At 36.3% G+C, this 62,927-nt stretch overlaps 2 long non-coding RNA genes and 3 pseudogenes across 4 annotated transcripts; 3 read left to right on the plus strand and 2 right to left on the minus strand.

Moving 5' to 3' along the window:
- Positions 1-1,379: 1,379 nt before the first annotated feature.
- LOC147499458 (uncharacterized) lies at positions 1,380-5,484 on the plus strand. The gene is made up of 4 exons (XR_015195879.1): positions 1,380-2,823; positions 3,960-4,024; positions 4,168-4,248; positions 4,899-5,484. It is a non-coding gene; the product is annotated as an uncharacterized LOC147499458 (long non-coding RNA).
- Positions 5,485-9,881: 4,397 nt separating this feature from the next.
- Positions 9,882-11,017, plus strand: LOC147499459 (uncharacterized). The gene is made up of 3 exons (XR_015194482.1): positions 9,882-10,397; positions 10,487-10,527; positions 10,628-11,017. It is a non-coding gene; the product is annotated as an uncharacterized LOC147499459 (long non-coding RNA).
- A 13,357-nt stretch (positions 11,018-24,374) lies between these two features.
- Positions 24,375-29,209, plus strand: LOC147499460 (urease accessory protein D-like; annotated as a pseudogene). Its single transcript, XR_015197007.1, has 5 exons — positions 24,375-24,401; positions 25,003-25,232; positions 26,195-26,277; positions 26,468-26,624; positions 28,899-29,209. The product of XR_015197007.1 is annotated as an urease accessory protein D-like (transcript).
- A 597-nt stretch (positions 29,210-29,806) lies between these two features.
- On the minus strand, positions 29,807-30,718 carry LOC147499461 (uncharacterized; annotated as a pseudogene).
- Positions 30,719-33,518: 2,800 nt separating this feature from the next.
- LOC147499462 (uncharacterized) lies at positions 33,519-45,862 on the minus strand (annotated as a pseudogene). The gene is made up of 13 exons (XR_015197008.1): positions 45,353-45,862; positions 44,993-45,073; positions 44,515-44,691; positions 44,115-44,225; positions 43,785-43,904; positions 43,483-43,556; positions 39,877-40,053; positions 39,711-39,797; positions 38,829-39,161; positions 36,811-36,905; positions 36,526-36,652; positions 35,241-35,507; positions 33,519-34,252 (listed from the first exon to the last, which is right to left on the minus strand). The product of XR_015197008.1 is annotated as an uncharacterized LOC147499462 (transcript).
- Positions 45,863-62,927: the final 17,065 nt, after the last annotated feature.

Below are 62,927 nucleotides of genomic sequence, written 5' to 3' on the forward strand. Positions count from 1 at the left end.
TTTTTGTCTCATAAAGGAGAATTCAGCTTTCAGAATTTGGTTCTTGACTTTTCGACAATCTTCTTCTAAGATCTCTCATCTCTTTGATTGAGTTCGACAATAGTCTTCTCTCGATGCCTCTTCAAGTCCCCGGCATGGCGGTGATTATGACCAAATAAGTAGACTTTCTCACTAGCATCATTTACCTAAACCAAATGGGCTCAAATAAAACGATTTAGGCAAAACCATTTAAAACCATTGCTACTTACTAAGCATGTTTGTACCCAAAAATAAATAAATAAACATTAATACTTTAGGACATTCAAGAGTTAGTACCTCATGAATTTCTTTGTTTGACTCTACAGCCCTCACCGGCCTCTTTGCGAAAATCAAAGAGCAAGTAGTCTCCCCAACATCTTCTTCACATGGGCTAGTGTGAACAAGCATTAACACTTTTGAACCATCACCTAACAAGTTAGAAGGAAACAAGTAAGAAAACGGGTAACATGAACAACTACATATAAACTCAAAGTTGCAATATCCTACCAAGTGAATCTTTGAGAATTTGAGTTAGCTTCTTTTTTACGCAAAACAATGAAATAAACATGTTAAGCTAGACTAGAAGCATCAAAGCAAGAACAGATCATCATCCTCGTGGTAGGAACTCACAACCCAAAGAAAGGAATATAAACAATTAATTTAAGTGATAAAACCCAGGTTGAGAACTTGCCTATCACGGTACATGACCACGATTTCTTTTTAGAGCGACAATAACGTCCCCAAGTCTTGACAGAGAAAGATTTATGGCTCTTCCTTCATCAAGTATATAAGGCTTAACAATTAAAAATTGATTCAACTAGCAACTTCATAATACAAATGGAGTTTCACATTTCCATAATTTTTTGGGGACAAATTATAAGGCTTAAGTACAAGTATATAATTGTAGTTAAAAAAGTGAGAATAACATACCAGTAGAGATGATTCTTCGTTTTTTCGGAGAAAAAAGTGAAAAACGGAAAGAATATTGTTCTCTGTTAGAGATTATTTTTTTACTTCAAGATCACTTTTCGAAAGAGAGAGTGTGGAGATAAACCACGTATAGAATCTTCCTAATTTGTAGCCGATTTTTTTTTTTTTTTTTGGATTTTATGTAACACCGTTAGTTGCGTAAATTTTTGGGGTTAAATGAGTAGACAGGTGTCACTATAATTTTGTAAGGTGTAAAAGGCCCCTTTTTACACCCGGGCGGAGAAGATCCGGCCTCTTTCAAGATTAAGCTAAAAGCAGACTAACAAATCAAAGACCATTAATACTAAAATGTCAGCCTCTTTTTTGTCTCTGAGACTGATACATCAGATTTTACATAATTTTACATAAAAAAAGGAATTCTACGCCATTTTTTTACTGATTTCAATTGTTCGTGACCCAAAATAAATAAAAACCTCTTCCATACTCTTTTTTCAATTCTACAAAACACTCTGAACTCTGGAAAAAAAAAATCATCTCTTCAAACCCTCTCTCTCATTCTTCTCTTCTTCCAAAATTAAATTGTTCAAAATCAAAGTTAACCTCTAACAATAACCATTGCACACCTAATCTTGAAGAAAAGCAAGGATGGTGTTATTCAGATGCTCTAAACTCATACAACATGTCAAGCATGTGTGTTACACGACAGGGTCCATTCTTTCTAAGTTGGTGTTAACTAATTTGTCATGCAATGATATTATTCAGGAAAAAGCTGTAGGTTGAGATGGTTTAATCAGTTGGATCCCAGAATCAACCGAAACCCTTTTACCGAGGAGGAAAAGGAGCGACTTTTAGCATCTCATCGTATCCATGGAAATAGATGGTCAATTATCGCTCGGCTTTTCCCTGGACGCACAGATAACGCAGTAAAGAATCATTGGCAATGAATCTGTAAGAGAGGAGACACGGTCGCTGATGTAGCAACATGGCATGTTCTTTGGAAGCAGTAGTTTTTTGTCCCCAAGGAGTTCACGGAAGCAGTAGCGGATCAGCAAAATAATATATGGAATGTGGGAAGTCCTGCGCGTGTTTTACACTAAAAGGTTCATCTGTGCCCGTTTAACTATAATACCTCATTTCTAACACACTCTTCTAAATAAGAAGGGTTTCTCTGATTTTCAAGTTTGATTATAACAATAATAATATAAAAAAATGGAATTATCGATTGACTATCGTGAACTAGCTACATCTGATTATATTTAGTAGAGATAGAATGCAAAGGTGAGCTAATACTTACTGGAATGGCTCCGGTACACGGGCATTCTTCAGAAACAAAAGAATTTAGTGCAGCAACTAGAATAACAATGAGTAAGATTGCTCTGTTTCTCTTCATTTGTTCACTCTTTGCTTTTTTCTTGGTTTATTCCGACCACATCAACTTTGTAAGTCTTCTTTCTTTGAATTCTTTCACTACTTTATTTTAAACATAATCTTAGTGCAACTTTTTGTAGTTCACTCATGGTTTATTGTCTGATTGGTTGTCACATTTCCTTAGACAACGATGATTTCTTATGATTTATATGTGGCATTGTGGCAAAATCTTCCCTAATAGAAACAATATTGAAGAAAAACAGTTATTTGTAGATTCTACATACATTGTACAAAGAAATTTAATCTCATTTACTTGATTGATTATGATTAAAAAAAAATCGAGTATGACTCTTTATATAGTCGTCTCTCATTACTACAATGTGGTGTCCAATAAATTGTTACTAATATGTTCTACTTTTTAAGAGTAAGTATGACTCTTATAGCAATAGCGAGGTGAGAAGTGATCTGGAAGATGTGAAGCCATGCTATCTTTTTCTCATTGAAAAGGTGAGTTGTAAAATTTATTGATTATTCTTATGTATTTTTTTTTATTTATTATTATTGCATGTGAACTATTTGTGTAAAGAACATTTTGTTAACCTTCAGACTCATTGTACTAACAAGCTATCCTTCGTTTCTTTGGACATGCATATACATGTTGATTAGGAGAATTTGATGGTACAAAATTATATAATTTTGACAATTTCAATTGGATTTAGGAATAGTTATAAAAGAAAAATGTAGAATTTAGGAATGAAGTCTGAACGAATAAAGAAAATAATTAGTGGTTTCGATGTATTTGCTTCCATTCCAACTATTGAAAAGTCTGATGGTTATGAAACAATTATGAATATATACAACTCATGTTTTGTGCATGCAGGGTGAGTATTGATGTTAAGATCAGCTACTAAAAAGCAATAGGTGATTGAGAGTGTGGTTAGAAAGCAAACATTAATGTATATATTGTTTTGGTTTTTCAATGATTTGTAAATATTTGTCATTTATGTCTTACTTCAGTCCCTTTACTAAAAATAAATGACTAGAGTATATTTACGCAAGTACATAGACAAGAGGATTAGTTCATGTGCAGCTGTTGTAGTATGTGAAAACAATGTCATGTTTTGGAAATATGAAATATCGGTATTGGGCTACCAGAGCTCGGCGATGTCGCCTATATTTAGGATATTTTCCGTCTGCCTGATATCTGAAACCCACTGGGATCTGCTATGATTGTCTTATGGTTATAATTATTTCTTTTTCAACCTTTTTTTGTTTCCTATATATCGTGTAGTTCCTTTTAGTGGTAAAACATGCATTTCTTTACTTCAGAAAAGATGTAATTCTCAGTGAGCAAGTTGCTTAGTTCCGAGGTTACAACCTTCCCACTAACAGAAGAATTTAGACTTTGGATTACACGACAAGGCTATCCCAAATACAGTTTTGAGACCTTAACCTTAGGTTCATCAAAGCTGCTGCTCCCTTAGAGAAGGTGTTTTACAAGATTTTGTGTAGCACTCTAACAAGAAAATTATCTGTAAAAGAAAATTGAAAGTAAGGATGGTATATGTCACAGATTGCTCTAAGGCATTTGCTATCTCGCTTCATATTACGTGTACGACATCATTTTTTGCCTTTGATTTTAGGTGGGCTGCTGCTTTGTATTTTTGGCCCTCGCATACTTATGTCGCAGTGACTACACTGCTGGAGGGTATGGATTCTTTTCAAATTAAACTAACTGCATGCAGTAGACAGATTTGGGATTTGATTCCTTTTTTAGTTAGGAAATGTTGGCGGGTTATCATGTACTGGTATTTATAATGTTATTCAGGTTTAGAATGTTCTCTCTTACAGATGCTTCTGGTCGGAGAACTACTTTTGTGGCTTTGAGGAACTCCTTATATCTGCTCCCATTGGGGTACGTGGCCTATGACTGTGAGTTCTCATCCCAGTATAAACTCTTGACCATCTAAAAAGCCTCTTTACTTTTTACATTCAAGTACTGCATGAAGGCAACTGCAAAAGCCATTTTAATAGCACGAATTCAGATAGTTTGCCCATTTTCTCTGTTTCTTTTTGGATGTATATATGTCCTCTGGATGTTTTACAATCATGCTATAGTAAACTGAAATACACTTGGTATAAAACAACTAATGGAGAACAGAAAAAGTTAGTAGGGGTCATAATTTGAATCCCGAGCCTTTTAGATGTCTTTAATGATTGAAGATGGAGTCCCTACTCCTCAATCATGGCACTTCTCTAATTGTTAAATGTGAAATAATTGTTATAATTGTTTACTTTGTCAAATGTGAATAAGTTGTAGATACCTCGGCTACTTTCTTTAGCTCCCTCCCTTTATAATACATTATTAGCATGAAGTTATAGATATCATATGCCTAAAAATAATTACTGAATAGATTAATCGTCTGTTACTGATAAGTTAGTCGAATAAGGATATCATTTAAGTAAAGCACTTACTAGATAGATTAATTTAATAGTTCGTCTTCTGATCGGTAAGTTAGTCGAATAAGTTTTTTGCCATTGATAAGTCATTTTGGTTAATTACATGATTAAATTTTCTCCAGGGGCGCCACCTCGGATGGTTTTTTCGAGTCTGGATTCCTTGCTCTTTCTATGACTGCTATGGCATTCTCATTTTATCGAGATCGCACAGCAAAAGGTGCCAGGAGAATGTTCCATGTTCCATGGAAGCCTTCTGTATCTTCCTGTATTTATGTCTGGGCTATTGGTACTGACAATGAGCAAGCCCAGACCGTGACTAACCTGAATAGACTTCTGTCCTCAAAAACTATAAGGCAGGAGACTGAGCACAACAAAGATGATAAACAAAGGAAGGAGTCTTAAGTATTCATCCATGCACGTCCGCCAGTTGCGTACGCATCCGTCGCTCCATTTCCTTTCTTGCCGGCACCTGTGTATGCTGATTCTGATATTGTGGACCTTGCATTTTCCAAAGCCCAAACTGAATAAAAGCAGAACCTGTCCTCTGTCTCAAGGTGTTGATGCCTTCAAGGGTTTTTTATTTTTACTTCGTTTATTTTGTTTTATGAGAATCGATCAGTATTTAGTTGTATCATCAGTTGATGTATATACACATTGTATAAACCTTTGAATAAAAATAAAAATAAACCCATTTCAGTTATTTTGTCATTTCTGGATCCCTTTGTTCCCGAGTGTTTTGTGACAATTATTAACTTTTCTGTGGACACAAAGTCTATGTCACAGGATAGCTTCATTCGTTGGGGCACCATCCTGATTGGATGTGACATGTGAGGAACCATTTTTTTGCAATTTGAGGGTTTTAGGCCAGTGGTGTTAGAGGCGGTACCTGATTGTGAAGCGGAGTGCTCAACATGGTTTCAAGATAGGCTTATAACGACTGATGTCCTTAACAGATTGACTTTTGATTGTCACTTGATTAACTGAGAATGAAATTGATCATTCTAGCCAGCTAGATTTTGAGGCTGATATGAACTTAACGTACCGGATTTTTTGTAAGAATAAATACACTATAGAAATACACTTTAAGTAAAAGCAGGCCAATCAGGTTGATTTTTGTAATGTATTTACATACGAAAGGACTACTTCTACCCTTTAATGTGGCTCTATCCTGTCGCCAGGATTTCATAATGAGATGGACACCATGGATGATCTCAGGCAATACCAACTTAGCGTGAACTGTTTTCCTTGATCAAATATTCAAATTTATTAAGTACTACACCCTATACAGTAACTCTTTCCAAGATAGATAGGTGGGGGGGCAATAGCAACATGTAACAAACACGGAGCCACAAGCCATGCAGTTGCGTTTACAAACAAACAAACAAGTAGGCAGTATATATGATATCTGAGAGCAGTATTTTTAGTTTTGTCCAAGATGGCCATGGCCCACAGCAGCATTAGAGACAGCCTGAATTGCAGAGTTCTTGCTATTAAGCAGCCCACGACGAAAGGTCGAGATAGTTTTCCCACTTTGGATTTTTCACTGATCGAGATAGCTAGATTAAGGTATGGTTACGTTTCAATTTCAAGTACCTATGATGGCTGTCAATGATGAGTCCTGTTTTCCTGTCACAATTTTTGGTCTCCCAGCTATCCATCCAATAGGAGAAGAGCAATTATTGACTCAAGATAATTAAATTTTCTTAATAATTCCTTAAAATAACGAATAACTTAGCATATAGGAAAGGAAAAAAAGTAACATCACGAAACTCCTTATGGTTTCGCCCTGGTTAAACAAATAGCTTCTTCAAATCAAATTCTTAAGCAATATGAATATGCATCGACCAAGGGTCAATAGTTTTTTCTTTTGAGTAGTTGGTGAATTTCGAGTGACACCATGCACAGTTTTATTTTTTTAGAATATATCCCTTAAATTTGGCAACACTATTTCTATAGGGTTTGTTTTCTGAAGTAGTTATAATGCGGGGATAATGATGTGATTTTTGGCTATAGTCTAACACACATTCTATCTTATCGATTATTTTAGAATTGACTTTGTATATTGATTAATATTATATATAGGGTGAACATTAAAACACAAAAAATGATTAAAAAAAAAAAAAAAACCCCATCGCCTCAAACTACTTAATCCTCAAAACCGAAAAAACCTTCACTGAAAATAAGTTTGGATGGGTACTCAAGCTTAACGAGGCATTTCTGAAACATGACATTCTCGATGTCTTTGGCCGTTAGTAGTGATGGTGTGTCGAATATCGATCGAAGGTTTATCTGTCCCCTAAACTCTGGTATGTTCGGGCTAATGTGATTGAAGCTCAGGATTTGGCACCCACTGATAAGGGAAGGTATCTAGAAGTTTATGTTAAAGCTATACTTGGAAATCAGGCATTGAGATGTGGAGATGACCTGAGAAGAAGTAGTGCATGCTTTTTTCCATTCTGGACATCTTCAATAAATAATAGATTCTATCTCCAATTTAAGAAAATGGGGTTTTTAGTCCTAGGAGGAAAATTGGCAGTACAAACACAAATTTGATTCTTAAAAAAAAAAACCCCCGACTTCAACTAGGAAGATATACCTACGGAACATTAAAACACAAAAAATGATTATTTCGAGTGACACCATGCACAGTTTTATTTTTTTAGAATATATCCCTTAAATTTGGCAACACTATTTCTATAGGGTTTGTTTTCTGAAGTAGTTATAATGCGGGGATAATGATGTGATTTCTGGCTATAGTCTAACACACATTCTATCTTATCGATTATTTTAGAATTGACTTTGTATATTGATTAATATTATATATAGGGTGAACATTAAAACACAAAAAATGATTAAAAAAAAACCCCATCGCCTCAAACTACGAATCCTCAAAAACCGAAAAACCTTCAGCTGAAAATAAGTTTGGATGGGTACTCAAAGCCGGCGAGGCATTTCTGAAACATGGCATTCGATGTCAAGCGCTATTAGTAGTGATGGTGTGTCGAATATCAGATCGAAGGTTTATCTGTCCCCTAAACTCTGGTATGTTCGGGCTAATGTGATTGAAGCTCAAGATTTGGTACCCACTGATAAGGGAAGGTATCTAGAAGTTTATGTTAAAGTTATACTTGGAAATCAGGCATTGAGAACGAGAATTTCTAAGAGCAGGACCATAAATTCCATGTGGAGATGACCTGAGAAGAAGTAGTGCATGCTTTTTTCCATTCTGGACATCTTCAATAAATAATAGATTCTATATCCAATTTAAGAAAATGGGTTTTTAGTCCTAGGAGGAAAATTGGCAGTACAAACACAAAATTTGATTCTTAAAAAAACCCCCCGACTTCAACTAGGAATACTAAAAACCCAAAAAACCTTCCACTACTATTAACCAAAAAAATAAAACACCCAAAGTTCTCATTGACACGAAGAAGGAAGCAATCTCATCAACGAACTATATTTACACATTTTCCAATCCATTGATTCATAAGTTTCTTTTAGTATTTTTGTTTTAGCACCTATTTTAATTTTAGTGTATTTTATTGATTTTTTATTTTTGTAGGGTTTTGAAATCTATTCAAATCAAAACTATAAAGAATGTAACTTTTTTTCTTCTTCTGAACAGAAAAAGGAAACCCCCAATCACAACGAAGAAGAAGGCACCAAAGACCAAAGGCCATTCTAGACTGCTCAATCAAGTAAGCAAGTTTTTCAAAAAAACCCTCTTCATACTTTCGTAGATTGTTTGAGGTTTTAAAAACCTATTCAATCAAAATTATAAAGTAGCAAAAGGGTTAACCTCATTATATGTCCTTCAAAGGAATTGCTTCTGGGTATATCACTTGAAACCTCTTCAATCGAAGGACCTCCTACTACCCAATTTTAGCGTCAATCACCTTTTCTTTTTCTTTTTATTTTTGTTAAATAATTAACCTCTCGCTTACCTTTCTCAGATGGTTTATGTTACGAACATTTGAACCCTATAAATGTGAAGATTGGTGAGCTCTGAGAGGCATTGAAATCTATTACAGCGGAGCAAACGTACCTTAAAGCGTGTGATGCTCGGCATCATCGTAGTAAGTTTCTCTTACTATTCATTTTGGCATCCACTAGCAATTACTGTTGAATCATTATTTTCTTACATTTTTTTAGAGTTCAAACTTTTCAACAAGTCAGGTGTGAATAAGTTAACTACAACCTACAATTTTGGTTGCTTAGTCCAACTTCGATGATGATATATGTTAATCCCCTTAGCTCATGTGTTTTTAACTATGAGTCTGTTTGATTCTTTAGTATCCATCTCGTGAAGCTACTTAATAAGGATCAAAGTAACTTATATTAGAGAATTCTAGGTGAAAACACTAATAAATGGGTGACTTATACTGTATGCCCGTGGGTGGGAATTATGAGTTATACAATCTTTAGGTGGTTAATTCCTCAATGTATGTGGGAAGGTGGAGAATATAAAAAACGACGCGTTTGACTGCCCTCTTTTACATGAAGAGTCTCAACTTCTACTTTCTCCAATCATATTACTACCGTTTCTTCTTTCTTCTAACATACATGAGATGTTTTGCTGGAAATTTCCGAATTCTTTCTTCATTGAGAGATAATAACATTGTAACTTAGTGTTGTATGGACAATATTTGTATTTACCTATGTTACATGGACACCATATTTTTAAAATAACCCGTGTCGGATAGGTATTCACATGTTCGTGTATGGACACATATTGTACGGGATATACCTTAATATTTTTATATTTTGCATGTCAGACACTTTACATGGCTGGCCAGTTGGGACTTGATCCACCTACGATGAAGCTTTGCTCGGGAGGAGCTTTTGCAGAAATGGAACAAGCATTAGAAAACTGAAGCAAGAGCCGGGAGTTTCAAGTGCTCTCTAGCTTCATCCACAATTCTTTTTGTCGCATCTTGTTGTTGTGAAGACTCACTTCCTCTCGGAAATAGAAATTCAGTCCAAACTTGAGGCATTCCTCGAGCAAAGAAGTGATTATGACCTTGACAAAGAATTTTATGCATAAATCTTTTGACCCCATGGTCATATATGTTCTTGCACCGAACCTGCCAAAAAGGTACCATAGTTACATTACTCATTACTGGTAGTATCCAAAACTGATATTACCAACAATTTTTCTGTACCTTTTCTTGATTGGGTTATGGTATTACCGTTGGAGGCCAAGGCACCCTCCTCACATGAACACTCACCTGTCTCATGCGGATAAAGTACATCCAGATGAATTGGATGAAGAGATCAATTTTTTACTAGCCGTCTTTATAACCAAATAGTAGGATTTCCACAATGTATTTGCCTAACTTTTAGTTTATTTGTTTTTAGTTAGTTACTCAATACTCTTTGAATGTTCCGTGGAGTATAATTGTCCATTTTAAATGTCTATACATCTTTGTCAATAGTTTTATTGTTATCCCTTTCTAAGTTTGTTATAATAAACAGGTTTTTTCAATATTAAATAAACAATCCCCGCCATGGGCTATCTAAACTCAACACGGAATCCAACAAAGTACATTTCAATGAAGACTAGCCATTTCTGTTACTGAAAATGGAGCAAATTATGTTAATTAGCTCTACAACTGAAACAGGTTTAATACTCAGCCAAGTAACAACTTATTCTACGATTGTTATAAATATTAACGTGTTTAACATTGGACTTGGTGTGTTGTTAACTTAGGGAATGTTGTCGTCTTGATACTTTTCTAGATTAGTCGGCAGGTATTGTCATCTTGACATTGTTAGCTTTCTCAATGTTCTAATCGCTAATTGTGAGCTATATATTAAACTTATATCTGGCTTTGTGTTATTCTTTCCATAGCCATGGAAACTGAAGAGACCATCCCAAAAGAGACAATGGTAGAGAAAGCAGATGAAGACAAAGAATTTGCAGCTGGGACCCAGAAGGAGAATAGGAGATAAGAAACCTGCTACAACTACTAAAATAGCTAAGCCTGCAGCAACTATAAGGAATATAGGTCAAACCCGTTTAAAGCCAAAGCTAATAACGGCCAACTGTCGAGCGGGAAATTATGTATTGAGTGAAAGTGAATCTGAGGACACTACGGATGATTCTTAGTATGACGTCATAGAGGTAGATGCTAAGGAAGATTAAAGATGACACATTTTATTGTCACACTATGGAAAGGGTTGTTTCCTGTCGTTGTACATATACATATATTATTTATTCAAGTGGACTTTAGGCTTTTGAGTCATTAGCTATTTATGTAGCAAGTCCGGCCATAGGCCAGGCCAAATGGCTAGTATGCCTTAAGGGCTAGATTAACTAATACAAATAAATTTGACTGTAATGACCATACTACCATTACTTGATACTATAATTACAGAGACTGCCTTCTGTAACTCCATTTGTTTAACTTGGGACATGACACAAACATAATTAGATAACAATTTCAATAAAACCATATCAAGACATATACCACAAAGGCATAAACAATCAATACACACTTGTTTCGCGATGAATTAAGGATAATTGTCTTGAAGAATAGAGAAGGTTTGATTAGTAGCGTTCAGGAGAGCTGTTCAAATCATTAACCCAAATACTACCTAGACTAAAATCAAGCTTCTGAATACTCTTCTCCAAGAACTAAATCCTCCACCTCAGAAAGTTCTTACTCTTTTCTTCGTCAGAGAAAGTCATTTGATACAATTCGAGGAGAGGTGGGGAGAGTGGGCGTGAGAGAGAGAGAGAGGGTTATGGGTGGATACTGGAAAATGAGAGCACAGAAGAAAATGGGGAAGAAGGTTTGTGTATTAAGTTTTGGAGAGGGAGAGTGGTATACGGACAAACACCAACAAAGTAGATTTTAGTGGTGCTTTTGAAACCGACCTCAAGAGTTCGCTCACGCTCACGTATTATTTTTTTCTTTCCACCATAGTTTACTAGTATACTGCGTGGTAGTGGGGAGTGAGCGGAGCTGTGGGGAGAGAGAGAGAGTTCGGTGATGCAGGGGAGAGGGACAGATGGGTGAAGGAGAAAGAGAAAAAATGAGAGAGAAGTTGAGGATTGCATGACAGAAAACCAACCAAGTTGGTTTTGTCCAAGATAGCCCCCCCCTTCGCTAAAATCGTTAAGCTCACTCACTGACATTTTATAAGGACCCCTACTACAAGCACTTTGAATATCTTGTTCGTAGATGGGATGCTAATATGCTATGTTCTAACTTTGCACTTTTATTTAGAGTTACTAGATAACTGCAAGGCAGTGGGGGCGTGAGCGGAGGTGGAGAAGAGAGAGGGAGAGATGAGTTTGTGGTGGGGAGAGAGAGAGTTGGGTTTGGTTGAGAAGGAAGGAGGGAGAGGGAGAGGGAGAGGAAGACTGAAGGAGGGAGATTGAGGCTATGTAAATCACTCTTAGATTGTGAGAACAGTTTGGAGGAGAGATTGGGAGAGGTTGGAGGTGAAGACAAGAGAAAATGAGAGAAGGGGGGTACGGTCAGAGTGTCAGACACAAAGTAAGGGTTATTTGGGGGTACGGACAGACACCTGGGAGAGTGACACGTATAAAGTGGTTTTTTGTGAGAGTGTTGAATAGTAAGCTCAAGAGTTTGCTCACACTCACGGATTATTTATTTATTCCTTACATTAGAGGATAACTCACCCTATTTTCTCTTCATTGATTGCTTTCTGATAAAGTTCTACTTTTACCGAGTAGAAAAATAAATCTATGTACGTCGTGCTATTAAGTATTAATTACAATGCTTTATAACCTTTTTTGAGGTACTACCCGTCTTACACGAAAACAACATTTTATAAAAAAATTTGAAATTTATATGGTCGATCAGTACTTCCTGTCAGTACCCGCCACTCTCAAACACTAGTGGCAGACCACGTGTCCAGACTACAAGTAGGTCGTGCATACGATTTAAGGTCAGGTCGTCCAAACGACCTAGGAAATGTAATCGCTACAAGTTAGTCAATAACATCATTAATAAGAGATCATTACTTCGTAACGGAAAGAGTAAAAGCAATCATCAAGATAGAGCAAAAGGGAGATCTACGCCTATAAAAGGAGGCGTCTTCTCCATTCTGAAGGGAGGCCAATTCTCCATCTTCTCGATCATCTATCTCTATCTCCCCTCCAATCAACCAATCAAAAGCTTGAACTACGTCCGACTTGATTCGAGTTCACTAAAGAACTCGATACGTAGGCAGCTCGATATAACAGAGTTCAATCGAAAAAATACTACGTCAAGTTAGGTCGCCCTCAGATCAGCTCATCCTCAGCCCAAGTCGTCCTCAAGTTAGGTCATCCTCAGATCAGCTCATCCTCAGATCAGCTCATCCTCTGATCAGGTCATCCTCATCTCAGGTCTTCCTCAGGTCAGGTCGTCCTCAGATCAAGTCATCCTCAAGTCAGGTCAGAGCAGGTCTACAACCTGGAAGAAGCAACCAATATTCCAACTATCAGTTCAACTCATACACAATCACTGTCAGTTCAGCTTGTACACAGGTTGTCATTAGTTCACTAGAGCTTGAACGAATATCAATATTCCAGGTCGTCCCAGACTGACCACACCCCAAAGCTCACGTTGATGATGTCAATCAATCTAAAAAGCTCGCTCGCCATGGAGTTAGACCACACACAAAAGGTTGCCAGCATATCCATCATCAATTGAAATAACAAATCAAGGGGAAGCAATACTTTGTCGAATTAAGGAATCAAAAATTCCAAACCGAGAAGCATCTAAGTGTTCCCGAATCAGATATAACAATTTAAAGCACACAGTTCCCTCCTCGACAGTTTGCATATACTTGCAAACCAGTGAGTCACTTGAATTGCAAAATGGAAGCTCACTCCCTTGCAGTTTATTGCAAGCCAATCAAGCTGGGGGGCTAGCCATAGCCATCTCCGAATTGGGACAAGTTATTGCCATCTAAACATGCTAATAAAGGTCCAACACTGGGGCTAAACAACATTAACACCCACAAAGGGCTGCTTCTACTACAAACTGGGGGCTAGCTACAACCATCTTTGACTTGGTCACTCAAAGCTCCAAAACTGGGCCTAGCAATAAGAGCCCAAAACTGTAGTTTTAACCCCTTAATAACATTACATATAGACCAATTATGTTTATAATAAATAAGAGTTAGTACTGTTTACGTACTTTTGTGTATTTCAGGTCTTAGAGTCATCTATGTGAAGAAATATGTCACTTTTGCAAGAGAAATGAGCAAAGGTTGGTTGCTAAGAATTTATAAGGTTAAAGCCCAAGTTTCAAGGAGAAAAACCTTTTTTAAAGCCCAGTTAAAACTGAAAAGTCAAATTCAACGCGGGTAGAAATAGAGCATAAAAGTCAACAGAACTTACGTAGGCCGTATCTTTGAACCCAGACCTCAGAATTGGGCCTATTATATGTCAAAACGACCAGCTCAAAAAGAGCTTTCTAATGGTCTAGGACTTAATCTAATAAGAGGAGTAAAAATAGACAAAAAGGTTGTTGCAGTAATTTTTAGCAAATAAACCCTTTTGGACTTAAGTAATTAGGTTTTGGGGTAGATTTAGTGGCCCAAAATATAGCTCCAAAGTCCATGCACGAAATTGTAAACCTAACTCTCTCCTATATAAAGAGGACTAAGGAAAAACTCTAGCTCACTCTCCTACCTCTTGTCTCTCAGCTTTTCTTTTTAGTTTAAACCTAGTTTTATGTTTTATTAGCCTAGCCACCATTAATTCAATTCAAGTTATTTTTAATCAAGTAGTTCTTTCATTATGTATTCTTCTTCTTATTATTTATTCCATGATAGTCTAATGATCCATAGCTAAACCTCCATTAGAGGGGTTTGATTGAAGCTTTGATGAAGACTTGATGTGTTAGTATAAAATAGTTGTATTTAAGAGTTTCAATTCTAGAGGGTAGTTCATTCACCATGAAAATGGGTTTTAACTTTCTCTCATGCTAATTATTAGTTGGTTAGAGATGCAATGAATAATTAGGGATAAAAATACCTAACCTTTATGTTGAACCTTGTGTGAAAACATAAAGATTAGGGTTGAAACAAATCTATACTAGCATGTTATGGAGTAATCAAGGTAGATTTCAAATCTCCCTAATTCCTTTTTCATATTCACATCTTAGTATTTAATTGTCATAGTTCAATTTAGAATACATTAAATCATAGTTTTCACCATATTAGTTATATTCAGAATAATTACTCTCGTATTGTTTAATTGTTAATCATTAAGTGAATTAGTTATTTTCTACGCAACTAGGAGTGGAACGAATTCTTACTCTAGTTTTATTGCATGATAATTAAGAGTAGAAATTTGATATAAAACGAAATAAATTCTAGTTTTACTTCTTCCTAGCATAATCAGTTAAAGTAGGAGTAAAAAGCTTTAAATTTCATCCTATCAAATGGCGCCGCTGCCATCTTAGTTGTCTTTAAAATTAAATTCTCTTAGTTTTTCAATTCTACAATAGCCCAATTCACCCACCCACCCTTTGGTTCGAATCTAACTGTGTGTTCTGTTTCTTGAAAAAACAGGATTTTTGCTCTTGGAAGTCTACTGGAAATTTTTGGAAATTGTACTTGGAGCCCCTTATTTACACTAAACCTGAGCGCGCACGCGCCCTTCCTTCCAGTAAGCTAATTTCGTGTTTCTTTCTAATTTTTAGGCCTAGTCCATTAAGAAACCGCGTTCAAGCCTATTTCTAAAAAAAATTTGACAGAGCGCACACGCGCCCTTGTTGCCTTATAATTGAGCGTGCCCGCGTCCCTCTGAAGAAAGCTCGATATACACAAGTTAGTTACAGAACCTCTTTTCGTTGGAAATAATTGTTGATTCAGTGTTCCAACCTTCCACAGGACACTGAGGTTCGTATTAAAGATGCTATTCATAAGCGTAGCAAGAAGGCACTCAAGTTCTCCTCCTTTCACTCCTCGTTTCTTCTGTCAGAGAAGTTTTAATTCTAGTATATCAGGTTGTTGTTTGACTGTTGTTGTGTGTTTTTTCATATTGGACTTAGCCTTGCATGAGATTAAGGTCTGGTAAGAGAAAACTATCTAACGTTATCTATCATAAACGTCAACGCACACGCCTATCTAAAATATCACACACTACACCTGCATCAATGGCTGACGAAGCAGAGACTCCTCTATCTGATTTTTACAAAGCCCTAAATGATGGCCCTAAGTCATGCATCGTTTTTGCAGACCTAGTGGGGTATTTTCGAATTCCCCCGAATATTTTTAATTTGTTACCCATTTTTCATGGTTTAGACCACGAAAAGCCTTATCAGTATATGCGTAGGATAGAACAAGTTCTCACTATATTTCATCATCCTAACGAAGGTTATGAACAAATTAAACTGAGGGTGTTTCCTTTCACCCTAACCGATAAGGCGGCGTCTTGGTTAACTCCCCAAATGCCTAATTCCGTGGACTCATGGGCCAAACTTGTTCAATTATTTATGGAACAGTTTTACGCACCATTGAAGACTGATGAGATGATTCAAAAGATTCATTTTTTCTGCCAGAACCTTCATGAATCCTTTTCAGAGGCCTGGAACCGGTACATTGATCTTCTTATAGAGTATCCACATCATAACCTTGCAAAAGACACGCTTGTTCGTGCCTTTTTCAAGACGCTTTCACATCATCATAAGGAGGTTCTTGATATAATGAATGGAGGTAGTTTCCTTAGTAAAGGAGCCTCCGAGGCTTATAGGTTTTTAGAAGATCAATCCAAGCGTAATAATAACTAGGGGGGGGGGGGGGTAACGACATCCCCCGCTCCACTACTTCTTCTTCATCCACAACAAAGGCTACCAGTATGTTTGAGGTTAAATCTGATCCCGAGCTTAGATCTCTAATCGAATCCCTCACAAAAAAGGTAGAAGCCATTTCTATTCAAAATAAGCCTACTCTTGTCATGAACATCAACTCTCTTCCATGTAATTTCTATTTTAGTTTTGAGCATACCGACTCCTATTGTCCTCTCGTCTATGAACAACCACCCACACAATCGGACAACGTTTGCTCCGTAAATAGCCTTCCTATTCCTAACGCATCTTGGAGACAAAACCCCAATTTCAGTTGGCAAAATAATCAACCAGTTACACCTCCAGGGTTTAATAATCAAAATGTTAGGCCAGCAAACAACTATAACCTAGCTCTAACAAGACAAGGACAAGGACCAGGTAATTATAATAATTATAATAATAATAATAATAGAAGTATCGTCCCGGTTAATAACAACTATCACAACTCACCCGTTAATAATCAACGCGAGATAGTTCCTGTCACACCACCTGTGGCCACTATACCTTCACAACTGGATCATTTCGATGCCTACATGCAAGCTTAACAACAGATTTTACAATCCATTCAACAATCCATACAACAGTTAACCCAGGATAAAGCCCAACCAAAAGATGTGTTTTCCAGTCAAGCTATACTTAATCCTAAAATGCCAAACACAGCCTTTGAAATAACCGGTAATACTAGTAACAGAAATTTAAATGTAGGTGAGTTGAATGGCATCACCACTTTTCATTCTGGCAGAGTGGTTGATAACGCCGTCATTATGCCCGTTGATATACCACCAGTGGTCATTGAAAATGAAAATTTATTAGATACCGATATAGAAATTGAAGATCCTACCCCTGTAGAGGTACTAGTTAAACCACAACCCAAGAAAAAAAAATAGCTAAGGTTAAAAATCCTATTGACCCATATGCTAAATATAGAGAGAAACCACCGTTTCCCCAGAGACTAGCCATGTTAAACAAATATACAAATTTTGATGAGATTAGGGAAGTTTTTAAAAATTTAACGATAAACCTACCTTTTCTTGAAACTATTAAAAAATTACCACAACATGCTAAGTTTCTAAAAGAGTTGTGCACTACTAGGCAGGAAAAAAACATTCTGAAAGATGCATTTTTAACTAAACAGTTTCTCACTCTATCTGAACATAATGGAATCGTTAAGTACAAGAACCCTGGTCGCCCTACTATACAATGCACCTTAGGGGATACTCACACGACAAATTTGCTTCTATTAGACACGGGCGAAGTGTTAACTTACTCCCTTTATTATCTATATAAACAAATAGGTCTACAAGAGATGCAACCAACTAAAATGACTTTGCAATTGGCTGACCGTTCTATTAAGTATCCTAAAGGTGTTGTTGAAAACGTGCTGGTTAAAGTTCAAGATTTTTACTACCCAGCCGACTTCGTTATCCTCGACACAGAAGTCACTAATGACTCTGTTCCTATCATCTTAGGGCGTCCCTTCTTGGCAACTACCAATACGCTCATAAATTGCCGTGATGGTTTGATGTCCATGTCCTTTGGACACCTTTATGTTGAAGTGAATGTTTTCAAAATGATATAACAGTTACCTGATACGACTATCGATGGAGAAGTTAGCATGATCGAGAGCTTAGCTCAAAGATTATTTCAACAACACGTTTCTAGAGAATCAGATGCATCAATTTCTTTCCTTCGGAAGTTCCAACTTCGACGATGATTCCTATGTAGAGGAAATCAACGCCCTTCGGAAGATTAATAACAATTGCACCATTGCAACATTTGATTATGTAGCTAATAACATTTTCCCAATCGTAAAAGGATAAGGAGCAAACAACTTTTCATTTTAAGATGAGAAGCAGCGTAAACACAAATAGTCTTTCCATCTTGTTCACTCATAAAGATGTAATGAGGATGTCATGGTTTCTTTAGTAAAATATCAAAAACAACATAGAGCGGAAGTCCCCCACCCAAAAAACAACGATAAAGAAAAATATCATATATAGTATCACAGTACAAAATGCCGTTTGGGGAAAAAAATATCAGTTCAAAATGCCAGGTTAACAAATTGGAGACTTTGGGCCTACTTTTTCGGTTTTTCCAGCCCCGTGGAGGAAACATTTGTTCTAATTAAAACTTGGTTGTGTTTCTCAGAAGTTTACACGTGAATACATACAAGTTTTAAATTAGTGTTTATATACGAACATGATATTTGTGATGAGGATATCACTCCATTATAGTGCAACTATATTGTCATGTATGCCCTATTTCATTTGTGTATATTAGCACAACACATACATGCTTCTCCAAAAGTATTATTGTAGTTTTATGTCCATCTTTCCATTTTGATGAGAAAAAAATAAATAAAAACTCAACTCTTCGGTACTCATGAAGTTGTCTCAATTTTTTTTTAAGAAATAGTGAGTGGGAATTAGTGGGCCATCAGAAACTAAGCATAGTACTTTAAGGAAATTCATTTTGTAGAATGGGTGATGGGTCTTATGAATTAATGTGGGGTTTTTTACATTGATGTAGCACACTATAAACGAGAAGTTGCTTAAAGCAGATACCACGAATTTAGCCAGTGTTAACTGATAGAATAGTTGTATGAACACAGCAACTAAAGTAGAACAGAAGGAACAGTAGCAATGAAGAAACAAGGACGGCAGAATGGCGGGAATAACCAAAGCGCTGGATTAGGTCAGTCCTTAAGGAAAGATTTCGCCCTTCCAATGGTGCGAAAGGCAACAGCATGGCGTCTTCCTCACAGGATTCAATGGTTAACAAAGAAATTGACTTTGCACTAGAACAGACTACCCTCTAGAACAGCAATATAACTCTCTCTGGCGGCTGACAGGAAGAAGAGAAGAAGAAAAGGACTGGTTTGAGTTTTCTGTTTCTCTGAGTTGAGTTTCTGATCAAGTCTATTTTCTCTATGGACTCACAGTCCTATTTATAGAGGTTAGGAGAAAGAGAGACCAACTCCTAATAGAACACTGAAACTTGCTGCTCAAGAAAAAGGCAAAACAAGTTTAGGCTATTGGTCAAACCACTACCCACAACAGTAAGCCCAAGCCCAGGCCCGAACCCTACCCGATGTGGTGGATAACCAATGTGGGACTATCTACTATGCACTAAAGTGGAGAGAACACCATTTGTTCATCTCCTCCACTTTGCACACACACACTAGTATTTAGAAATACACAAGAGATTCCAACAATCCCCCACTATTTCAAAATACTAATAGTCCCCCACTATTTTGGAATAGGATATTACAAAAGAAATGGGTTAACGAAATGCCAGAGAGAATCGAAAAAACAATGCATAAGATACTGGTGCTTTACGGGCTTGAACCAGTCATAGGGTAACATGTCTTATAATACGTGAAAGTGGTGGATTAAAAAATCTTTGAACCAACATTCCCTTGTAGTAAAATAGAGGACATGCACCCACATTGCTCTTTCATTATATACCTGTTCTGCGGTGTTGCGCTTTTTGGCCCTTGCGCTGCCTGTGTTCCATGAATGCTCTAGAGTACTTGCCTGAGAATACTCATAAGAACCGACCCAGTTCTACATTCACGTAGGTGGATATCCATCAAGTGTACATTGCAGTTAAAATACACTATCTCATTATAAAAAAATGGACTATGGATTCCAATAAGAGTAAAATAACTCATCCTTTCTCATTGCAATTCAAGTTATACAAAGTATACAAAAAATGATATCTAGTCATAGGGTGGGATGTCTCAAAGAAAGACAATAGCATACCAGAGCGACGAGGTGACTTGTTTTTCCCTTTGAACCTAATTCATGGGATCTCCAATCACATAGGTGGGGTTGCCGTCAGTGTCGCCCTCTATCTAAGGCAAAAGTCCCATCCCCCTCGACGTATAACCACTTGCCTCCAAAGAAGTGGTGCGGTTAGACATGTAGCCAAACTAAGTCCAACCTAACATAATCTCTAGCAGCTGCTTGATTAAGTTATATCTCAACTTACATGTATTCTTTTCCCATTGCACATAAGATAACATGTCTTAGCTATTGCAATGAGACAGTTGCAAAGCATATACACATCAGGAGGCTGTTTAGAGCCAATGAGAAGATTTGCCAAGAGGTTGCTAACCCACTCAGCATCATCACATGCCTTTTCTAAAGCGATAGCTTGGATGATATCCAAGACACTCAATTTCCACCAAAGGTAAACACATAAACATTACTGGATCCAGTTTAATTTATAACATATTACCCTTCTAACAATGATGAAAATCTACTAAATATCAGTCCATAATCAATGGCTCTACTATAGTACTTGGATAATCTGACAATATACATCAAAGTTCCTTATAAGGACACAATGGGTTATCAGCTCAGTATGTCATTAATGTAGGCAATGTCATGTCTCACATACATTATCCATCAAGTACAATTGGCTACCAATGATATTGACATATTTAGTATGAGAAAACACAAGGAGATTATTTTTCATAAGATGGATATTTGCCACAAAAGGTGTTAACACATGCTTAATATTTCTACTAAGTGCTATAACAATATAATGAGACCAACATGAGTTTTAATTCCTATATTCACCAGTCATTCAATTCTATAGTGCCCGAAATTCCCCTATACCATCCGGCCGGTCTGGTTTAAGGTACGCTGTGGCCTTCAACCATATTCAAACGTCAACATCTTGACAACCAATATAGCGATTCTACAGAATGAGTTTAACAACATAATAAACTATCATTTTCAATGATGGTTTATGATGTGTTTCTAATAGGAATTTCTCTGTCTCATGCACATTCTCAATGCTAGCACTCATGATATTAAATCATCTAAACAAAGAGAGATTAACACATATGTTTTGCTTTACTCTAAAGAAAGTACACATTTTTTTTTTTTAATCAACAACGGTACTTTGACATCCATATGACACTAATATGTTGTTGAATTGCTCATGCCATTTATAGGCGCTTGAATCAACTCATACAGAGATTTAACTAAATTGTATACCTTCAGCTCATCACCTGGTACTACTTGGTATTGTAGTTCCGCACAACTACTCAACTAGAGTCTTTAGAATTCTGTAGAATAAATTCTAGTTATATGAGCAAGGTTTCAAAATAGTATAAATCTTGTCTCTGATTGAAACCCCTTGGCTATTATTATTAGCATTGTATTTTGCAATACAACTATCACGTTTTAGTTTTCTCTTGAAGATCCAATTCAACCTATAGATCCCCCAATAAATCAAGAGTCCAGTTTAGAGGAGTTGTATCCTTCAAAAAGGACACTTCTCATAGACAGACAACTTCCTTATAAGTTAATACATCTTCCTCAAGAAACATATAAACATCATCACCGTGAATGGTGGAAATACTCATTGATAGTCTTCCAAATTTCTTGTGCAGAAATAATGGGATTATCTTATGTAGTTCATTATGAACATTCAACCACTCTATGCCAATTTCTCAGAAAGCACAACCTCAAATAAAATTAGCATATTAGCATATAAGACATTCAATAATAGTGTGGTATCTACAAAATTGTTATCACTCATGACAACTAAAAACAAACATCACTATTATGAGTTTCACCAATGAACATCTACTAGATAATTCTAGGTCCCAAAAAGACTTCTTTTTAGATTCATTCACAATAGCCTTGGCAAGACACCCCACATTTTTGAAGCATTTTTGATAGGCCCAAGACCTTTCCATACTTTGTAGTTAGGTGTCTTTCCAATTATCTTGTGAGATGAACTATGGTAAAACAAGTGTTATGCATATGGGTCACCCCCCACAGTTCAATAGTTACTCAACCTAATCAAACTTACATGCAAAACATATTATACCGCTACAAACACTAAAAAGAAACAACAACAATAAAATGCACTCTTATGACAAGAATATACTTTACTCAAGTCTATGATTCTCGGATCATATTAAACATAGTCATATTATGTTCATGTTATCTATATGAAAGGAAATCCACAAAAAGATTCTAATGAATCTTAAAAATAGAAGAATTAGATGAAAAGGGTTTTACCCGAGATAATATCATTATCATCCTTCTTTTCATCATTCAACATTCCAACTGTCATAGGGAGACAATCCACGCACTTGTACATCACCTTGGCTATTTATCCATAGTCATAGGAGGATAATGCCTAATAAGACAATCTACAAGCGTTACATCTCCTTGTCTAAAATAGTCACTGGAGGATATTGTCTAAGAAAACAAACCATTACCTTACATCTCCTTGACTAAATTAGGTTTAAGAGGATATTGATTGTTTCCCATATTGTTTCCTCTCGCAGACAACCATGCTCATTACTTAATAATATATGACATGGTTAAACTTCATGTCAATGTTAAATAATGCATTCATGCCAAACATGGTAAATATCATATCATAGGTTCAGGAAAAGTAAACTTTAACCGTACCCCTCACAACAAAAAGTATACGTTATTTAAACAAATCTAGCCACTGAATATGCAAAACAACTGAGGACTCCACCTCCTCTTTTTACATGAGCTCAAGTAAGATAGAATACCCTATCAACAAGACCTCAAGTACTACCCAATGACATCTAATGTCTCAACCCATTAATGTCTTCAACTAGAAAAATTTACCAATAAACTATTATCAAGTTTAAAGTAAATCCACGATGATTAATATCCAAAACTAGCATGCTACACAACTTTAACATATGCTATATTGGATATAAGCTACAAGTTACTTCATCTAACATGTATTTTCACAACAGTACAATTATAACCATCGTCTAACAACACGTTCACTCAATAAAGATAAGCAATTATGCATTGAATACATTATAATTACTATCCAAGATTTGAGTGTGGTTGATATTAACTATCTTAAGGTCTCTCTTAGACCATCTACATACATCTACATATGTACAAAGAAAATTAATATCAAACTACTTCTAGTCAAACCAATTAATTCCTCAGTGATAAACACGTATAATTTGTTGACTAGGTTATTAAAGAAGTTTAAGCTTAGGGATTTCCCTCCTAAGAAAACTAGCATGCAACTCAAGGCAAGAATATCACCATACAATTAAACCAAAAGAATTGCAAAGAGTGAAAGAATACGATACCTAACCGATTGAAAAACCGGATTACCATATTTTCCTTCTTCTAGAAAAACAGTTCAAAACAACTATAATTCTAAACCAGCTCAGGACGAATTGGGTATCAAGCCTTATACCACTGGAAAGCTCTTTGAATCAGCTATCCAACACAAAAAGCGGATTGTAAAACCGAGCTCTGAGCTGAAAGTTATAGCAGTTTCCGTAACGAGTGACGCAGCTGTCAAAAAAGACGAACTTTGACGTTTTTCTTGATAGAAATCTCATATTTGACTCCCACAAACGTAGGAGAAAGGTCTACAACCATATAGGGTTTGATAAACCACAAAAGATCAATAAATATTCAATCTTTAATTGGTTTCCCTACCAAAAACGAAATTATTAGAAAATTTCTAAAGTCATAACCTAATAACACAAACAATAACTCAAAGTAAAAAGACTTATCTTTTTGATTGTCGATTAAAGCACTCTCCTTTGTTCTACTACAAAACTCTTTCCTTAAGATTGATAGAATAGTTGTATGAACACAAAGAACTAAAGTAGAACGAAAGGAACAAGAGCAATAAAGAAACAAGGACCAGAAGAATCAGGAATAACCAAGGCGCGGATTAAGGTCAGTCTTTAAGGAAAGATTTAAGCCCCTTCCAATGGTGCGCGAAAGGCAACAACAGATGGCGTTTTCCTCACAGGATTCAATGGTTAACAAAGAGCCTGACTTTGCACTAGAAACGACTACCCTCTAGAACAAAGAATATAACTCTCTCCGACGGCCGACAGAAGAAGAGAAGAAGAAAAGGATCTGTTTGAGTTTTACGTTTCTCCTACGAAGTTGAGTTTCCCGATCAAGTCTATTTTCTCTATGGACTCACAGTCCTATTTATAGAGGTTAGGAGAAAGAGAGACCAACTCCTAATAGAACACTGAAACTTGTTTGCTTTCAAGAAAAAGGCAAAACAAGTTTAGGCTATTGGTCAAACCACTACCCACAACAGTAAGCCCAAGTCCAGGCCCGAACCCTACCCGATGTGGTGGATAACCAATGTGAGATTATCTACTATGCACTAAAGTGGAGAGAACACCATTTGTTCATCTCCTCCACTTTGCACACACACACTAGTATTTAGAAATACACAAGAGATTCCAACATTAACTCTCCACTAGCAGTAACTAAATCGAACGAGAATACAATTTGTGTTGTATAATTGGTTCATAGCAAAAGGTTATACTGAATTTTTTTTAGTAGTATTACATTTACATGATAGTGGGTAATAATAGTGGCGACTTTCTGCAATGCAATAGGCCAGAATTGGAAGCAATGCTCTTTTAGTCGTTGTTCCAGACCCAGTGACGTGTTTCTCAACTCCAGGTACTCTCAAAAACAAGTGTTCAGATTGGCTTCCAATTCAAGCGTGGTCATTGTGGATTGGATTACTAGTGGGCATCATGAAATTGGAGAAAGTTGGGATTTCAAACTTTATAAGAGCACCAACCACATCTTCCTAGAGGACCAGCCTTTATTTCTTGATTCGGTAACACTTCTATTTCCCTTACTTCTGTGGACCGTTAGCAACAAAACATTGAATATGCTTATAACTGGTGTTATGTACTTACGTATAGTGTTTCTTGAGTAAAGCAAAACTGCTAGATTTTCTGCACCTTCTTTTTATCCTATTCTATCATATTGTGGTTCAGATGCAGTCAAAGTCTGTGTATGGTAGAAAACAAAAAATGTCTGATTGAGACCATAGGGCGTATGTACTATAGAGATCCACTGGATGTGTCAGCCAATATGTTATGTGTATGGATATTTATGTGTGCTGATTAAAGTTTCTTTCCTACCATGATCAACATTTAGACATCTTTATCTCTGTTTGGTTTATTTAGAGCCTTCGAGGTCCTGTAACCATGACGACATGCATGATTTAGTAGACCATTAACCGAGGCATTAAAAATCTAAAAGATCAGAAGCCTATTGTAAGCTTTGCAGTTCATCACCTTGCTTTGCATTTCAAAAAATTTAAGTACTTGCAGATGCAATCCATAAGTTTGGTTTTACAGAAACAAGTTAATAGAGTATAGGCATTTTGGAAATTCTATATTGTGTATCATGACTATCCAGCTGAGGACATGCTTCTTCAATTTGCTCCTCAAAACTGAAAATGGTTAAGCTATTAGGTAAAGAATTAAAGAGTGACCTTGTACATGCACAGCCCATGGACCCAAGACTCAGCCCTTATGGGCTAATCGTCCAATTCAACCGATGGAGACTTAACTTTGTTCTTAGCTTTCTTTCTTTCTCGAACTTAAAACGTCTAACTGTACAGATACTCTGGTGTTTGCTCAGCTAATGAATAAGGTAGATATGCTTTTGATAGTATTCCACTATTTGTGAAAATCTACCATGATTTGGTTGCTGTAAAAATTCAAGACTCTGTTCTTATTTTTCAGAACTAGTGGAGTTAACGAAGAAATTGCATCATTTGATAAGCAGGTGCTACTAGAGGATGGGAGCATCACCAGTATTTCCGAGCGTATGCAGGATTATCAAGTCATTGCAATGGTCATACTGCTAGGGTAGGCTTTCCTCATTACATCTTCTATACAAAATATAACAATCATATCTAAGTGTTTTATATATTTACCATAGGGAATAGCTAATCTCTCCATTTTTTTGTTTGTTTGCTTCTTTTTTGAAATGAAAATGCTCGCGTCTTTTACTAAGTTTCAGATGAAGTATCAACTTTTCATGTTTGTTTCTATTTAGGCCAAAGCTGAAGGAAGTTCAAATCCAAGTTAAAGAACATGTGAAGAGAATGATGTATGAGCAGTTGTACACTCCTACATTGGGATGCAAAAAAAGAAAGAGTTTTGGACAGACCAAACCCGACATGATTGCATCTTGTAGTGCATTTGGTCCTAAGGTACTTTCTGCTAGATCTCTCTTCTTTGATGGATTCAATAAACATGTACTATATTAGTTACTTGTCAAGTTATCAGTAGATGGGAGATGGGAGTCCATTATGAGCTGTTGATAGGATTTTTCTATGTTTTTTTTCTTTTTAGTATTTTGTAGCTTGTACTATAGGATATCCTATGTTACATGGACACGCCATATTTCTAAAATAATCCGTGTCGGATACGTATCGGCGTGTCCGTGTTATATCTCATCTTTTTCTTTTCAATATATATATACACTATACTTTATGTGTGATGATTTTTCCTAATCTAGAAACACAAATATTTTATTGATGATCAAAGAACAATGAGAAGTATTGGATCAAGAAAAAGAGATGTAGAAGATGATGAGTTGAACCACATTCTTTAATGGCTGCCTACGTATCCTGTAAATAGGAATCAAACTCAAAGCGTAGTTCAACTATTCTATTTATAAGAATAGATGAGGTTTCCCAATTAGTGTTTAACTAGGAGACCGTCTCTTGTTAAGTATCATCTTGATGAATAGATGAGGTTTCCCAATTAGTGTTTAACTAGGAGACCGTCTCTTGTTAAGTCTCATCTTGACTCTTCTAGAAGCCCCATGTTTCCCAAGTCAAATAGGTCTCCTTTATTGACTTAAACAACAGAAAAACATGTTTAGGTTCGGAGTAGTAGTTAGAGCTCCGAGCCTAGTAGTTAAGCTCCGGATTTGGAGTTTATAGTTAGGAGTTGGTTATACGAACCTACTACTCCAACTAGTTCCAAAGCCTACGAACCTGTTCCGAACCTAATAGTTGAGTTTCGGATTTGGAGTTCATAATTAGAAGTTGGTTATACGAACCTACTACTCCAACTAGTTCCAAAGCCTACGAACCTGCTCCGAACCTAGTAGTTGAGTTCCAGATTTAGAGTTCATAGTTAGGAGTTGGTTATACGAACCCACTACTCCAACTAGTTTCAAAGCCCACGAACCTCTTCTTTTTGTCTCACTTCCGAACCTAGGAAGTAAGATGATTTGGATTTTAGGTATGTTCTGGTATTTTCTACCCACACCAAGACTATATCCAAGCCTTAAGAAGATACTGCCACGTGTTACATATCTATTTGCTAAAATATGCACACACAGATGGCGCCAATTGTGTGATGATTTTTTCTAATCTAGAAACACAAATATTTTATTGATGATCAAAGAACAACTAGAAGTATTGAATCAATAAGAAGAAGAGATTTAGAAGATGATGAGTTGAACCACGTTCTTTAATGGCTGCCTACGTATCCTGTGTATAGGAATCAAACTCAAAGCGTAGTTCAACTATTCTATTTATAAGAATAGATGAGGTTTCCCAATTAGTGTTTAACTAGGAGACCGTCTCTTGTTAAGTCTCATCTTGACTCTTCTAGAAGCCCCATGTTTCCCAAGTCAAATAGGTCTCCTTTATTGACTTAAACAACAGAAAAACCATGTTTAGGTTCGGAGTAGTAGTTAGAGCTCCGAGCCTAGTAGTTGAGCTCCGGATTTGGAGTTCATAGTTAGGAGTTGGTTATACGAACCTACTACTCCAACTAGTTCCAAAGCCTACGAACCTATTCCGAACCTAATAGTTGAGTTTCGGATTTGGAGTTCATAATTAGGAGTTGGTTATACGAACCTACTACTCCAACTAGTTCCAAAGCCCACGAACCTGCTCCGAACCTAGTAGTTGAGTTCCAGATTTAGAGTTCATAGTTAGGAGTTGGTTATACGAATCCACTACTCCAACTAGTTTCAAAGCCCACGAACCTCTTCTTTTTGTCTCACTTCCGAACCTAGGAAGTAAGAGTATTTGGACTTTAGATATGTTCTGGTACTTTCTACCCACACCAAGACTATATCCAAGCCTTAAGAAGATACTGCCACGTGTTACATATCTATTTGCTAAAATATGCACACACTTTACCAATATAAAATATATATATACCTCTGGCGCATCATGTAGAACAGCAAGCTGATAACTTGAAGTGGCTGCCTAATGTAGGTCGCATTCGAAGGGATGCCCATTCTTCCTTATTGTTTTGATCGATTCAGATCTTATCAAAGTGTGTGGCTGTATTCCGCCTCACTGCCTGTAGGAGCACCTGTGTACCTATTATTTACTTCCTTTGATAGTCAAGATGTAGCTCCAAATTTAGCTTTTGCATTTGACACTGAAACATTAGTATCTTCTTTCATGTGATTTTTACAATTCTAAATTCAGTTTGCACACTGTTATGGTTCTCAGGGAATAGGTGTTGTTGTTCGAATATCAGCAATTACAACTGAGTCAGTGTATAGGTTTCTGCACCTTCAGTTGACCAGCATGGAGCCCCTGCTTGGGGTATCACCATATCACTGACCTAATTCCAGAATAAGGTTTTATGTATACAAGTGAATGGCAGAATGGTGTAACCCACAGATTGTAAGTGATCTCATCATAATGGATTTTAACATATCCCATAATTTTTTTTCCTAATTTATTTTTTCCCCCCTATGTACAACAACAAATAGAAAAAGTTTTAGTGTTTACATTGATATTGATCACTTTTAGGATAACTTGTCCCTGTCAGAGGTGTTATTAGAGTGTGCCAGGGCAATATTGTTTTTACATGTTTCTGTTTTAGGTGTTATTAGAGTGTAAAGACAATATTGCCCTGTCACACTCTAATAACACCTCTAAGTCTCTAACAGTCCCTGCCATCTCTTATGCTCTGTATGTTATTTGAGAACTACAGACAACATCTTTCTCATAGACCTGCTATCAGATGTTTGATGTGTTCCCATGACAATAGAATGAAGAGATATTCATAGACCCTCTTTTTTAAAGCATACAAGTTTTAGTAGTTTCTATAATGGGTAGAGAACTACCAGTTGGTTGTAAATTCTTAAAAGCACAATTTGCATCCGTTGAGACAAATGGACAAATCGAGTAAGTTCTAAACTCGAAAGTGGTTCCACTAATTGAAATAATTTTGGACCATTGCTTGCAAAACTTATGTTTAAGCCTAAAAAAAAATACGAATAGAATGTATAAATGGAAAAACTAGAGTCTTCTCCTCTGGAATGTGATTGTATGGAAACGACTTGATATTATTTCTGTCAGTAGTAGATAAAATTGCACCAGGGTTAGTATTCAGATTTTATTTGTTTAATTCACAGTTTGTGATTAGTTGTGAGTAACTTACTTGGGTCCACTGTAACCAGCATGCCTGTACTTCCAAAATCACACGTCCCTCCTGCCACCTTCGTCCTCTGCCAATAGCTATTGAAAGCATAGGAAGTGTGGGCATACAATGTATCAGGTTGATAGCATGAACCACTTGGCTGAATCGACTCACAATTTGCTCCAGACCCACAAGCATAATTCATGGCTTCTTGGATGATTGGATCAGGCACAGAAGGCTTAACAACACACCAAAGGGCATAATGAGGTCCTTTATATGGAGGGGGTGGCACAGAAGGAGGAGGATAAATGACTGGTGGTTGAAACACTGGACTTGGTGTGTAACCAAGATGGACTTGGAATGTATATTGGGGGGCTGGGTACATATCCTGGGGTACCAGTTTCTGGTGGACTTGGTGTGAAACTAGACGGGATCGGGATATAAATTGGTGGGCTGGGCTCATATCCAGGTGTGCTTGGTACAGTCTCTGGTGGACCTGGAACATAGTAATCCGGAGGGGGACATACTCAAGGGTACCTGGAGTCTCTGGAGAGAAGGAAGGTGGGCTAGGTCCATACTCTGGTGGATTTGGTGATGGTGAGCACTCCGGTGGGCTGGGTACATCAAAAGTTGGGCTTGGAGGTGGGTTTTGGGCAGGGACGATGGGTGCAGAATAGGAGGTTGTTGGTGGGGGTGGTGGGGTTGTGTAGATCATAGGAGTTGGTATCTGTGTAGGTGGCTGTGGTATAGAGGGTGGGTTCTCGCAATATGGAGTATTTTGGGGCAAAGGAAGTGGGGCTAGTGAATCGAAAGGAGGTAGAGTGAAAGGTGAACTTACATATGGTTGTGTGTTGGTAAAATCTGTGGTTGGATCCATTTCCAAGTGTCTTCCCTTTTTAAGGTAATATGTGCTTTTAGTGATTGAGCTTCTTGAGCTAGATATATACTTGGGATGGGCAAGGGACTTAAGTGGCTTTGATACTCTTGCCTCTGCTCAGAATATATTTAGCATGTTTAAAACTGTTAGCAAGGACAAGTTTAAATTTATTGACTTGGCTAAAAATTATATATGGAAGTAGGTGAAGTTCTCAATTCATGGAGTAATGCTTCCTGACATCTGAACACATATTGCTAATCTAATAACTAAATACTTTTGTGCTTTGGTTTTAGTATGTTAAGAGAACTTGAAGTTTTTGGTCATCTCTTCTTCTCTAGAGAATATGTCATTGTGTCTGAGTGTTTTTTCAGGTACTTGAACTTCACCAACACTCTCTGACAACGAATGGCTCTACCATTGAGAGTGTGGTCTTATCAACTGGTATAAATAGGTGCCATGTGGAGAGATGTTTTGGTGTTGAGAGTGCTCGAATGTGAGGGAAGCGGTGTAGTACATACTCTAGATACTGATTGATAATCTTGGAATAATGAGTTTTGACATTTGTTCCTGACAACAAAATAGGATGGTTATGGGATGTAGAGGTCATTGCTTAGATTAGTTAGATACTTCTACATAATAAAGATGCTCTAAACTCTGAAAACTACATATGTAGTAGTCCAGTCATCTCAAAGTAAATTTAGAACTTGCTGGATGATTCGAGAAGCTTACCACATTGAGTGAAGGTTGTCGCTGTAATGGAAAGAGAAAAAAAAAAGCAAATAATAGCTTCATGCAGTTTCTTCTATGCTCCATGGAACGAACACCAGCTTTCACAGAAGCCATAATGACTACCTCTGCCCCCACTTAAACAACAGTTTGAACAAGAGTCCTCTTGTTATATCTGAAGCCTGCTTCGATATATAGAGCCAGAAGCTCAAAAAGAAAAAAAAAATGAGGATAAAGAAGACGGCAATAAAGTAGTTCCATTAAGCTCACACTGGGCACTTGAAAGGGTTTATTGACAATGTTAGGGGCCATTTGTTTTTGCCTCTTATATGATTATGAGGTCTTATAATCTCTTATAAGATGTGGCAAGTGATTTTGGACATTTTTTTGGTTTGTTTCTTGCCTCTTATAAGAGGTATTCTACTAGAAATGTCTTATAGGAGGCTCAAATTCTATAAGTACCAAAATTGGATCTATTTCAATTCTTCAAGTCTTATAACTTGAAAGATGACTCAAACACCTTTGTCCTGTACCCCTAGCCTCGTTTCTCTCTTCTTCTCTTTTCATTATCTTCTTTTCCAAATAACTCTATTGCCCTAGCCACCACCACCACCACTGCCGCCACTACCAGCACCATCATCACCACCACCATTATCACTTCCACCACCACTACCGTACCACCGTACTATTAAGACTATCACCTCCACCACTATCACCGTGCTATTAAGACCACCACCACTTCCACTACCACCATCACTATTACCGTGCTATTAAGACCAATATCATCACCTCCACTACCACCACCACCACCACTACCACCGTACTATTAAAACTATCACTGTACACCACCACCACCGTGCTATTAAGACCAATATCATAACCTCCACCATACCACCGTACTATTAAGACTATCACCTCTACCACTATCACCGTGCTATTAAGACCACCACCACTACCACCATCACTATTACCGTGCTATTAAGACCAATATCATCACCTCCACTACCACCACCACCACCACTACCACCGTACTATTAAGACTATCACTGTACACCAGCACCACCGTGCTATTAAGACCAATATCATAACCTCCACTACTACCACCACCACCGTGCTATTAAGACATCCACCACTTCCACTACCACCACCACCACCGTGCTATTAAGACCACTACTACCACCACCGCCAATTAAGATAGTTTTCTAAAATTGATATTCTAATTATCAAAATTGATTTGAAACCGAAAATCAAACTATACGCTTGTTTCAAATTAATCAATTCAAGTTAAATGTGATATACAACAGAGTTATATTTGTCAAATAACCATCTATAGAATGTCATGTCTTTGTTTTTTCTATTTTTACAAGTACTTATAAGAGAAACTTAAAATGAAAAACAAACCAATTTATAATACCATCTTATAACACATGTCTTATAAGACCCTCTTATAACTTAACCCAAAAAAACAAATAGCCCCCCTTAGTGTGTTAAAGTGTGTACTAGGGGAGCTTTTTGAGGACTGCATTTTATTTTCATTTATGTTGGTTTGGTATTTGGTATATATTCTTGCTTGGGCTGAAGAACAACAAAAAGGGGTCTTTTTTGTTTACTTGCTTTCTACTCAAAGAAGGCCTTCTAACTTTCTAAGTGACTCTTTCCCCATGAAAAATTATTATCATCTTGGGTGTATTCTCGAGTGAATGATATAAAGTTGTTGTTCACATCTTTTATCCATAAGAAACTTTCTGCTCAATAGTGATGATGTTCTGAAATTCAGTTCCATGATGCTTCACCGAAAAAAATAAGAAACTTTAGGTGCTCGTAGTTAATTATCTCTTCAATGAAAAAGAGATCATTCGTGCCAACTGGTCATCTTCGGAGCTAAGAAAATGATCGAGTTCATCAAATTTAAGTTACATCCTCCTAAACAAATGAAAACTACCACTTGCAATCCATCATATGCACGGGGGAAATATGTGAGCTACTGCTTCATGACGTTCTTATGTAGCTCTTCGTTTTAATTTAGCCATTTAGATCTGTTTGAATGCATCATCCAGTGAGCATTTGAGCACCATTTTGCTTTTTAAAAAATTTCACATTTTGAAAGATGCAAGTGGGGAAAATATTATTCCAGCAAATAAGAAATTTCAAGTTCAAACAGTAGGCTTAAAGCCTTTTTACATATACACAAGCCATAACTAGCCAGACTCAAACCTGATAATTGAGATTACTTCTCTGATTGGATATGAATAGAGCAGAGAGAACCAACACAACTGGACTCACTAATCTCAGCTTACATACCCCTGTATCTCTGATACACAATACTCTCGGTAGAAGTCAAAAAATTTGTACGGGGGAACAAGTCTGGGTTTGTAACCCACCTGCGGGGGTGATGTCCACATTTCCACCCAAAATCACTGTATCACCAAAAAACCTGAAAAAGGAATTTCCTGTGCCAAAATCCAATCTCAGGACCTTTTAGAAGAAAAGATGCCCTTAATGTCTGTGGAAATGCTTTCTCCCACCACTAAAATAAGTCTCTCCTTTATCCCTATAACTCTTTTCAAGAATCCTCAGCACAGCAGAAATTACCCCAACGGCAGCCATGGCATAAAATGCTCTATAAGGAGCCAATGCTAAGCCAGATAAATACCAATAGAACCCAGCACGCATGTAGACAATGCTCAGTCCAACTTGCTGGCCTTGAATGTGTAGAAAGGGGAATGATATAAAATTATATTTGGGTTTTGAACCACAAAGACCATGGAGAATGACACCTACGCAAAGAGCTGAGTCCAAGAACCATGGAAAACTCTGACCCACTCCGATTCTCTACAAAAACAAAATCCAGGTATTATACAGGCTTGCAACATATAAAGATGTTCAGATCAAGTCAAAATCACTTCATTTGGAAAATTTATCCCTACTCTCTCAAACAAATTTGATTAAATAATCAAGTGTCTGAAATCCTCTGATTGGACATTTGTATCACCGGAAAAACAAGTCTGAACTTTTACTAGACTCCGTATTTAAAAAAAAAAAAAAAAAAAAAAAAAAAAAAAAAAAAAAAGAAAAAGAGAGAGCTAAAAAGCATACGACAGGTAGCATTGTTCTCAGTTTCCCTCCACAACCTAACATAATATATGTACATCAATTGGCATGCTAAACACACATGACCTTTTCCCTTTGGACATGGTGGAGGAATGATCAAGGCAAGGTCCATACAGACCACCTTCACTGTACGTCCGAAGTGTTCAAAATGCTTAAGCTTAGTTGTGTGGGGTCAGTAAATTAACTTCATATATACGGAGATATTTTCTATGTAAGAGTGTATACATAGTTCAGGTTCACCGAAACTTGAACATTTTAATGTTGGTCAATTTACGTTGAAGACTGTTGTATCCTAGGCGAGAAATGTTAGAATCATCAGCACCAGGGGAAGAATTTGCCTTTAGGTTGTTAGAAAATGTCATTCACATTGGTGGGTGACGGTTTGCAGTGACGGCAAGATAACATAATTACAGTGTAATAACTAGGTACCTTGTCCACCGTGATGAAGTGAACACACGATTTCCATTTACAAAGGTTACATGCTTGACATCTCTTGGAAAGGTGCAATGTCCTTTAAAAAAGAGTTCTGTCATAAAGATACTAATGGTGCTCTAATTCCATTTCCCAAATTTACTTTGGATGTAGTAGTCCTTCTACCAAACTAAAATGGTCTTTTGACTTTGTCCAAACTTAAAGGTAACCTCTTTTCCATTCAATTTTCCAAGAGTAACACAACAATTTAAGATGGCTAGGTATAATGAAAACCTACCTGAAACCAAGCCACAAAAAGATGGAACAAACATGAGAACCGCAAGAAGGTGCAACATAAGCAGACCATGCCTGTGATTGAAGGTTTCGATTTGGGTGTCACCGTAGCTTCTTTGTCGAAGTTTGGGCTATTGGGAGACTTCTCCTCTAGAGGAAGAAGTGGATCAAAACCACTGTTAGGTTTGAAATTGACTTCCCAAGATCAACCTTAGTTTTGGAATCAAACTCCCTTTTTCGTGCATGACTGCAAAACGAAGCCGCCAAGAAACTGTTACAGAATAACCAGAAGCAATTCTTAGGCTCAACATCCAACAGGATTACTTTTAACAAAATTTTTATAACTTGGTACATTTAACAAATTCAGAGTTATGCAATGGAAGTTAATGGCATCAGTTAGACATCTAAGAAAAGGTAGACGGATATAGTGATCCTAAGAACATACAAACTTTGATCAGAATAAGTTTACTAGAGTTCTAGTTGTGTCTTCAGTATATATATATATATCGGCCTGGCTATGTCGACATACAGAAATGACATACGCAATCCTACCTACCTAAGAGCTGATTTTCTGGGGATGTTATCATCTCTGAAAAAAATCAGCTCCTTTGAACATGTCTAACCCTACCAAAAATTGAGTTCAAGTTCGAATTTATCTGACGGTCTAAAATTTTAACACTCTTTTGACAAGACTAGACATATCCGATTGAGCTGATTTTTTGTGGAGATACTATCCATAGTAGGGAGGTAATATCTACCAAAAATCAGCCCTTAGAGCAATGTGCAAGTCCACTTTTGGATTGCGTATGCCAATTCCGTATGTCATTTCTGTATGTCAACGTAGCCAGCCCGATATATATTATATATATACACACACACCCAAGAATAACAGTGAAAATAAAATTGCATTGTGAAAAGTCCTTGATAGAACATATAGTAAGAGGAACTGTCAGGTGACAAATACTCCCAAGATTAGGAATGGTCCAACCAGTTGGCACTTAAAAGATATTCATTGTTTCCAAAAATAAATGTTTTCAACCTGAGTTTTTATTTGACTGAATGGTTAAATTATTCAGTCAATTATATGAGAGGAACGTAACATCAAATATAAGTGGCTCATTGATGTGATAGTAAGTGGATGATGCATCCAGGAGTCACATTTAGCTAAAAGGAAACATATATAACTAGTGCTTGGACAACCATCACATTGATCAATCGGATGAAGCAACATGTTAAAAGAAATTTGAAATTTGAAAATTATTACGCATAAAATAAAATAAGAAAACAACCTGCAGAGAGCAGTGTGAGAATGTAACGCATGAGACAGGAGCAGAATTAGCATACCCAGCGCCAGATGAACAAAGCAGACCAAGATAACTGAAACCAATGCTATAGTAACAGTCAGATTGCCTCTAAATTATCCTCAGTACCTGTTTCACATACGGATCACAGCTTCAAGAACGAATGATTGGCATCAGTTGACTGAACAACCCAAACTTCTCTTGTTTGCTGTTAGATGGTGAACCCCAAATTTTCAACTTAATATGTACAATATGTGCAACTTTATGTATGTTGGATGAGAATTACCTTGAGTGAAAAGAAATTGGAGAAAAGATTGAGAAACTGACTGAAAAAAGTAGGTCGGACATTTTCTTCCCAAACTTGCCACCTGCAAAATACCAGACATTTTTCAGTTGATAAAAAGAATGAGATATTCGAAATTTTCTATCTGTAATATTGATTTTAGATAATTAAGGACTTCAGTCGAAGATCCAACATCCCAATAGAACTTGGTTGATTTCCATTTTTGCCATTTACTAAGCTGTGGTTATCAAGAAAACTATCTTATAAGTAAAGAGCTTGTAGTAAGCTGTAATCTTCAAAGTGTTTGCCGAAGGTTTTGCTAGATTGGCTTGTGCAAGCAAAGTCTATGGTTTCGGTAAATACCCTGGTTCAAATTCACTCGTTTAATTAAATCCTTGAGCAGATTTCTTTGTTGAAGATTACCCCATTGATAGTTCATATTAACATCTAGATTAGATCATCAGAAAACCTATAATGTTTAGAGAATCATTATATTACGATGAGTGTAGGAAGTTTTGCTGCTGCTGCCTAGCTGTTTTGGTGTTGCATCTCCCCAAGGTATTCATGATTTTGCTCAGATACATTACCCCTGACGCTATGATTGGTGTTAATTATTGATTCTTGTACCCAACTCAGTATGTGTTCTTGTTGATCAAGCTCTTCCATTGTTCGTTGCACCCAATTCTCAAGCTACCTCTAGATGAGGAGCATTTGTTCTTGGAGCTGTCGTGGCGTATGTGCCTAGAGCCTTTTGGAGCTACCAACACCTTCAAGCCCAGAGCCTTTCATTTTGTTTGTTGATTAGGCGTAAGGGGAGGGGAGATGATGTCTGTATTTTGTTGTTTTACTCATTGTAGTTTCAATTTGTATATTTCAGCTTGAGGGGGAGTGTTGGAAAAGTAGTATACTAGAATGTGTTGTCAGTAGCACTAGTAGTATGTCCAAGGGCGGCGCTATACGTAACGTCAAAACAGGGCCTCAACCACAAAAGCAAAAAACACAAAAAAAAAATTGTCAAAGTAACCACACAAGCCAAAAAAAAAAATTGTTAATGTAATACAAAAGAAATCATAAACCGAGACATATACTTTTTGTTAAAGTGTTGCTGCAAAATAAGAAAGACTATTGTTTGTCAAAAAAAGTATGAAAGAAGTAAGATAAAGAATGGAAAATTCAAAAGCAGTAGCTATCCTCAAGCTTGAACACCCTCTCTTTTCTTTGATAAATCTGATAGCATTTTCTCATCTCTCTGGTCCTTATTTAAATCAATGCCCTCAAACATAATCTTGGATGTTCGATATTGATTGCCAAAGGCAGTACCAAAGCCAAGTCCTACACCACAACCTCCACCTACGCCAAGACCCAAGAAACTCAAGGACACACCTCCAAAACTCCATCCGATTCCAAAACCGCAACCAATGCCAAAACCGTTGTATGAAATTGTTGGAAAGAGTTCCAAAACCGCAACCAATGCCAAAACCGTTGTATGAAATTGTTGGAAAGAAAAAAAATAGAGAAGGAGACGGATTTTTTATTTTTTATTTTTTTTAGTTGCCATGTTGTAGCCGTTGTCTACATTAATTGATTGGAGAATTAAAGTTTTATTTTGGAAACATAACTTAATTAGTTAGAAGGTAAATATTTAATTCCAATTTTAATGGAGAGAATATAAGAATTAAGAGAATAATCTATGTGAAATTTTCAGATTAATTAGATTTGTTAGATTAGTTTTGGATTTTTTCTTCAATGTGCGTGTCAACACTTAATAGGTGAGTTTGGGGCCCTCAAGATTCGGGCCCTGTGGCGGTCACACACCACGCACATGCTCAAGCCCGCCCTGAGTATGTCTACTCTCCTTATATTATGAGAGTCAGCCCGGCGGCCCCTATGTAAGAAATAACTTTGCTTATTCAATGTATTTAAGAAGTTCTACTATAATTATTTGGCTTTTGACAACAGAAACTTCTTCAGTCACTCAGCTTATATAACTAAAGTGAGAAACACTAACCGTATTTTGATAAAAGCGTGCACATTTGCAGTGAAGTAGATGATCAATTGGGGAGGTCAAGATCAGAATGATCAAAGACCCATTTGCAAATGCATAGCAAATTATGGAGAATAATAAGAAGCTGCTTAGTGGAGGAAACGATTCTGATATTATTAGCAGGGAGGATACCAATGAAACCACAATGGGCAATATAGCTAGGAGCAAGAAAGCCAGTGGCATTCTCAGATTTAACTCCACAGCAGCCAAAAGAGATGGCAGAGGCAGATCAAGTTCCCATGTGCGTGCTTGTCGCATCAGAGCGAAAAAGATAATGGCTATGGAGAAACCAACTATCTGCACATATCAACAAATGAAACAAAGCAACTTAACAAAAACTGAGAGTACTAACTTCCAGTACGAGTACATGAACTGTAAGTATGCACATGATCGAAATAACTAGCATTCTATCACCATGAAAAGTAGTAGTAATTACTAGTACACGAATATCTGAGCACATGCACTCTTTTTATGTATACATTTACATTTGGACGTATAAGAATTTATTATCTCCACGAAAATATGTAACAATGCCTTATGTGAGATTATGGCCAATGTGTATCGTCAAGCACCCCATGTGTGCAACTTTGATGGAGTTGGTGGGAATCTTAATTTGTGGGTTGCGAGCTAGAAAGGGGGATTGCTTCTCGTGCACTATGCCTCAATGTGGCCAATTTTTCAAACATGATAAGGAAATTTTTCAAATCATTTGATACCACATTAGATTCACATATGAAAAATGGTGTATAATATTCACAAGTTTGGTGCAGCAGAAATGTACAAGTAGGGGATTAACTAGTGTCAATACATGTATCAAGTAATACCGAATCAAGATTTTAAAATTACCTCTGAACAGTATAAAAGCAAAAATCTGCCAGCAGCAGTAGTGACAGAAACGCCAGCACCAATCGTAAATGAGCAATGTGGATCTAACTGCATAAGGATGAAAAACAATAATAAAATAAAAGTGACTCCAACAGATCTGGTGGAAAAAAAGGACTTCACTTCTTACCAGTAACAAAACTGTAGTCATGTCAGACTCTTGAGTTGAATCCCAAAAAGCTGGTGATGAATCCACTGAAATAGTCTCAGAATAGAGATTAGGAATTACATGCAGACCTGAAGTAGAATACCAAGCAATAGCTACTGGAGGAAAACAACGCAATCTGCACAGCCCTGCAATATTAAGAAAGACCGGTCACCAATAGAAGATAGTTACTTGAAAACAAAACAAAAAAGTTCAAAGGAATCTACCAGAAACATGACACAACTTTGCAATACTATGAAAGACCAACAACTCAATTTATCACATAACCTTGAAGATTGTCGACTATTTACCTTGAAGATTGTCACCTAATTTGCCTGCTCAAAATAATGTAGAATACACTTTAAATGCTTAATTTGCAATCTCGAATTACTGATTTCCATTTATGTCAAAAACCTACTTTTTTGGCAGCCAGCAGAAAAAACCCAATCACACATCTTTCCAAATGTGTGTGTATTCATGGGCTTGCAGTTTCACACTCACATTATGTATTTGGAGGTAAAACCACAAAGTGCCAGGATGTTTTAGTGAATAGGTTAGGAGTACTCCTTGTGATTGCTTTGTAAAGTTCCCCACTTTCTCCCTAAAAAGAATGTTTAATGTTTACTAGTGTATAAATCAAGATCCAGGGATCGAGTCATAGCATGGTTGGCTGTCAACACAAGTGTCATGGGATCAAGAAGAAAAACCAAAAAAGTGTATAAATCAAGAAGCTGCTTGCCAAATGGGTCCCCAAATAAAGCTAAACTTTGACCAAGAGACCAAAGTTACATGCCATTTAGTTGAAGGGAATTGATTAAGGCTCTGAAACACAAACCCTAGAGTGACCTACCTAGCTGCACTGCAGGTAGTGTAACTCAAAAATTCTTCACCTTTCATCCTAATGGAGGACTTGCAGCAGTGGCAAGAAAGGGAGCGGTGCTAGATTGATTGACGGAGAAGGTGATAAAAAACGCAGAATCAGTAACGAAAATTTTGAAATTTCAGAGTCTCTCTTTTTAATATTTAATAACAAATCAGCCAAGAAATTCAACGTGGTAGAAGCCTTGAAAACTGTCTCCGATACCACTTTGATGCAATAGCAACTGCTGATCAAACTCAATTTTCAGCTACAGCAGTTCACATAAATGACGCTGCCACCTGGCAGTGCATATTTAAAACTTGCATAAATAATCACATGTCAGCCTTTGCTTTAAAATTGCATAACTACACGTGAAATGATCGAAATGCCCTAAAAAATGGTCAAACAACTTAAGTTGTCTCATCTCATAATGCGTATTTCAATTTTCCACAGACTTACATTACTATTGGAACGAGACTAAAGGTTTTTAAACCCATTTCCGTGTAAAACTAATTAAGAAACTAATCTATACCAACTAACCCTAATTAAAACCATGCTGCATCAATATCAAAATTAAACACGTTTTCAAAAATACCTTTCTAGTTTTTACCCATGATTTGAACTGTTCCTACATTTACTTTGATGGGTCATTAAGGTACTTGAGTAATCAAGAAAACAGTCCCCAAATTTTGAGATTATTTAGATTTCTCTCCACTTAAAGTGAGTCTAGACATGTACTCATCATTGAGATTGTCCAATATTAGTAGTTTAGTACTTCGATGAACTCATCATTGAGATTGTCCAATATTAGTAGTTTAGTACTTCAATGATACCACCATAGCACTATCCAAGTATATCATTACTTGTAGTTGATCTTCACCATTATCTGAAATTACTACCTTGAAATTGCCTAAACTTGCCAGTGGAGGTATTCTATCTCCCAGACATCTCATGTGCTTCCATATGCCATACCTTCATCTTGGTACGATCACAAATCATCATAGTATCTTCTTTAGCAGTGCCTTTCTTCAAGAGACTCAGACCACCATTTTAGTGTCTTTGATCTCTTCCAACATTCCATGCGTTGTCCTTAGAATCTCTTTCTTCATGATGTCAACAAGTGCATGCAGTTTCATCCCGAGGGCACAAATTGTCAGCACAAAGTTAACTTAGTTTCAACCACTAGATACTTGATGGAGTCCCCATTTCTTATTATTCTCGCTATCAACTATTCAACCTCCTCTTGTCCAACTGCAAGAGTAAATGCTGTGTCACTGAGCATGCCTTGATAGCCTAAAACTGTCACTCCGAAGTATCACCCTCGACTCCACAGACTTGTTCCTTTTCCTTTTACTGCACTTGTTGTGCTTCCTACTAACACCTTTTGAATCAATATGGTTACTTGTGCACTATCCATTTACACTGACACAGTTCACTGTTAAGAATGCAATGCCAACACCTTCCACCGATAATAAGGCTTTTAACCACACTTTGATACCACTTGTCAGGGGCCAAGCATCAACTTGCTACCAACCATGCGGTACTCGAGCTAAGTTGCTAACCGACCATCTACTAAATTCAACCTTCTCATAGTGGCTTCAAAAATCCACACACACAGACTCACACTCGCACTCACACAAAAACAACAACAGCAAAAAATATAAAATAAAGTTATGCGATGAGATATATCATATATAACAGAAAGGAATGCAAAGTAATACGATGAGATATCCGATCAGAGAAAAATAAAAGCAACATAAAGCAGAAACAAGTACACTAAAACTCGCGAAGCAAGTCCCATCAAATATCCCCATCTAAACACAAAAGCCTCCAAAAGTAGTAGCACGCAAGTCCTCCCATATCTTTTACCAAAGGAAGATACGTCTTACAAGCTCACACAACATAACACAAGAACAACAGAAAATCACATGTTCAAAATATCATGATGTTTGAATTCCTTCATATTACTTCAACGAATATGCCCCTAGTTTTACTGTGAAATAGGACCTTTAAAGGGCAGGAATTGTGCGGACCGTGCCAAGATGTACTACTTTGAAAAATAAAATAAAGGTAAGTGAGTTCCATAGAGCAGTTGTGGACTTGTGGCAGGGATATTTCTATGGTTATAGAGATATCAAAATCAGTGACCAATAACACCAAGCCTAGGCTTATCTAATATCAAACCACAGCAAGCAGACATGGTATATTTAGTTTTCTAGATAAGCAACCAATGCAGCTATTTATAGTCCGAAATGACCGTATGCTTCTGTAGAACTTAGAATTTCGCGTAGGATCCCAACATCAGATGATCAATCGGGATGATGCACAGCAATGATTAACACAAACACAAGAACATACAATCAGTTCAAAATTCAAACATCGAATGTTACATGGACACGCCATATTTTGAAAGAAACCCGTGTCGGATACATATCCACGTGTCCGTGTCGGACACATATTAGACACATATTGTATGTGATTTACCTCAAATTTTTATATTTCGCCATGTCAAACACTATGCATCCGTGTCCGATACGGACACACCTATCTGTGTCAATGTAACTTATCCTTTTGAACAAATTACAATGATATAAATAGTAAAAGCATCGAATTTTGACTTTATATTTTTATTTAAGTAGTGCATAGAGAACCAAAACCAATGTACTGATCTACATCTAAACTAATTATCATGAGAATAAGAAAGACTAGCTAAACTTGCTAAAAATCGCAACCGGCAAAAGACCTAAAAGCTTATAGAAAATGATAGGTTTAAAACAAGAGGGTGATCCTCCTTTAGAGATATTTCCTGCACCATTAAAGATCGCATATTGGTCAAATTTGCAACAGCTAATATCTTCAAAAAAAAGTAATAAATGTTAACAGAGACAGATTGCTGCCATTCTTTTTCTTCACTGAATGAATTCCTACATCTCAAAAAGGGCAGGCCAGACCGCCAGACAGAAACAGAGACCTGTCTAGACACATTAAATTTCAAGAATTAATGAACAGACTGGCAAGTTAGTAAAATAATAACCTTCTCAGAATAGAAAGAAAGTAGCAGCGACGCAGGGGAAAACTTTCTCTTCCCATCATCCGGATTAAAAAATTGTCCAACTGCCATGGAAGCTGCTGGTGGAGGCCTACCTGACACAGTCTGGGCTTCAAAAAGTTGAGTTACACGTTTATAACAAAAGAGGGAGATGTAAGCTTCATAAAATGAGTACAAAGTAATGCCACAATATTATGTCCTTGACTCCTGCCCAGGCTCAGAAAGAAGTTCCAACCAACTAGGCTTTTGAGTATCATGCAAAATTATCACAACTAATATCAGTACTCCTTGTCCAATGGATAAAGAGAAAAATACCGGACGAGGTGAAACTGAGATAGTTAAAAAATGGAAACCGCGCATATCCTCAGGGCCTAACTGAAGTACTGCAGAAGGAGGTGGTTGTTCTGTTTGGCTCCCTGGCTCAATCTGATAAATAAACAGCACAAATACATAAATCGGCATAACATCCCGATACAATTTTGAATTTTCGTATAATTATCGGGCTTAGAGAACTACAGATTTTAATGGAACCAGCTATTGTTTCTAGGAATGGTAGCACTTTCTTTCATCACTACTATACCAATGAAACAGTAAAAGAAGACTCCTCAAGTGAAGAAACAATTGCAGAAATTGTTGGCACAAATACTTATATCCAAAGAGCATCTGTTCCTTGCAAGATAGTAAGAATATACTTGAAGATTCCAAAGTTCAATACCTGTATTGGAGCTGGTCCTGCAGGAATCTCAACCATCTTTGATGTCACCTCCACTACTCCTTTACTTGGACTTGTGTCTGAGGCCATTTTGCTCTTTTCAGGCCAAAGATGAAGCCTGACCCCAGAACATGGAGCAAGGTTTGTAACAAATGCAAAGTAGTTTTTTCCATCTGATCCCTAGGCACAGAATTCATATTGTGAACAACATAATAGTTGAGAAAGAACACAATGGAACAGAAACAATTTAGAGCCTATAGGACCAGACATTCAGTTAATGAGCAAGATTCAAATAATATTTGCGTCAACATGTAATTTGAACTTTGGATGAATGGACAATATATGAAGCATGGGCATGAACACGCAATTCCTAATACCAAATGCATCTAAGATTAACAATAAAATCAACGTAGAAAGAAAAATGAACCAAAAGAAAATCCTAAGAAACTAAAAAAGTTAAAAAGGTATTAGTGGAGCTAACCAGTTTTAGGATGTCTAACCACCGCCGTCTCCCATCCATTGCTAGAACAGTGACAGTGGTCGATATTGTAGCAATGACAATTATTCATGGTGAATTGGTGATAATCATAGACTGTGAACTCGTGATATAAAAGGGATCCATTTTCTGTGTAGTGCAACAGGTAATAGCAATTGTCACAAAAGTAACAGGGATTTTCCTGAGCCCACTTATCATCAACTGTTACCTTCGTAGCTCGATAGACCTTACAAACAGAACATTTTCGGAAACGGTTTTTATGTTGAAATGTAAGTACTGGATAGGGTACCCGGTTTTGCACATCCTCAGGGTGAATCAATCTCATGTCTCTAATCACAATAATACGCTTGCAATCTCCCTGATGGCAACTCGAAACGACAAGTCACAAAATCGAATCTTATGCATGTCAACAGCTTTGAACTGAGGTAAGTGGGGAGTGGTCGCGTGAGCTAACAATGCCCTTTGCTTCTGCTGCAATTCACCCGATAGTATGCACTCCCATTTAGATTTCCTAAGCCACTCAAATATCGGATCACTATAATCTATAGCAGAAGGATCTCTCTTATCATTACAAAAAACATCTTCTATAACAAAATAACCGGAATGATCAGTCAAACAATATATTTGATCTCTCCACTCACTTAACATTTGACTACCAAGTACCCATATTTTCGACATCTTATACACTTGAACACAAAGAATAACTTGAGGATAAGGAATAGGAATATGTTCATTTACATTGGACAGCTTTCTAATCTTCGTTATAAATTTAAGTGATGTCATCTTCCCAATGTTCTCTAATAAAGGAACTGACACCTCATTGCCACTACTAAACGAATGTAATTTCACAGCCATTCTATCTTCATCTTGTTTCTCCTTTATCTTAACTACTTCCTCTATCTTTCCAACAAAACTAGGATTCTCTAATTCAACAGCCCTTTTTGTACCCTTGTTCTTTTTTTTTTTATTTGTTGTTGTTTGTAAAGATGTATGAATTTGTAATGCATCTTTTGAAGCTATTTCGACTAGATCTTCTTCTGAGAGAATCTTTAGTTCATTGACTGAAATATCCTCGTCCTGATAATCGTTGTGAAAATAAATTTTGTAATTCTATGACGACTGAGGTTTCGAATTCAACTGCTCCATCCTCCATCTGGTATCACAAATTCGAAAGTTTAATCCAGTAAAAGGAGCGATGGATCAACTCGTCTTCAGATTTATAGTTATCATTCATAACTCATCAACATATATGAGAAACCCTACCCATCCCACGTGTTGAGACTTAAGCGAGAAGAAAAAATAGAATGGAAGACTAAAAAATAGCGGAGTGATGGAGGACTGCTAGTGGGAAATACATTAACTTCACTTTTAATTTTAATAGGGTATTCAGCGTGCGTTTGGATCAATTCATTTTTGGCCCCAATTCTATCAGACTCAACTTTAACCGTTCGTATGTTTTGCTCCTTATGATTTCAAAATCCCCACACACACACGGTTAGCATCCAAGGGTTATTAGCTACTAGCCGTTGGAGTTTTGAATGTTGCTCCCATAGTCCTTTAATAAAAGAGGAGCTAAAAGCTTAAAAAGTTTTGTCAAAATAGAGGCCAAAAATAAAAATATTTTTAAATTGAATATTTTTTTTTAAATATACTAAAATCTCCCAATTCAATAGACTTCATAGTGTTTATTTTGCAAAATATAACCCTAATTGGATAAAACTCCTAATTTGTTACGTGTAATTAGGGCCAATTTATCTTTAATAATATACACAGTATAACCTTAATTTGACGAAAGCCCCTATTTGTGTACATGTAATTGGGGCCAATTTATGCACAATATACACAATAGAAATCTAATTTGACAAAAGCCCCAATGTATATAGTATAATTTGGGCCAATTTATATTCAATTTTACAAATAAATTATAATTGGAAAAAACCCCCCAAATTTTATAAGTAATCTTAAACCCTAGTTGTTAGGGTAATTGTTAATTAGTCATTTTAATACCCTAATTATAAACTAATTCCTTCTTGACTTCTTGTAATATGTAAAAACTAACATCCAACCCGTCGATTTTTTAATTTAGATGGTCATTTAAATTGAAATCAACGAAATGAAATTGTATTGGAATCCAAGATCGAAATAAATCGAAACTGAAATTTACAAGTTCCATGTGCAAGTCACATGAAAGGTAAAATTGTCATTTTAAAAATATGATACGGAACAGTTAAAGTTGACTCAGTCAACTAACAGAATTGGGGCCAAAAACGAATTAAGCAACTTACAGGAACCAAACGCTGAATACCCTATTAAAAATGGGGCCAAAATCGAATAAACTCTATTTTTTGTTTGTTTATATGGAATACTTTTATACTAAGGCACGTGTTTTTGTCCACTTCCAAAGTTTCAGACTTTCAGCCGATATCTTTGACTGTTGATTGATGAAATAGATTATAGAATACTTAAATGTCCAATTTATCCTTCACATTTTATTTTATATATTAAACATATAGGGATATATGTGTAAATAGCCAAAATTAAATATATATTATAATATATTAGTATATAAGTCGGATTAGGTCGGTTATTTTCAGTTATCACAAATCAAAACCTAGCACCGAACCGACCTAGTCGGTTTTAGCATATTTACAACTGATCCGAACCGATCTAAATGGATAACCGACCTGTATGGCACGGTTCGGATCGGGTCGATCGGTTTTGTCGGGTTGAACAGATTTTTGCACACTCCTAGAGAACACAAAGAATTTAGAGCGGTTTATGGGGGCACTCCCTGGCCAAGTTAACAAATTGAAGACTTTAGGCCTACTTTTTCAGTTTTTTCAACCCGTGGAGCAAAAAAAAAAGACCAAACCCGAAACAATTGTTCTAATTAAAACTCATAAAACAGGCCCGTAGGACAAAATTGCGTTTTAATTTTGCTTCTAGTTTGGTTCCGCAAATAATTAAGGCTCAAGGACAAATCAGGTTGACCACTGCTGAAAAACAATATTACCCTTATTTAAGTTGTTATCAGTTAAATCAAAATCAAAATATTGTGGCTATTGGGGAAAACTCTCACGTGACTTTTCAAGCACACTCACATTTTATGTTAGGACTAACATGAAAATTTTAATTTATTTCATATTGTACACATGCATAGTGGTGTTTGCATGTTTATTGAACACATGCATATTGGTGGGTGTGTGCATGTGTGGTAGTAATGTTTGCATGTTTGTCACACACATGCATAATGGTGTGTGCATGTGTGGTATACACATGCATAGTAGTGTTTGCATGTTTGTTATGCACATGTATACACATATATACTGTTTGCATATGTGTTATACACATGCATAATGATGTTTGCATGTGTGCTATACACATGTACAATAATTAAGAGCTAATGTTGATTACGTGTTTTTATGTATTTCAGGCAGTAAAGTCAATTATGTGCAGAAATGTGCCACTTTGGCGAAATAAAGGAGCAAGGGTTGGTTACTAAGAAGTTATGTGATAAAAGCCAAGATTCAAGGAGACAAAGCCTTTGTAAAACCCAATCAAAAGCTGAAAAGTCAACACGGGCAGAAATAGAGCACAAGTCAGCAGAATTTCCGAAGACCATATCTTTGGACTCAGACCTCGGATTTTGGCCTACCTTACATCAAAACGACCGGCTTGGAAAGAGCTTTCCAATGGTCCAAGCCTTGACCTGATCAGAGGAGCAAAAGTGGATGAAAAATCTGATGAAGTCAAAGCCAGCTGAAACGGGCTTTGTGGACTGAAGAAATTGGGCTTTGGGCTCGATTTTCTGGCCCAAAACATGGCTCCTCAGCCCATGCATGAAATTGTGGATCTGGTCTGCTCCCTTACAATAAAGAAGGCTTAGCTCTTAAGTTAGAGTTGGTAGATAATCTAGAATAGAAAAGTAGCCATTAAAATAGCTTGTAGATCTAGTTTTTCTGAATTCAATTAGTTAATTAATTAGTTTCATACATTGTTCTAGATTAGTTATTTGAATCATTATCCTTCATTAGATAAATAAAATAGTTTATTCTTGATCATTTCGATTTTTGTCATTTAAATTTGTTTAGATCTAATTTCAATTGTTATTATTCAATTCTTAGTTATTAATTTAGATTTCAATTATTGTTTAGTTAAATTTAATAAAGTTATAATCTTTATATTACGTCTAGTTTTAATTCATATCGTAGTATAATTCTCACCATTGCTCTCATTAGACTTTGGATAGACTAGTCAATTGTAGAAAACTTGAATGCTAAAGAACTAGGAGTGGAACGAACTTTTTACTCCACTCTATTTCGATATAATTGAGAGTAGATATCTTTGATAATCGAGCATCTAGTTCAGTTTAGTTTTACTTGCGTTTTGAGTTTCATTGTTCAATTCGTAGGTAAACTATTCATTTTACGTTTATCAGCTAGTCTAGCAAGATCCTATAGTATGAGGCATAAGTACATTCTTATGCTTTTTTTTGGTTTGCCGCGTCATGTGCTTTTTTTTCCCTCGATTTACGTACCGCTACACGGGATTGGGTTGGGGTGAAATTATGAGACCCACCAATTCGTTGTTCATTCGCTTTAGGTGTTATGACTTGGCCGGATGGAGGTCTGCAACCTCAATGGGTTGCTCTTTACACCCCATCGCATCGAAAGTAACGCTTTGACAAAGTTAGCACGGGTTAATGAAACATAGAGAAAGTCTTGACAAGTTATCATGGTGTGGCAGGACGCAAAAGAACCTCGCTTCTATATAGAAGAGGAGGATAACCCCTAAATGCTGGATATGTGGTAAGTTTTATTTTTTTTGTTCGTGGCTGCTTATGTCCAAAGCAATTTGATTTTTGTTATCCCCATAACAGGTGGAACTCATATAGAGTTGTGTCTGTTTTTATTTATCTCTATTAGTATGTTCTAATTTGTTTTGCAAGTGTTCCAAAATTTCACGCGTTTCCATGGTATTTTCTATCCTTCTTATTTTGAATTACTTTGAGGACAAAGCATGCTTTTGTTTGGGGGGTGGCATTGAAACACACGTAATTTAAGGCACTTATTAGTATATATATGTATAATATGCACTTGTTTTCTAGTAAAAAAAATTCAAAAAAATTCAAAAATATAAAAAAAATAAAAGTTTATGCTATACACTTAGAAATACTGGTATTGTTTCTTTTTCTATGATGATAATAGTCTAGAAGTTTCACGTTAGCTCTAAATTAGAATAGTTTTTAGAAACTTAGGTTAATACATAGGTAATAATCATTGCATATTTCTATAAATATATTGTATGAGCATCTATGTTTGTATTGGCAGTAAGTTTCTGAAATCTAGGCTAGTATACTTATTCTACAAATCCGGTGAGAATATAGCCTAAAAACCTTATATGAGTTAAATGTTTGAGAAATGACATAAGGGAGAAGTAAATTCCGAATAGAGAAGTCACACGTCCACTTACCTGATCACTATGCCATGTCCTAAGAGAGAATTTAGGCCCTTTTTGGATCGATATAGCTAAAAATTCAAACCTATATGAAATTATTTTCCGCTAGTTGCCCCTCTGAGCCTTTATTTAGCCTTTCATAAACCACAATTCCTTTACCCTTTTACAAAAAACAAAACAAAATAAAAATCAGCCTACCCATATTTGAATGAGTCTGAGAATATAGATGAAGAAAAGAAAAGAGAAAAACCGGTGAAACTAATAATTTGTTAATTGCTTCAAATAAGAAAAGAAAAGAAAGTTTTTATCCAAAGAAAAGAAAAAATATATATATAAATAAATAAAATAAAAAGTTAGAACTCCAAAAAATAGAATCAAAGGAGTTAAAAGCCAAAGAAAAAGAAAAAAAATGGCTAATGATGAAAACAAAGCATAGAAGCAAAGTAAGAACAAGGTTTTCTCTAGTTACATAATATGAAGACTATATTATCTCATACTCGTCCTTTTAAATATCCATTTCCTTCATTCTTAAAACCATCACCTAATCCCCGCAACACCTAATAAAGACATCTAGCTCAATTAGGAATAGGTTAGTGTGATAGTAAGTGGCAGATGTGTTTGATCGACTTCGGCTTCCTTGTGTGTCATTGAGATTAAGGGTAAAGTGTGCCTATCGCACACTTGAGTAAAGTTTAAACTTGAGTGGAAAAATCAGAGTGGTTTTTGTCTTGACATTTATGTGAGGACCTACTTAAGGACGCTATTCCAAAGTTTCAGAAATGGACCTGTAGTGCATTTCATAGCATAGTTCATTATATATATGTTTATCTAGATGATTGATTATTATGCACATATTAGCTCAGGTTTCGACTTGATTATTCTGTATTCATTGCAAGTGAGATGTATAGATATCTGAGAATAAATAAATAAATAATAGTTATATTTCTTAGTCGTTGTAGTATAGATAAAGTTTGTGAGTATCTTCACTGGAAAACTCTCACGAGGCTATAACTCGTCCACTAGGGAATTCCTAGTGGTTTAAGGCCTTGTTACATATGGTCAATGCAATCGCACTAGGCGAAACGAGATTAGTTAGAACTTTATTTTTTGGTCATTTATTTTAATTTCTCATATTTGCTTGAGGCCAAGCATAATGCTGTTTGGTGGTGGTTTGATAAGAGCCCAAAACTGTAGTTTTAACCCCTTAACAATATTACTTTTAGACCAATTATGTGATTAATAAATAAGAGTTAGTGCTATTTACGTGTTTTTGTATATTTCAGGCATTGGAGTCGAATATGTGAAGAAATATGTCCCTTTCGCGAGATAAAGAAGCAAAGGTTGGTTACTAAGAAGTTCTATGATTAAAGGCCAAGATTCAAGAAGAAAAAGCCTTTTTAAAGCCCGGTCAAAGCTGAAAAGTCAAAGTCAACGCATACAGAAATAGCGCATAAAAGTCAACAGAACTTCCGAAGGCCGTATCTTTGGACTCAGACCTCAGAATTGGGCCTACCATATGTGAAAACGACCGGCTCGGAAAGAGCTTTCTAATGGTCTAGGCCTTGACCCAATCAAAGGAGCAAAAGTAGGCAAAAAGGCTATTGCAGTAATTTCTAGCAGAGAAACCTTTTTTGGACCGAAGTAATCAAATTTTGGGCTCGATTTTATGGTCGAAAACTTAGATTTTAATACTTAGACTTAGTTTATAATTCAGTACTTAGTTTACACTCCTTGATTAGATTCATAATATAGATTAGACTTAATTATTTTAGTCAGTACTTGGTTTTTAATACAGTTTTGAATCATTAGACTCTTTTCCATTAGATAAATAAAATCCAAGTTATTGTTCTTTATTATGTCTTCTTCTTATTTCTATATTAATGATAGTTTGATGAATCGAAGTTAAACCTCCATTATAGGGGTTTGGTGAAGCTTTAATAAAAACTTAATGTGTTAGTGTAGAAATAGTTGTAATAATCTATTCCACTCTAGAAGGTAGTTAATTCACATACTAATTATTAGTTGGTAGAGATTGTCATGAATAATTAGGGATTAGAAAGACACAATCTTTATGTGAAAACATAAAGATTACAACAAATCTATATTAGTTTATCAAGGTGGAATCAAATTCCCCTAATTCCTCTCTCCATATTCACATCTTAGTATTAAATTACCGTAGTATAAGTTAGAACATTTTAATTAGTATTCAATCACCACATTAGCATAATCTCATTTCATTACTCTCATCGATTTGGTTAGAATTAATTAACTAGGAAACCTTACATCTAAACAAGCTAGGAGTGGAACGAATTCTCTACTCCACATATTGTATTGATATAACGAGAGTAGAACTTTGATCACCGAGTAAATTGTTGTGTTTTACTTCTGTTTAAGTTTAATTAGTTAAGTAGGAGTAAACTATACTTTTTATGTTTTATCATTATGTGTACTCCAACAAGTTGGGTACACAACACACAATACTAGCCTATACTTACAAATTTGCTATATTGGTTTTCCCATCGGATAAGCCATGAAGGCTTTCCTTCAGTGATGATCGAAGAATTTTCTTGCAAGCTTGCACCTATTTTTGACAAGATATCAGCTGCAACGTTGGCCTCTCTCCATGTGTGAGTAATGGAGAGGGATTGAAGTTTTAGCCGACATGCTTTCCATCTTGCTTGTAGTTCCCAAATGATTTCTCCGCTAGTGAAAGAAGCCACTGTTGCAGTAGAATCAGACTCTACCCAAATTTTTAACCAACCTCGTGCAATCGTCGTTTCCACGCCCAAAACGATAGCATGACACTCTGTTTTGTAACTGGTGCTGACACCTAAGTTCTTATGAAGAGTAATAAGAAAATCACCAGTAAAGTTTCTGAAGGTTGCACTTATACTTGAAAGACTAGGATTGCCAAAAGAGGCACCATCAGTTTCTGAAGGTTACACCTATACATGGGCCCCTCTCATTAGGTCATGCTATGAGAGAATCATCTGACGAGAGTAATAATATGACACGTGTATTATGGGTTGTAACATATTTAATATTTAATGTTATCTTGTATTGAATTGAATTAAAGTCTTTGAATCGGCAAATCAATCCTTGAATTGAATTGAAGTCTTTGAATCGGCAAGTCAAACCTTGAATTGAATTGAAGTCTTTGAATCAACAAGTCAATCCTTGAATTGAATTGAAATATTTGAATCGGCAAGTCAATCCTTGAATTGAATTGAATTAATGATAAACTACTATATATGAGTAATACTAAATCGACTTTGGAGACTCCTCCGTAACCCCTAGTTTGAAGTTTTATTGACTTGAATTGAAGTCTTGACAGGTCGATACTTGGATAAGGTCTCCGACATGACAAGATATTGAATTGAATTAAAGTCTTGGCAGGTCGATCCTTGGATAAGGTCTTCATCCTGACAAGATATTGACTGGTAACGACTCGCTAACTGCAATAGCTCTATAAAATATGTGAGTAGGACATAGCAGAAACCCTAAGTTGGAATTTGATCATTATGATCTGTTGGTTGTTGCTGCAGTTGGTCATTTCAATAATGCAAGTGGAGATGAAGTTAGGTGAAAGCTTGGTCTAAAGCAACTCCTATTGCAACATGGAGCAATAGTATCCTACCTCGATTGGAATAAATATCCTACTACAGTAGGTGCTAATTGTCATTATGTACCAATACTTGGAGCTAGAAACTTATGAACGAATCATCGATTGTTTTGGTAGTTTTTCTACCAGTACGTCTTTTGTAAATCCAGAATCTCTCATGTAAGACTTTCACCATTCTTGAAATCCGAAGATCTTAAGCATTTGAACTACTGTGATGTAGTCAGTACCGTACCCAATGCAAAACCATAAGAGTCTAATAAGACTACGAAGTGTTTCTACTGCAACAATTGGGTGAACTAGTTAGTAATCTTGCACATACTTGATTTATGCACAAAAAATTTGGTTGGGTGACCTGCTAAGGAGGGAGTTGTAATGTACGAAAAGAAATAAGTAATATCGATTTGCATGGATCATTGAGCTTAAATCACAAATGAATCGAACATGCACAGGCATATGACAATATCTAACCCCAATTTGAGATGGTTGTCGCTAGCCCCACCCCGTTTCTCGAGTGTAAGCAACCTACAGTCAACCCTTGAAGGAACGAGATGTACATAAAGAAAATAGTATCAAGGAGTGTACTTAAAATTTGAATATATAAGCTGTTTTTTTCTTTTCACATGCTTTTAAAAATAATCGGGGAAAAATGAGGCACTCCATTGCTCTCTCAAGATTTTTTAAACTATAAGCTATTAGGCTGTGGCGATGATGTAGAACGTGCAGCTAGATAGCATTACCATGGAAGCAGAACAGTATTCAATAGCAACTAGAACTAGTATTTTCCATAATGAAATATTGATTTTATGTCAACTTTTGTTGTTTGGTTACTTTGGTGTTTAGCTGGGCGCTTGCCTAAAGACAACAATGTGTCATAGATAGGGAATTCTGGACTTTCAGACGGGAACGTGAAGGGTGGACTCGTAGGCGGATAGAGTTAATGACTATTTAGTACCACGAACTTTCACATTTTTTCCTAAATGGTACCCGAACTTTGTTTCTTGCCTATTCGTACCACAAAGTTTCAATTTTTTTCAATTTAGTACCTCAGTTAATTTTCCATCCAATTCCGTCCAATTTCACTAACGGCGTTAGCACTATTCACACAGCACTATTCATGTTAATACTATTCACACAGTACTATTCAAGTGAACAGTGTTTTCACTATTCACATTAACATTGTTTTTTTTTTAATTCAAATTTTGAAAAACACTATTTACGTGAATAGTAAAAACACTGTTCACATATTTTTTAAAAAAAATCTTTAATCAATCTTAAAAATTAATTCTTTAATAAAAAATAATAAAAAAAACACTATTCAAGTGAGCAGTGTTTTTGCTATTCACGTGAACAGTGTTTTTTTTTATAATAATCTAATTTTTAAGATTGATTAAAGATTATTAAAAAAACACTGTTCACGTGAATAGTATTTTTTTTTTCATTAAAGAATTAATTTTTAAGATTGATTAAAGATTTTTTTTTGAAAAAAAACTGTTCACATGAAAAGTGAAAACAATGTTCATGTGAATAGTGTTTTTTTGAAAAAACAATGGTCACGTGAATAGTGAAAAATTGTTCACATGAATAGTGCTGATGTGAATAGTGTTAACGCCATTAGTGAAATTGGACGGAATTGGATGAAAAATTAACTGATGTACTAAATTGAAACAAATTGAAACTTCGTGGTACGAATAGGCGAGAAACAAAGTTCGGGTACTATTTAGGAAAAAAAACGAAAGTTTGTGGTACTAAATAGTCATAAACTCTAGACGGATATTATGAAGTAGGGGAAAACTCAAAGCTCCATTTTCCAATGGCTTTCTCCATGACCATGCTTTCGGTTGAGTGTGATTGAATCGGAAAAAAAAAATATAAAGCGATAGACGAGTATGATCATGTGAGGGAGCTTATCAAATGGGGAATAAATTACTTACTGCTGCCCTTTAATTTCTCTGCTACAATCATCGACCAAATTTATAGTCAGGTACCATGACCAACAGTTTATATAGATGTACTTAGTTACTTTAAATCACATCTACCTAACATTTATTATACTCTCTAACTTTAAATCACATCTATAGTTTGATCATGTTGTTATATATAACGGTTTCAAAATCAATCAAAGTGATAAATATATTTATTATAAAAATATGGATGGAATTTGTGTTATGATATGTTTACACAACTTCATAGTTGTCACTATATTGGCTAATTTAACTTGACTTAATTATCAAAATGCCACCTATGCCACTAATGATCAAAATATTTTAATATTTTTGTGTGTCCAAGTTGGTGGAGCTCAAAATCTGACACAAAATGGTGACGACTAGAAATGTTGGCAACGACCGGAAGATATGCGGTATGAGCGCCCGGTCTAAATAACTACACAAGGGTAGCAGCTTTGGCAGCTGCTTCCCTTGTCTTTTAAGACGATATTGAGTATTCAAAGAAACTCTTGAATGGTGTCAGTTCCCTCTATAGCTTTGCTAATGACAAAGGCAAGCGTTGTTCTTATAGTCGCGATAATTAAAATATCCCCGGCAGCGGCGCCATTTGACATTTGTAAAAAGTGGGATTGGGTTTTGTTGCTCATCTTAGACCATTTGTTAGGAGGAATGATTTTGATGGTTGGAAAATCTCTTTCTAAACTTTTCTAACCTTTCTTTAACTTGTTCTTGATGTTAAATGGTGGAAACACAATTAAAACTATGGATTGAAATAAAAAAACATGTATGGAAAGGGTTGGTAAGATGGCAGGGCAGCTGCTTCCATTGTCTTTCAAGACGATATTGAGTATTCAAAGAAACTCTTGGATGGTGCTAGTGCCCTATATAGCTTTGCTAATGACAAAAACAAGCGTCATTCTTATAGTTGTGATAATTCAAATATTGCACGATACTATAATTTAGCGGGCTATTGGGACGAAATCATTTGGAGTGTGGCATGGATGTTTTTTGCGAGTGGAAATGTTAGTTATTTGGAACGTGCAACCGAAGATACTGTAGCAACTTATGCGAAGGCATTTAGTCGTATTCCGGATCTGAGTGTGTTGAGTTGGGACAACAAGTTGCCTGCAGCAGAACTCTTGCTAACAAGATTGAGGATATTTTTGGACCCTGGTTACACTTATGAGGGCCTATTGAGAAGATATCACAATGAGGCTGACCGTAACATGTGTTCTTATCTTCGACAATTCAATGTCTTCAACTGGAAAAAAAAAAATGAAAAAATATATTTTCATTTGAAAAATGACATAAACAACTAACATTTAAAATTCAATGGATTTGTTTTCACTGTTGAACCACCACCTGTCAAGGCAATCGTAGCTATGGAACCACCTAGGTTTAGTGTAAATTTCAAAATTAAAGATTTCATATCTGCCACTTTCTATCCATCATCGTGACCCCCATCACATGCCTTTTTCAACCTCTTCGAAATCATGTGATTTTGTTTCATATCTATTCAAATAGTGATTGTTAATTACTTTTTCATTATAATTTTTTTTTTCTAAGTTAGGAATATTTTTCTCGACTTTTATAAACTAATTATATGAATTGTGTTCATTTTTATAAACTAAAACTTATATATCATATAGTTCTAAAACCTATAGTAAATTATTAGCATTAATGTGCTTTTGTGGTTAAACTAAATGTGCCCTCCCTCTCTCTCTCAACGCGTTTTGGTTTTTAGAAGACTTCTAAAGATTTTTTTTTCACTTATTAGGGATTAGGTTGGAATGTTGGATTGCTTTTCTAATTGGTTTAATATATCAAATAACAGTGTAGTGCAACAAAAGACTTCAATTAATGTCCGAATATTCCCTTTTTAGTGCTATAAAAGATTTTGAACACGTTTTTTTTTTATTAAATTAAGTGGAAATTTTATTGATAACGAGTTTTGTTGTTGTTTTTTTATTTATTTATTTTTTATAACGAGTTTAAAATATAGATATAACCATGCCCTAAAAACTGGCCCTCATCTCTCTAAAGCTATGCCTATCAATTTTCGATCTATGTCACTTGAAAACTCAATTAAAACAGCCGTACATTCGTTCCCATCTAGACGGCCTACAACTATAACACCCCAAATTTTCAGAATATTTAAAATAGGGAAATATCGAAGATATAATTATCTCAATCGTCACCCTATTCAATCATCTGAAAACCAAGGATGAAACGAAACCCTAATAACATATTATCAACAACGATATTAAAATATGAGATCAAATTTAAAACCAAAAAAGGCGATCCTTCTTCAATCACATTATTAAACTACTGAAAAAACTAACCAACTCTATTACATCTCGCCGAAAAAAAACAAAACCGCATACACTTCGGAAAAACTTAAACCGTAAGACTCCAAGAGTAAATCCAAATCACGTGTTTGTATCGCTCCGTGATTTTTTTAAATAATGTGATTTTTCTATTTTATTAATTAATTAATTATTTATTTATTTTCAAAATTGGTTTGATTGGACTCGGGATACGTGGCCCGTTTTGGTTTTTGGTCGAAGGGGCGGTGTTGGGGACCCAAGATATAAAACACATTTTTCTAAAAATAGGGTTCGAGAAAAATAATATATTAAAAAAATGGAAGCATATAGTGGTTTCTTTTTGAAGGGTGGAAGCACGACGATTGATTCGGACCCCGGAGAATTCGAGGAAAGGCGTGAATACAGGTGAGTAGTTCGTTCTACTTTCACCGTATACAAACAACATTTTTATCGTCCCATGTTTTCTTTCAATTCGTTACTGTTCATTATCTTTGGTGTCCTGTTGAACTGTTAAAACTAGGTAAGAGTAGTATGCCATTTTTGCGTAGTTATTAAACTGTCGAAACTACGAAGGGGCTGTTGAGGGCGGCGCACCCGCCCAAACTAACTTTGTATTGAACTCGTTTTACTGTTGTGCGTGGGTGGGTTTGTTTTGGGTTGTATGATGTCGGGGGAGGGAGTAAGGGATTGTAGGTTTGGCTATGGAGGTTTGCTTGGGTGGCCTGTTGGAGTTCTGTCGCGGCTTGGACGAGCTGTCGAAGCTCTGTTAATGGCGGCAGTAAGAAAAATCGCCATTAAAAATATAGGTGAACTGTGATTGTTGTTTTTTTTGTGTTGATTGAACATTGGGGATGATGTTTGGAGGGATTTCGATTGTTGATGTTGAACGAGCTGCTAAAGCTTTGAGGGAAGCTTTAATGGCGCCGACCGCTTTACTGTGATACTGCAAGTTGCGTTTTTGTAGTTCCAACGGTTTTGGTTGGGATTTTGAATTGTTGATGTATGGTGGTAGTTGGGTTGATGTTGAGTGGGCTGTTGGAAGCTTGAGGCCAGCCATTAATGGCGGCAGTAAAACTTTTAGATCTAGGTTGAAGAAAAATATAGATTGAATGTTTTGGGGATTTTGTTTTTAGTAAAGTTATTAGGTTTTTCATTTGGAGTCAAACCGATGTGAGGGGGAGGTGAGATAGTGGTGGCCGGATTTGGTGGCTGGTGGAGGAGAGAATTGGGGAAGAAGATGACACTGTTGACGGTTTGGGCTTTGGGCCTTGGGCCAAAACCATAAGTTTTTGTTTTGGGCCGGTTTTGTTTTAAGTGGTTGGGCCATTTTTCTATATGTTTAGATTGTTGGGCCAGTTCTAATATTTGTATTGTTGGACCAGTTCTAGTATTAGTCTATGGGCCCGTTTCATTTGTTTTGTTGGGCCGGTTTTGGTTCAATTTTCAATTTTCGCTTCGAATCTTGTTTTTAGCCAAAGATAATCGTTTTGGGCCCGTTCTAATATTAACTTTGGGACCACCCATTCGACTTAAAATAGATCCGTTTGGTTTTCCAATGTTTAAACTTTCGGGTCTAAGGTTGGGCTCGGGTCCGAATCACGACCGAATCATGAGCTACGAGCTACGACCTTTGCTGCCTTTGCCATGACCTTAACCCGCCGAACACGAAAACGATAGTTGAGTTTGACTTTGACTTGGACAAATTGACTTTTAGACTAGATAGCTTTGACTTTGACCATCGACCGTTGACTTTGACGGTTGACTTTGACATTTGACCATGGACGGTTGACTTTCACCTTTGACTTTGACCGCGACAGTTTGACTTTGACCATGACATGTTGAGTTTGACCTTGACCATGAGGTGTCAATGGCCGATGGACCGCTTGACTTTGGCCGATGATTTGTGAATGTTGACTTTTCCAGCTTTTCATATGTTTGTTTATATGGATATATATAGAATAAAATAATCATCGGATATTGATAACTTGGTTTGGTAAATTATCTAATTTAGATTTGACGTGAGTAGTGTGTAAAAGCATATTGGGCTTTGATTGATGGCGATCATGATTTTAATTTCACGCTTTATGCAGATATTATATGGACACATATAGTAATAAAATCTTTGTGGAAGCTAAGATATATTTGGTGGTCATTATCTAAGAAAAGATTTGACCTTGATGTTGTGTATTTTTGACACGCGTGACGATATTGAGACATTAGGAGATACTATATTCTTAATAATGCTATAATAAAAATGTATGTGATACGTTGAAGATTATGACATGATATCATATGTTGGGATATTTATATTAATCGCAATATCTTGGAGAAATGTATATACACCCATTATTTTATATGTGAGATGCTAATATAAAGATTGGTGAATATTTCTACCTGAGTGTGGTGTAGTCTGATAAAGATATTGACGCGTTAACGAAAAGAAAGACTATGAGATATAATCGGTGATATTTTTAGATATTATGGCTTAAAATGCAATAAGGTAATTGACCGCATGATATAGTAGAAATGTTTATGAGTCATTAAGGTATTTACACCGAATAAATTACATAACGAAAATCCTAACCCCGACTACCACAACTCATGCTGATTGGCCTTTCCTACGGCGCTTCGCGAATCTGAATGGCGCTTCGGGCGCCCCTTCCTGCGCTTCGCTTAATCCGAATGGCGCCGGGCTGACCCTCCCTACAGAAATTAATAATTAAAACTTGATTATTCCGCTCAAAAAATAGACGATGATGCATAATATTTTATCTTAGAATAGTGGCGGTGCTTACATAGATTTGGCTTCCGTGTGAGGATTTACGCGGTGTCGGCATCCCGCCGGGTGGTTACGCACCGAGTGGCTCATTATGTAGGAGGCATGTGGATGTACATGTTCGGCGTTGGGTTGCGATTGTGGTAGCCAGAAACTAGGTAAAAGACATAGATACGACGCGATTTTAGGGACACGCAAAGAAAGCCCCAAATAATCTAATTATGGTAATATGTTTGGTTGGTTATTTGTTTAGTTAGAACCTAACTTCGAAATTCGATGGAGGAACTACATGTCTTATTTATGATGTGTATAGTTTGTTGTGTGGTTAGTGGGAAGTTAAAGGCGCCGATTGGAGGAACTACACCGCCTAGATTATTGAACTTAAGGATGTTGTATTAGTCGTTAAAAGTTAAAGCCTCGATGGAGGAACTAACCGTATGGATTATGTATGTATATGTATAATTATATGTTGTATTTTAGGGCTACTCACACCAAAGATTGTTTATAATGTCGATCCGATTTGCATGTTTGCTTATCGGGGTGTGTTCATTAAATGAACATAGTTGATAAGTCTTGACAGGTTTAGTGATGAAGAAGATTGGTTCTTTGCCGTGGTTTCGTTAAGCATTGCATCTCGTGTTGTGTTTTTGTTTTCCTCGAGGTGATATAGATTTTCACCGAGATAATATTATTTGCATTTTCATTTTGTAAATTGTTTTATAATGAAGAGGACTTTGTATAAGTTAAAATTTTTATTGGTTTTAATTATCCGCATATTTTAAAACCGCTTTATGGGTTTTTGGGAGTGGAGAGTCGTCACACTCGAATCGAAGAGTCGGAACAAATAATGTTTTTCCGAATTTCGTCGAAATTCGGTGTGACACGGTCCTCATCCACCGTGACTCCACCATCTATGTTTCAAGAACACACCCACGCTGCAAAACAAAGCAAACATGGGTCAAGAAATTCAAGAGTAAATCCAAATCACGTGTCCTCATCCACTCGCGACTCCACCATCTATGTTTCCAAGAACACACCCACGCTGCAAAACAAAGCAAATATGGGTCAAAGAAATTGAATTTGGTTTGGTATGAAGTAAGACTAAAATAAAACAACATGTTCAATATTTCAAATAAAGGAATATACTAAGATAATCATTTCAACTTGAAGACAAGTTAGTTACGTTTTCTCAAAACGGTATGTAGTTTCTTCCCCAGTAATATTTCACCCACAATATACAATTCCAAAAATCTCATATAACAGTACTCATCATTCCCACATTCTAAAATAACTCACAACATAAATACCACTTACATTCCACTTATTAAATGCACATATGATAACCTAATTAAATATGAGTTTGATACACCATACCTTTAAGCCAACACGTCGTCTTAAGGTAAGATATTTACGTCCCTGCATAAAAGATTAATAGATTCTATCCTCCTACAAAATAGAGTTAGACATCACAATAAAATGATTTATCTCAGCCAGTCAAATTTCCATTCATAATCAAACCTCATTTAAGACATTTAAGTCTAATTGATACAACCTGGTTCGTCCCGCATATTCGGGGAATACTACTTATCATAATACATATATCAATGGTAGTCATTCACATGACATCATTACGTCATAAAGTTTTTGCGTGCATAACCATATATCTCAAACTATTACAAGTCATTAATATTTTCGTAATAACATATCAAGTTATAGTCATTTCGCAATCACATAAAAGATCACAAACATTTACTAATATTATTTTCAATCACACTTCACATCCATAACATCACAC

The sequence above is a fragment of the Coptis chinensis genome, chromosome 5 (genome assembly GCF_015680905.1).
Source record: "Coptis chinensis isolate HL-2020 chromosome 5, ASM1568090v1, whole genome shotgun sequence".
Classification (NCBI taxonomy): domain Eukaryota; kingdom Viridiplantae; phylum Streptophyta; class Magnoliopsida; order Ranunculales; family Ranunculaceae; genus Coptis; species Coptis chinensis.